The sequence below is a fragment of the Trachemys scripta genome, chromosome 5, assembly GCF_013100865.1.
Source record: "Trachemys scripta elegans isolate TJP31775 chromosome 5, CAS_Tse_1.0, whole genome shotgun sequence".
In the NCBI taxonomy this organism is placed as follows: domain Eukaryota; kingdom Metazoa; phylum Chordata; order Testudines; family Emydidae; genus Trachemys; species Trachemys scripta.
This window is the reverse complement of record NC_048302.1, coordinates 47,739,622-47,811,710: the sequence shown is the minus strand read 5'-3', so window position 1 is coordinate 47,811,710 and position 72,089 is coordinate 47,739,622.

The following is a 72,089-nucleotide window of genomic DNA, read 5'->3' as shown; positions in this document are numbered from 1 at the left end:
TTTGAAGTCTCATCTCATCTACTAGAGAGCCTATCTAATTATTGTTAGTCACCCTAGTACTCCTCAATGTGCTACTGAGGATGAGATCATTGACTATATATGCCTACCTGCTTTTGGAGGTATCTAGTTCTTTGGGCACAAAGTAGAACTCAACAAGACTATACTGTGAGAGCCTCGGTGCATAACAATTTCTTACTAAGGCAAAAAGCCCACTGAAGTAAATGAGCTGTTTGAGTTGACTGAATAAGGAGTGAAGAATTTGGCCCTACATTTAGAGTGCAGTATTTCTATTATTGATGGAAATTCAACCCCTTGAACAAACGTGCAGATCATTGCATAATCATTAAATATTCAGATTTTGCTAAGAAACCATTTTCTCAGTGACAACTATTGGGAAGTCATTATATTTTACTGGAAAAACAAATGTAATTTACATAGTGTGGTGTGTGTGTGTAAACACACACGCACACACAGGAATTACATTTATATATTTTCAATAAGAATTTAGGAGCCTTTTAGAAATGGAATGATGCCCCTAAATCACTTTTACCCTAGGAGCCTAATTTTAGGGACCCATTTTTAAAAATCTTGGTCAAGGATGCTGCTTGTTTATGTATATAACTGTATATTTACATAAGAATGGCCATACTGGCTCAGACCAAAGGTCCATCTAGCCCAGCATCCTGTCTCCTGACAGTGACCAATGCAAGGTGCCCCAGAGGGAATGAACAGAACAGGTAATCATCCCCTGTTGCCCATTCCCAGCTTCTGGCAAACAGAGGCAAGGGACACCATCTCTGTCCATCCTGACTAATAGCCATTGATGGACCTATCCTCCATGAACTTATCAAGTTATTTTCTGAACCCTGTTATAGCCTTAACCCTCACAACATCATCTGGCAAAGAGTTCCACAGACTGACTGTGTTGTGTGGAAAAAATACTGCCCTTTGTTTGTTTTAAATCTTCTGCCTATTAATTTCATTTGGTGACCCCTAGTTCTTGTGTTATGAGAAGGAGTAAATTATTTTAGATACCCATGTTTTGTTAAAATTGTAGCTGAAATCTCTAGCATAGACCAGCAGGTACAGCCCTACGGGCAAAGAGAAATGATATCTGTTTCATCTACTACCTGCTGGAAATGACATGAGAAGACTCCATGTTTCTAAAATTATATTAGTGTTGTATATAGAAATGCTACAATTGCAATTAGATGTAAAACTACATGCACAAACTGGGTTATTGGTGCCTCCTTCTCCCTCCTAGTTCTTGTGTTCCTCCCTCTCTCCAGATTGCTTCAAGAACCATGTCCCTCCATTTCCTCCTGCCAAGTTATCATACAAAAGAAGAAAATATGAAGGACCATCTCCTATGTTTTGAAAAATGTTTGAGACGAGTAATTCCTAGCCTTAGTCCTAAATATAGCAAACAAGCAAGATACTTGTGTTTGTATCTGGCTATGGGATGTCTGTAAGCAGGTTTATGAGCCGAGGAGGTGCTTGCATGTGGTACGTCTAGAAGCAGTTGTCAGCCGCAGATCTTGGTTTCGCTTCAAATGTATTACTGACTCATTCTCCAAATATCAACAGAACACAACTCAGTTGTTAAAAATATTATTTCAATAAATCATGTGTAATTCACAAAGACATCTGAAATGAGGTGAAAGTGAACTGGGAATGGAGATAACTGCTCATGTATGCAGTTCACCACAGCTGGACCTATTAACTGCAGTGGTTAGCATAGGCCTCAAAATTGCACAATTGCAGAAGTAGCATACTATTATTGTTGCTATTTTTATAAAAGATTACTAGTGTTCATCTATTTATTCATTGCAAGATGTAGTGTAAGTCAATTTCCTCTGAGTTACACCTGTTCTCTTCAACAAATATTCTCCATTTTCATCTTCTTTTCATAGAAGCAAGGGGAGTATAGGATGCAAAAGAGACCTGAGCCCTATTTCCCAGTTCAGGAAATAACTTCAGCACGTGCTTAAGTCCATTCCTATTCAGGACAGCACTGAAGCACATATTTAAAGTTAGCACATGCTTAAGATCTATGTCAAAGAGGCCTGCCTTCCTGAATTGAGGTCATGGTAAGTAAGCCTATGCAGGATGCGACATGACTTTCTGCACCTGCTAATCCAACTCTGGAGCATGATTCCCTTACTCATCCACTTACGCCCTATTTAACACCAGGCAGGTTCAGCCCCAGAGTCAAAAAATCTCATTTGACGTGTTCTTTTTTGAGAACTGTTTGGAATTTTCCAACTGACTTGAGGTTGACTGCAGTGGGAGGAGAGGACTTACAGCGGAGAGCAATCTACAGCCCTGCTGGAAGTCATTGCCTGCATCAAGGATGAATTGATACTCTGCAAACAGTAGTGAGCTATTCAACAAAAGCATGTCTGACCCCAGTCAAGATAAGCGAAAGTATTGTGTGAGCCTAAAACAATGGAAGAATGAACACACTAAATGACGTGTGTGTGTTCATGATGATTCACTTGAGATCAATCAGAGATCAACTAGATAGTAAAAAAGCTGTATGAATTATGCCTACACAGTATGCTTTGCAATTTTTTTTTTTAAAGTATAGTACAGGTAGTAGCAAGAGTAAGTCTTGTATTGCCACTGCAAATGCTGTTTATTCTGTGGTAAATAAAATACTTCAGTTTGAATGGTTGTCAATCTGGTACCTTTTCACAAACATTATGTTCACATAAAATTTAAATGATTAAAGCCATCTATTCTCACTCAATATTTAAAATATACAGTATGATACTGAAAATAAAGATCTTGGGTAGCATGGATATAGGTATTCATTTTCAAGTATTAAGAGTTCTGACCCTATCTAATAAAATATAACTTACTAAATTGGAGAATCTCAATCTTTTCTCAGCTATGACACTGAAAAAGCCCAACTAAGGTGAAAGGGGTTTTGATAAGTATTTTTTAAAAAGAGATAGACAATGTCCAATGAACTTACTGAAAAGGGAGGGAAAAGAAATTAAAATAATGAGGTGCAAGAATGTTACAGTTAACTGGATCTCTCACATGTTAACATGAATAGAAAAGATTTTCACTAAGGTGCTTTCCATAATGAATAGTTAATGTCATTAGGAAATATTTGCAATGTGTTATTGCCCATAGAAATCTACATTGACTAATTTAACCACTGATAAATCAATGACAAATCAATTCAAACAAGAATGAAGGCGGGGGAGAGAAATACCTCACGTGGCCAAGAACAAAAGCAGGCCTTAAAGAAATGAAGTACTAACTGTCTGGCAAACAAATGTCCAAAAATGTTAACCCTCAGAAGGATTAACTCAAAAGCTGGGAAAACTCAACAGTCTTCTAGCAGGATTTCCCAGAGGGTATCACCTGCATAAATGGTCTTGTTGTTGTAGTGTTGAAGAACAAGGTCCAAATTTTACCCTGTTACTTGGGTGGTATGCTGGAGTGTGAGAATTTAATTTAAACAATCAGAATTTTTGTGGCCCAGTGGGTTCTGCCTAGAAAATAAAGGTGCTTGAGAATTCATATAAAAATATTTTTAATCTTTATTTTAGGAAGCATTATATCCAAATTTCCTGAAGAATGAAGAGTGGGATCTTTCATCTAGGTAGCCTTTTGAGTCTATGGCTAAAACTTAGTCTCCAGCGTTCAATGAAATCCCATATTCTAATAGCTGTTTCATCTTAATGGTTCCCTTCTTTTAAGAAATATCCTGTTTTTTCACCTTTTAATTTGCTTTTCTATCATCTCTGCATTTCTTATATCTAGTAATGGTTAAAACTCCCAGGATGTTGATGTTTAGCTTGATTCAGATATGCATCCAAATGGTCAGATGATTATTAGGTTTTTGGTTCTAGAAATCAAGCTGAACAATACATCTTTTGAGAAAAGGTGGTCTCACAAAGTCCCTAAATATCATGAGAATAACACTTCTCACCGTATTCCAATATTTATCCTCCTGTCTAGGGCAAAGGCAGGAAGCACAGTGAGCCGGTAAAGAATTAAACAACATAAAAATTGTAGCGATGAAGCAAAAATGAAAAATTCAGGCACAGATTTTTGAATACCCTAAAACTGGCAGGCATTTGAATGGGTCCAGGCCCATTATCATTTTTTTTTTTTTTTTTTTTTGGAGTTCAATTAAAGACTAATCACATTTTTCAGAATCTCAGTAAAATTCAGTTTGAGTTTGGGTAAAAGTTTTCATTGATTTTTGTTTTATCAGCCCAAGTTTGTGCAACCCAGTTTACAACCATAAAGTCCACTGAAATAAAATTTTCACTTTTCAGGTTTATCATGGCACTTTTCAAGCCCAGATATTCTATTATTCTTACCCAACAGTAAGCTGCAGAGCAGCATTGGGGTTACAGAGATTTTATGTAAGTTATGTTTCATTTTTTTATAGATGGTTGAAGCCATTATTTAGAGACTTTCTCTTTGCCTTTTAGTACTGTAGATCTTATTAACCTTTGTATTTTGTCACTATCCTCTCAACACTTGCCAATTTATCTGCATCTCTTTTAAAACAAAATGGTGCCCAAAATTAAATGTAGCCCTTCATGTGATATTGAATAGGTGCCAAACAGAGCAGAATAATTACCTTGCTTTTTAATGTGCAATAATCCAATTAATATAACGTAATACAGCCCTAGTCAGTTTTGCAACTTTCACATTGTTGACTCATACTCTTCTTCATTTACTATTAAATCTGGTAATCTACCAGGAGGAAAAATAAAAAATATTTTACAAATAGTATGGAAGTGGTTTGATTTTCTGTATTTGAGACCTTTAATTGTTGTACATTTATGAAATTTTGAATCTGTTCTGTGAGATTTTGTTACACACATGAATTTATTTGATAGTAAATTCTATTCTCTAGATTACTAGGATGAGCAGTCTGGAAGCTTAAGTTCTGACATTTTGTTTGTGACATTCCTGAATAATTTCAACAATGCAAATAGTGGGACTGGTTCATGAATGTGTTGCAAACCCCGAAAAAGGAGGAGGGGAAAAATCTAAGATTTGTTACTTTGCTCTTTGACAAATACTGTTCAATAAGCTCTGTCCACTGTACTCAATAGGTATTATACTGTAATGGATGGCATCATCGCTATACATCTGTAGTTGTCAGGGCCGGCTCCAGCTTTTTTGCTGCCCCCAGCAGTAAAGGAAGGGGGGAAAAAAAAAAGAGAGAAAAACCTGACTGAAGAACCCACCACCGAAGTGCAGCTGCAGACCCGGACGTGCCGCCCCAACAACAGATGAACTGCCGCCCCTTTCTATTGGCCACCCAAGGCACCTGCTTCCTTCACTAGTGCCTGGAGCTGGCCCTGGAAGTTGTGCACTTGGTTATTAGTGCAGTGACTCAAGCCATACTCTCTTCTTCACTGTGCAGGGGAGGAAAGCAAATGAAACTAAAAAAGAGATGGATAGTGTTCCAAAATCAGCAACAGCAGAGAGTGACGACTATGAAGCTTTCTTCCCCTATTCTGAAAGTAATATGAAAAGGCTACAATAAATCTTTTTAGTACTCGACATCAAGGAGACGTTTTCCAAAGAACTGGCAAATTAGTTATGAGAATCTCAGTCATCATGTCTGCTAGCTAAAACCTAAGCAGTGGGTGTGACAGCATGTGCTCCTGTATTCACACCCTACTCATTATTGTAATAATCTTTGTACAAAATATCCCTTGTTAGGTATCATTTGAAAACTAATAACTCATTCATATGGTGACACGTATGTACAACCTTATATGTAAACTCATGAAAGCCTGCCTCAGTTAGGCAGAACTGGTCAAGCAGACCTAGTGCCCTGAGTGCCAACTCCACAGCTCCCATTGGACTGGAACTGTGGCCAATGGGAGCTGCAGGGACAGTGCCTGTGGGCAGGGGCAGTGGTATGGGGAGACCCCCTGCCTAGGAGCCGCTGCCAGAGGGATCTTCCAGTCTCTTTCAGGAGCTGCCTGAGGTAAGTGCTGCCCCTCATCCCCTCCTGCACCCAACACCCTGCCCCTGCTGTTAAAGGTGAGTGGTGGGGGGAGAGCAAGTGGCAGAGGGAGGGGGGATGGAGTAAATGGGGGGTGGGGCCTCAGAGAAGGGCCGGGACAGGAGTGTGGACTCGGGGAAGGGGCAGGGTAGGGCAAGGGTATTTGGATTTGTGCAATTAGACAGTTGTCAACCCTACCCCCCGCCCCCAGCCTGTTTTGTGTGCGCTCTGTCCGAAGATCCAGATATGGTAGGTGAGGTCTGAGACCGCTTACAGATAGGGACCCATAGGCAAGTTAGGTGGTGGACTGCCTATCTTCTCCCAGTTTGTGCATCAATCTGGGGCTTAGGCATTCAGACACCTAGCATGGGGTAGCAGTATATGTGCTTATAGGAAGAAACATAGCTTGGCACCTAAATTTTTGCAGTAAAAGTTTCCTAGGTGCATATTTTAAGTGCCTACAGGTGCAGGAAAAGCTAAGTGGAGGGTTTTTTTATTCCAGTGGGGCCTGATTCTATGTTTTAGGTGTCTAAAGTAGCAGTTAGGCACCTAAATCCTTTTGTGAATCTCACCTTTGCTGTTTAAAAAAATTTCTTATTTCTACTCTGAATTTGTCTAGCTTCAGCTTCCAAAATCATTGGTGGAGGTGTGCTTTTTCTGCTAGATTTAAGAGAGGGCAAAATTTCAGTTACAAATTTGGGTTCAAATTCCACTCCTCTAGTCCCCATTCAGATTGAGGTGTTTGAATTCTGAAGCCCATTTCTATTATTATTATTGTTTATTATTTATTTTATTATTATGCCTATTTTTGAGCAGAGGTTCCCCTTCTCAAGTCGACCACAGGAGGGGGTTGGGACTGGGGATAGGTATGATTCAGTCCTAATTTAGACAATATAGTTTAGATGTATTGAATACCATTTGAACAGATGTAGGTGCAAAATGCTACTTTTTTTTTTTAAATAATGTCAGTGTATTGTTCCCATGTGTTTTTAAGGAATTAATTAAAGCTATTATTAATAATAAAGGAGGAAAGTGCCAGAGCCTTTGGTCAAAACAACAACTTATGTGGATTTAAAGTTTATTTTATGTTTTGTTTTTAGTTTTACAGATGATCAGGATGGTTTGTATAATGCAGTGCATGTCAAAGGATCAGAATTTTACTTGTAACTCCATAAATGGAACTACTATGTGCAGAGATAAGGGTGAGACTTTACAAAGAGAGAGAGAGGGAGCAGAAGGTTGGAAATTTTTAGAAAAATCCATTTAAAAAAAAAAAAAAAAAACCAATGTGGATAGAGACTTGCTCCTGCAGTCCATTTACACTTAAACATGACATTAGACTGTGTGTGGACTACAAGATTAGTCCCTAAATATTCACTGCTCAGAAACTGTAGATATTGAAACAATTAGTTTTCATGCAAAGTACAGTGTGCTTTTCTGTTTTTTTTTTTTTTTAGACGTAGTTAGTTATCAAATCAGTCTGTTTTGCAGTAACTATCCTTCTTGAAGTTAAAATTATTTTAGACAGGATACCTAATGTTCAGTAACAGAAATGAATGTCATTCAGTTGGAAAAAAGCCTATCAGCTCCGTGTTTTGTGGCATACCGTAATTGCAAAGTTAATTTTGCAAATCTCATAAGCTGAGCACTTTGAAGATTTATCTGAATTCTTTAAATGTTGGGCCTAATAATGTTACATGTATTTTGAACAGCTTTATTAAACTCAAGTAAATTATTCTTAAGGCTAAAAAATGACTTTTGAATTTATTTCAAATTAATCTCACTTTTTGTCGCTATGAATTTAAAAAAGGAATAAAGCTTGGGATAAAACACAAAAGAATTGTAAAGGAAATCACATCTGTTTAAAACAAATGATATGCCACTAAACCTAATAGGAGGAGATGATTCCTTTTTTCTTAATCAAGAAAAATAAATGCTTTCTAAACATATTTTAATTACTAACGAGCCATAGAATTTGTGATATTTACATCCAGATCTTAAAAATATCTACTTTATAATAATGTATAAAAATATTTTCTTTACATTATCTGTAGCTCCTGCTAAACAACATGCAACATGCAATTTGCCACATTGTACTTTTAAAATATAGCACTAATGTGAATGACTGGAGATTTTTCTCACTTGTTTAAACCCCAATAGACTTGTTACTCTACTGCACCCAAGAGTGAGACTTTTTCCTGAGGCTTTTAATTTGACATAAATCAGTAGTGATTTTCTGAGAACAGAATGTGAACTTCAGTCTCTTCTCTAGATTAATCAACCTTCTTTTGGATTTTAAACACATGTCTGTACAGCACCCAGCACATTTTGGATGCCAGAGTATTGTACATAATAATGAACCCTGCTGCCCAAATACAGATCCAGATCTGGGTTCAGATTCTGAACACCTCCCAAATTAGGTGGTGTTAAGAGTCAAAAAGAGTTTGGGAATTTGTCTTTAGTATACAAATACTTATGTCTTTATTTTCAAGCCTGCGACAATATCAGTAACAATATAGGGCAGATTATGATGCAAAAAATAAATCTCTAAGGCTTTTGATGTGGAAAGTACAATCCAGCTAAGGTGATATCTGTGAGTTCCTTATGTGTGCTGCATTCAAAAAGTACAGCACTTTTACATCCCCCTACCTTTTTAACTTGTAGGTTAATTTTAATGTATAAAAGCTGATATTAGTGTTAAAGATTTAGTTCAGTACTTATCAATATTAATTTGCAGTTTATGGAATTTATGTCTTGTGTTTATTTTAAACAAATATTTCATTTATCTAGAGGTATCGCAACTTGTACCAAGCAAGTTGGTAGAGTTATTATTCATATGGTAACATTAGTGTTAAATGTGTCGTGCAGTTAAAGGTTTCCAAAGTTAATGCACTATGGAGATTATCAAATGTTGATGGGAAAGAGGTTTAAAAGACCTACACATATTGGAATTTAATTCCCTCCCTTCCCCAAATCTGTGACTTTTATTTATTTATTTGTTTGTTTATTTAGGTGGGAAAAAATAGCATTGTTTTGAATAAAATGAAATAATTATTAGTTGAAATAATAGCACAGGAAATAAAGCTGGAGAGGAGCAGGTCTTCTGCAGAGATTAAGGTGATCTCAGCTTCAACACTATGGAACAGCAAGCTCTTGAGAACTGAAGCCAAGATCCTGATCTCTGTGTGTTTCAAAGATGTTCTAGTCATACAGAAGTTAGGACTTCCATGGATTTTTTTTCTTGACTCCTGGTGTACGCTGCAGACCTCAGGAGTTCTGCGGAGCGTCTCGCTCCTTACTTTCTACAGCTACTGTCCGTGCAGTCCAGGAGCTGCACAGTTCCCAGAAAGTGTCCCTCAGCTCCTCCTCTCTGCTTACTACATTCACATTGTTCAGTCCTATTTTCCACAGGCTCCCTGGATTTTAATGATGCACAGGAAGGCCTGGGGAGCCAAATGAGGAGGCAGAGATTATGGGATTCTGTGGAATTCCCAATCTTTGAAGGGCATTGGGAGCTTGAGGGAGTCATCCTCCATACTGAACCACTTTAAGTTTTATGCATTGAAGCATTAAACTAACTCAGTTGTACACTGATATGCAAACCTTTACACTCTTCATTGGGGTACCCAGCAGCATTATAAGCATTGTAGTTTTGAATGTTGGATGTCTTGCAAACAGAATATCACTTGGTGGCTTGTGTGACAATTCCAGACTAGGGAATGGTGAATGATAAAATCTTTTGAGTGTGTGTGAATTTGAAATTTGTAAATTGTGTGACAGACCCAGAACAGTGGGGTACAGGAGTCTGGTAGAAAGCAAATATACTGGCCACTGGATGAACAATTTTCTGTTCTCTGGGTGACCAGAGCAGGGGCTGCCCTAGAGCAATCAGGAACCTGCTAGAACCAATTAAAACAGGCAAGCTAATCAAGACACCTGGGGCCAATTAAGAACTTTCTAGAATCAATTATGGCAGGCAGGCTAATCAGGACACCTGGTTTAAAAAGGGAAGTAGCCCAGGGAGTTGTAGCTGTCATGCAGCTGATACAGGGAACAGCTGCTATCCACAGGGCCCTGGGCTGGAACCCGGTGTATAGGGTGACTCCGGGTTTCCCCCATCTCCCCAACTCCTGATCGGACACAGGAGGAGTTGACCTGGTCTGTGAGAAATACCAGAAGGGAAGGTCTAAATTGGAAAGGGATCTGGCCTGTCCTGAACCCACAAGAGAATGTGGGGATTGTTCTCTGTTTTCCCCATGATGGCCAGTGATGAGGTTAGCTGAGTGGATGGCAGGTTTGAGCCACTAGCAAAAGTGGCCAAACTGAGGGCTGCCGTGAATCTCTGAGGCAAGAAAATCCACCTATAAGTGCAGGACCCACCATGGCAAAGGAGGAACTTTGTCATAGTTGCCTTATACAAAAAATTTGGTTGACATTTACATTACTAAAATATATTCAGTGTTATACTAAATCTACCTTCAGGCCAAGACCCCGTGCTTCAAATTTCAATGGAGGATAATTTTTGAACACTTCTAACCCAACCCTCCTTCTCTCAAGAATTTACTGTGTTGTGAAAGAAATCACGAACTTTTTCAAGCCAAAATATTCTTTCTAGACAAAATTGAGGTTGATATTGCAAGCCTAGTTTATACCTAAACTCTGTAGAGATTGCAAGTATTGTAAATGGCTGTCCTCAATGAAGAAGTGTATGTGATAAGTAGGAAAATAGTGGGTCTGAAATAGCACCCACATTAAAAAGCAAAGTGAAAAAGAAGCTGTGGTAGCAGCAGCAATAATTGGGCGTGGGGGAGAAAAAAACAGTTTTGAACAAGCAAGAAACTGTCTAAATCTTCATTCCTTGATTTGACTCCTTTCACTTCAGTATCTTATGGCAGACATAAATTTGACTAATTCTCTCTCAACTTAAATAATGACAACTCAGCCAACTACTCTACTCAAATAGCAATTTAAATACAGTAGTGATGAAAAATAATTATGAAAAGGCTTTCTGGAATCCATTTTGACAAAATGCAAAGTGTGATTATAGATCAGCATTTCATGTACCATGTTTCACTCTGGCACGGGGTTCTGGAACTTTTCCCCTTTATGGGCTACTGTAATAGAGAGAGAGAATCTTGTGATTGGGAATAGAGGTTACAGTTTCATTTGTAATCCCCCTAACATATTATCAACATAATGGTACGTCTACACTGCAAAGTAAGCCCAGGGTTTGGATTCAGACCCCTTCCGTCTATTCACAAATTACACTAACCCAGGGTTTGAACCCAGGGCCCCAGGATTCCATAGGGGTGAAGGGTCCAAGCCAGAGTCAAGCTGGGACGCAGGGTTCAAACCTTATTGCTTTGCAATGTAGACATAGACTCACTGGCCTCGTCGTTTGAGAGTCCACCAAAAGTGTCCCATGGGCTGATTTCCTTTGTCCTCTGGACATCAAGTTTGGAGGACAGTCAAGTTTTCCCACAGTTCACCACAAACAAAGGGGAAGAGTGCCCATGTTTTGGGATGATGCAAAGAAGTCTGGGATATGGTGATTGGACTCAGGGCTGCATAAGGCAATGTAGATGCTGGACCCCCAGGTTCCAATAATTCCTAACCGGGGTTACAAATGAGTGTAGACATTTGAGTTCTGGGTTAACAAATCCAGGATTTTCTAACTTGAGTGCTACTAACCCAGGGCTTCTATCATAATGTAGACATGCCCTGTAAGGCTGCTAAAATGGAAAGCCAATATTGAATAAAATATTTAAATATGACAAGGGTTTTGTTCTTGTTGAAGCAAAGGCTTTTGTGCTTAATTTCATCTTCCCCTTCTATTCAGTGTTCTGTTACTGTTTCTCAGCTCAGCACACATACCGTGCTGAAATATACCATGTGCTCTGTTTGTTTGTTTGGGGGACCAGGCTGACCGAGTGTGTACTGAGCATAGTGGCCTGCTAGGCAAGGCTGAGAGCTTCTTAACAAGGCTGTGATCCCTAAGCCTTTTAGCACCATCAACCCTTAACCAGGGGGCGGGGCTACTCAGGGAGACCAGGGCTATAAAAAATCTGCTCCTAAGCAACCAGAGGAGCTAGCAAACAGGGGAGTTTTGCGAGGTAGTTCTCCAGGGGGAGTGGCAGCAGGGGCTAGAACTCAACATTCTTTAAACTTAAAAGCCAAAAACACCCCCTTGATATAAACACAACAACAACAAAGGAACCAGCTGCAGGAGTAAAAAGAGAATGCAGTCAGAAGTCCAGCAACAGAATGGGGGCTACCCAGTTTGTTGCTCCCAATGCAGCATATATGATTACCTGCCCATGGGGCATATGTGTGGCATATGTATACATGCAGTGCAAGGAGTACCAGGCCCTCAGACAGTGTATGGGCTTTGGAGACCAGAGTGGCTGAACTCGAGGAGCTGATGGAGACAGAGAGGTACATAGATAAGACTTTCCTGGACACAGTAGAATGGTCCCACCCCCAGTCTGACAGCCTCTGTGTTGTTCAGGAGGATGAAAGTCCCAGGGAAGGAGAGCATAGAACTGGAGCAGAGGGAAACAATCCTATAGTTGGGACCCTCCTTCCAGATGATGATGTGGTATCCTCTCGCACTGAGGATACCTCTCCGGGGGAGGGAACTCCAGCTTTTAGAAAGAGACAGGTATTAGTAATGGGCGATTCAATCATTAAAAACATAGATAACTGGCTTTGCGATGACCGGGAGAACCACATGGTGACTTGCCTGCGTGGTGTGAAGGTTGCGTATCTCTCGAGACATCTAGATAGACGTATGTGTAGAGCTGGGGAGGAGCTGGTGGTCATGGTACATGTAGGTACTAATGACATAAGGAAGGATAGGAGAGAAGTCCTGGAGGCCAAATTTAGGCTGCTAGGTAAGAGATTGAAGTCCAGATCTCCATGATAGCATTCTCGGAGATGCTCCCAGTTCCACAAACAGGGCCACTAAGACAGGCAGAACTGCAGAGTCTCAATGTGTGGATGAGATGATGGTGTAGGGAGGAGGGGTTTAGATTTATTAGGAACTGGGGAAACTTTTGGGAAAGAGGGAGCCTATACAGGAAGGATGGGCTCCACCTAAACCAAAATGAAACCAGATTGCTGGCACTTAACATTGAAAAGGTTGTAGAGCAGTTTTTAAATTAAGGGCTGGGGGAAAGCCGACACGTGCGGAGGAACATGTGGTTTGGACATCTCTTAGGGATCTATTAGTAGAGAATCTCTATGTCCTCGTGAGGACAAGAGGATGTAAAATGATAAAATACAGGCAAGGTCTGATCAGAAACAGTCAATGACATTGTGTAATGGCAGACAGCTAAAAGAAGACAAATATTTAAAGTGCTTATATACCAATACTAGAAGTCTAAATAATAAAATGGGTGAACTAGAGTGCCTCATATTAAATGAGGATATTGATATAATAGGCATCACAGAAACTTAGTGGAATGAGGATAATCAATGGGCTACAGTAATACCAGGATACAAAATATATCAGGAGGACAGAACAGGTTCTGCTGGTGGGGTGTGGCATTATATGTCAAAGAAAGAGTAGAATCAAATGAAGTAAAAATCGTAAATGAATCAAACTGTACCATAGAATCTCTATGAATAGAAATTCCATGCTCTAATAATAAGAATATCGTGGTAGGGATATATTACTGACAACCTGACTAGGATGCTGATAGGGACTGTAAAATGCTCAGGGAGATTAGAGAGGCTATTAAAATAAAAAAAAACCTCAATAATAATAATGGGGGATTTCAATTATGCCCATATTGACTGGGTACATGTCACCTCATGATGGGGTGCAGAGATAAAGTTTCTTGACACCTTAAATGACTGCTTCTTGGAGCAGCTGGTCCTGGAACACACCAGAGGAGAGGCAATTCTTGATTTAGTCCTAAATGGAGCACAGAATTTAGTCCAAGAAGTGAATATAGCTGGACCGCTTGGTAATAGTGACTATAATATCCTTGTGGCAGGAAAAACACCACTGCATCCCAACACTGTAGCATTTAATTTCAGAAAGGGGAACTATACAAAAATGAGGAGGTTAGTTAAACAGAAATTAAAGACTACAGTGCCGAAAGTGAAATCTCTGCAAGCTGCATGGATACTTTTTAAAGACACCATAATAGATGCTCAACTTAAATATATATCCCAAATTAAAAAAAAAAAAAAAAAAAACATAGTAAGAGATCCAAAAAAAAAAAGAGTCAATGTGGCTAAACAACAAAGTAAAAGAAGCAGTAAGAGGCAAAAAACATCCTTTAAAAAGTGGAAGTTAAATCCTAGTGAGGAAAATAGAAAGGAGCATAAGCACTGGGAAATGAAGTGTAAAAATACAATTAGGAAGGCCAAAAAAGAATCTGAGGAGCAGTTAGCCAAAGACTCAAAATGTAATAGCATTTTTTTTAAGTACATCAGAAGCAGGAAGCCTGCTAAACAATCAGTGGGGCCACTGGACAATCGAGGTGCTAAAGGAGCACTCAAGGATGATAAGACCATTGCGGAGAAACTAAATGAATTCTTTACATCAGTCTTCACGGTTGAGGATGTGACGGATATTCCCAAACCTAAGCCATTCTTTTTAGGTGACAGATCTGAGGAACTGTCCCAGATTGAGGTATCATTAGAGAGGTTTTAGAACAAATTGATAAATTAAACATCAATAAGTCACCAGAACCAGATGGTATTCACCCAAGAGTTCTGAAGGAACTCAAATGTGAAATTGCAGGACTACTAACTATAGTCTGTAACCTATCATTTAAATCAACTTCTGTATCAGATGTCTGGAGGATAGCTAATGTGACGCCAATTTTTAAAAAGGGTTCAAGAGGTGATCCCAGCAATTACAGGCATGTAAGCCTGACTTAAGTACTGGGAAAACTGGTTGAAATTATAATAAAGAATAATATTGTCAGACATATAGATGAACATAATTTTTTGAGAAGAGTCAACATGGTTTTAGTAAAGGGAAATCGTGCCTCACCAATCTACTAGAATTCTTTGAAGGGGTCAACAAGCATGTGGACCAAGGGGATCCAGTGGATATAGTGTACTTAGATTTTCAGAAAGCCTTTGACAAGGTCTGTCAACAAAGGCTCTTACACAAAGTAAGCTGCCACTGGATAAGAGGGAAGGTGCTCTCATGGATTGGTAACTGATTAAAAGATAGGAAACAAATGGTCAGTTTTCAGAATGGAGAGAGGTAAATAGTGGTGACCCCCAGTGCTCTGTTCTGGGACCAGTCCTATTCAACATATTCATAAATGATCTGGAAAAAGGGGTAAACAGTGAGGTGACAAAATTTGTAGATGATACAAAATTACTAAGGATAGTTAAAACCCAGGCAGACTGCGAAGAGCTACAAAAGGATCTCCCAAAACTGGGTGACGGGGCAACAAAATGGCACATGAAATTTAATGTTGACAAATGCAAAGTAATGCACATTGGAAAGCATAATCCCAACTATACATATAAAATGAGATGGGTCTAAATTAGCTGTTACCACTCAAGAAAGAGATCTTGGAGTCATTGTGGATAGTTCTCTGAAAACATCCACTCAATGTGCAACAGCAGTCAAAAAAGTGAACAGAATGCTGTGAATAATTAAGAACAGATAACACTGGTCTACAATTTTTGAGAAGCCGTCTGCTTCAGAGATAAAATGTGCTATTTATTATGTATGTTGATGTGATGAATTCAAATATGACAATTAAAACAACTGATTGGCTACTGTTTCTAAGATATTTAAGTTTTTACATTTTATGTCCATGTATATTGTGTAGATAGTAGAGTTTTAATCATAAATTGTAAACCTAGGTCTTTTCATGTGTTTATGGTTGCTTTACATGATAATATTTCACCTGTCCTGTTTATGTAACACTTTAAAAATCAGCAAAAGGGTTATATAAATAAAATTTATTATGAAACAAAAGGCAAAAAACTATTCTGTACATAGTTTAGTCCTATTCAGTGTCTACTTGGCGCTTCTTGGCTTGTCTCTTGTATTCATTAAATGGAGCATCTCTTGTCACTGTCCAGCAATAGTCTGCAAGCATTGCTGGGCTCCATTTGCCCTGATAGCGTTTCTCCATTGTTGCAATGTCCTGGTGAAATCACTCGCCATGCTCGTCGCTCACTGCTCCGCAGATCGGTGGAAAAAAATCTAGATGAGAGTGCAAAAAATGTATCTTTAGTGACATGTTGCAACCAAGGCTTTTGTATGCCTTGAGGCGGTTTTCCACCAACAACCTGTAGTTGTCTGCCTTGTTGTTTCCGAGAAAATTTATTGCCACTAACTGGAAGGCTTTTCATGCCGTCTTTTCCTTGCCACGCAGCGCATGGTCAAATGCATATCTTGAAGAAGTTCACGAATCTGAGGACCAAAGGTCTAAAGACACCTTCCTTTATCTTAGCTTCACTCAACCTTGGAAATTTTCCACGGAGGTACTTGAAAGCTGCTTGTGTTTTGTCAATGGCCTTGACAAAATTCTTCATCAGACCCAGCTTTATGTGTAAGGGTGGTAACAAAATCTTCCCTGATTCAACAAGTGGTGGATGCTGAACACTTTTCCTCCCAGGCTCCAATGACTGTCGGAGTGGCCAATCTTTCTTGATGTAGTGGGAATCTCTTGCACAACTATCCCATTCACAGAGAAAACAGCAGTACTTTGTGTATCCAGTCTGCAGACCAAACAAGAGAGTAACAACCTTCAAATCGCCACAAAGCTGCCACTGATGTTGGTCATAGTTTATGCACCTCAAAAGTTGTTTCATGTCGTCATAGGTTTCCTTCATATGGACTGCATGACCAACTGGAATTGATGGCAAAACATTGCCATTATGCAGTAAAACAGCTTTAAGACTCGTCTTTGATGAATCAATGAACAGTCTCCACTCATCTGGATCATGAATGATGTTGAGGGCTGCCATCACACCATTGATGTTGTTGCAGGCTGCAAGATCACCTTCCATGAAGAAGAATGGGAAAAGATCCTTTTGACGGTCACGGAACATGGAAACCCTAACATCACCTGCCAGGAGATTCCACTGTGTAGTCTGGAGCCCAACAGCTCTGTCTTACTCTTGGGTAGTTCCAAATCCCTGACAAGGTCATTCAGTTCACCTTGTGTTATGAGGTGTGGTTCAGAGGAGGAGGATGGGAGAAAATGTGGGTCCTGTGACATTGATGGTTCAGGACCAGAAGTTTCATCCTCTTCCTCTTCCTCGTCTGACTCAAGTGAGAATGATTCTGGTGCATCGGGAACCAGCAGCCCTTCTCCGTGGGGTACTGGGCTTATAGCTGATGGAATGTTTGGATAATGCACAGTCCACTTTTTCTTCTTTGACACACCTTTCCCAACTGGAGGCACCATGCAGAAGTAACAATTGCTGGTATGATCTGTTGGCTCTCTCCAAATCACTGGCACTGCAAAAGGCATAGATTTCCTTTTCCTTTTCCTTTTCAACCGCTGGCGAAGATTTTTTGCACAAGTGTTGCAGCATATGTGTGGGGCCCATCTCTTGTCCTGATCTCCAATTTTGCAGCCAAAATAAAGGTGATAAGCTTTTTTAACCATAGTGGTTATACTGCGCTTTTGTGATGCAAAAGTCACTTCACCACAACCATAGCAGAAGTTATCTGCACTGTTCACACAAGTACGAGGCATCTCTGCTCACTTTGGCTAAACAGAAATGTGTCCCTTTGCAAAATCAAACACTGACAAATAAGAGAGCACGACACTGTATGATTTCTAGAGCTGATCTAGGGCAATTTGTTCAGCAGAGTGATGTAAGCTTCGTTATGATTGCGTCATCCATGACTTCTAGGAATAACATGATGCAATTCATATCATGTATGATTCAATACCAGCTTCAGATTGCATCAGTCATTGTTTTGCCTAAAAAGCAAGTACTGTCCAAACCGAATCATAGATTTATTCATTGATCCAGTCGAAGATGTATTTTAGTCATTTCTGGTTTAAATTGAGATCCCTTCCCTTTATAACTCACTTATCCTCCGCCATTCCCAAGTCAATAGCATATATACTGACCCAATAGCATATCTTGAAAACTAGAGCCAATCAACAATTTTAAGCATCATTTTCGTTCTCAGTGACCCAGAATTAGTAAAGTTTGACTACATTTATTTCAGAAGCATTTTGGCTGAAGAGCAGTGTAATAGGACAAAAAAATATCATGTTGTCTCTCTATAAATCCATGGTATGCCCACATCTTGAATACTGTGTGTAGAAGTGGTCGCCCAATCTCAAAAAAGATATATTGGAATTAGAAAAGGTTCAGAAAAGGGTAACAAAAATTATTAGGCATATAGAACGGCTTCCTTTTAAGGATGGATTAATAAGACTGGGACTTTTCAGCTTGGAAAAGAGACGGCTAAGGAGAGATATGATTGAGGTCTTTAAAATCATGACTAGTGTAGATAAGGAAGTGTTGTTTACTGCTTCTCATAACACAAGAACTACGGGTTACCAAATGTAATGAATAGGCAACAGGTTTAAAACAAACAAAAGGAAGTATTTCTTCACACAATGCACAGTCAACCTGTGGAACGCCTTGCCAGAGGATGTTGTGAAGACTAAGACCATAACAGGGTTCAAAAAAGAACTAAATAAATTCATGGAGGATAGGTCCATCAATTAGCCAGGATGGGCAGGAATGATGTCCCTAGCCTCTGTTTGCCAGAAGCTGGGAATGAGCAACGGGATGGATCACTTGATGATTACCTGTTCTGTTCATTCCCTCTGGGGCATCTGGCACTGGCCACTGTCGGAAGACAGGATACTGAGCTAGGTGGACCTTTGGTCTGACCCAGGAGGGCCATTCTTATGTGGATCATTAAATATCTGGGATTGTTTGAAAGGATTATTAAGGGTTAAACAAGTTCTCAGAGATTAAATCTAGTTGTCACATAATTAACATAAAATGACATAACCAATATATTTGTAATTAGATTCTTTATTAATAAATTCTAATTGTAAGAAACACATGCATTCAATTGACATTTAACATGTTAGCTATAGCAAGCTTGATATCAATTAACACACTTATCAAATGTCAATTACAATTTCTTAGATTTAATTGCTGTGAAATTGTCTTGCCGTGGGCTACCTTTTAAAATGTTAATGTATTAATATTACTCATAAATTCAATGTAATAAATATGGCATCTAATGTGCACTTATTGCTTATGCAATTTTGACTAAATTATACAAAAGTTAAAAGGATTTCCTTCATACTTATTAAACATCAGTAAGAATTCTTTTAGACAATAATGTATCATACAATAACAACCATACCAAATTAAACTTGTTGCCAGCTTTGAATAATTATCCTAAAGCATTTTTAAATGTTTATTCAATAGCCAGGTCACTATTTTAAGATCAATGTTAGGTTGTGAGGGGTGGGGAATGATTTCTGTTAGTTATTTAGAACATTTTAGTGTGGTGTTCATATCATGCCTTTTTAATACAAACTCCTCCCATAACATTCATATAATTTTCTCTCTCACCAGAAACAAATGTCATTGGGTTAGATTCTGTTCTCATAGCAAAACACCAACTGAAAGCAGGAGGGATCTATTAGGTCCTGAACCTGCAAATTGATCTGTACAAATGGACTCCTTTGCTTGTGTAGGGTCCCATTGACTTCAATGAGATTCTGTGCAGACATAAGGTTTTGGCTGCATGGAACAATTTCAAGTTCAGAGCCTTACCAATGACAGGCAGATCCCACATTTTTACAGTGTGCAAAATTTTCAGTGAGTGTAAAATAACAATCCTTAGTTCTTAGATAGCACTTTCCATCTGTAGAACTGAAAGTGCTTTATGAAACCAGGTAAGTACTATTATCTGTATTTTAATTAAGACAAACTGAGACACACTGAAGTGAAATGATTTACCTGAGGTCACGTAGCACATCATTGTCAGAACTGATGGAAAATAATGCTTAGTTAGAGTTCCACTTGCAATATAACTAAAGGATCCTGTCTTTCCTAAATGTGTTTATGGTGGTTTGGAATGGAGGAAGTGTTAATCGTCAGCCTGGTGAAAATGAAGTTGTCTTATATTTGCAGAATAAAATAAATATTTGTAAAGACCCCGGGTATGAAGGAGAGGGAGCCGGAGCCTGGGTCCTGCTGCCCTGAGTCAGGGTAGAGTTCGGGCTTCAGCTTCAACCCTGGGTCCCAGGAAGTCTAATGTTGGCTGTGGCAACCCCATTAAAATGGGGCCATGACCCACTTTGGGGTCCCGACCCACAGTTTGAGAACCATTGCTATACAGTCAATGTGAGATGCTAGAATACACAATTGTCAATGTGGAGTGAGAACAGTAAGGGTCAGATTTTTAAAGGTATTTAGGTGTCTAAAATGGACATAAGTGACAGATTTTTGAAAATCCCACATGCATGTAATTCCCATTATTTTCAGTAAAATCAATAGAAGTTAGGTGTCTAGGTGTTGAAAATCCCACTGGGTGCATATGTGAATCTTCAGGCTTCTAAACACTCTTAAAAATATGTCTATGAGACCTAAAGAAAACAAACATATGGAAATATATCAGTTTTGTCCCTTTTGCAGTACCTTAAATGAATAGCCATATTAGAAAATTGACAGGGTTTAATATCTTGTAATTAAGTATTACCTGAATCTTAGATATCAAAATCAGGTGCAGATAAAATCCAGTGATTTTGGATTTGGATAAACCTGAGAAAATTACAAAATAAATCATACAAATAAATCAAAAAGCAGTCTGCTGCATATTGATGTCCATAGTGGATCTGCAGGAATTCTGCTCTGCTCCTTCTGAGTTTCCAGAAGGATCTGTTTTATTTGGATGGAATTTTTTTAATTTTTGTTTTTGGTGGTGCTGTTCTATTGTTTAATAAGTAGCATACAGTTTTAAATAGCACAGCATACAATTAAAATCACAGCTGTGTAATCTTCTCTAGAGTCTAACATACTGGAGAGTCAGAAGGGTTTCCTGCGGGAAAGAGGGGCAAAATATCAAGACGGAACTTTTTGTCACAGGCACTGTTCTTTGCATTACTCTGAAACCTCTCATCAGTCTGTCACCTTTCCTCAGGTCAGTCATTGCATGGCCTTCCAAACTTCCCCATGGAACTGAAGTTCTTGCACCTACAGGCCCCCTAGAACACTTCCTGCTCACAACTTCTTTGGCTCCCATCCTCATCCCCAAACCACCAAGTGTCTGCTTCTATATTCTCCACTCTGTGTGAATCCAGCTTCTTCCTCACTACCAGAAAAGATGATAATCTTCCATGCAGTTGACCATTTTCTATTCAAGCTGCCTGTTTTTACATGTTGGTCTCCAAATGTTAGTGTGGTAATTTTCTTTTTCTACTCAGTATGACCTTCTACCCCAGAGTAGTGTGACACTTACTGGGCTTGCTTCCCTCTCATCTCCCTGCACTTTGTACTAAGTGTCTTATAATATTTTTTTTTCTTTCTGGAAAGTGACTTGCCTTCTTACATAAGCAGCCAGGCTCTTCCACTGCTGCAAAGGCTTGAGCACTACATAAGTAAGTATACAGCCTTCCAAGACCTCTGTTAATTGAAGTGTGGTCTGAGGCTGATAGTCCTCTTCTCCTCTAGTGAGATTGTGGAACAAGTCCAGGCCAATCCTTAATCCCACACCCTTCTCTAAATATCAGTGCTGCTCCTGTTCTAAATGAGACCTCACTTTACCCCAGACAGAGTAAGGAAAGCACTGATAATTGTAGCATGTAATGAGGGAGAGGATCTGCCTGCTAGAAGATGGAGAATATAGAAAATGGTTAAGTGTGGCAGATGGGAAAGAGGAATAACTTTGGGAGCAAATTGAGTAAGGGATCAAAGTGATTGTGTAGGCAGGGTAGGGAGTGGGAATTGAGTCTCTGTCAAACACCAATCAACAAAGGAAGTGTGTGGGTGGTATCAGGGGCAATGATTTGAAATTCAACTAAGAATCCTTCCAAGCTCCTCACCAGGGATCTATTCCTGCTTCCATTGAAATCAATGTTTTTGGGTTCTTTTCATTGACTTGAGTTGGAGCCTTATCGAAACCTAGAATACAAAGGCACAAGAGAAGAAAGCCCAGTTGAAATTTGCTGACACTGCCCACCTTTAAGCTTGCCACTTATTTCTATGAATTCAAATACTCAACATCTGCCAAACTCATGCTCTGTGTAAGATAAAACAAAGTAATGAGGTGCTAGAGAGAATTACGCTAATGTTTTACATTATTTCATGAATGTGTTGCCTTCAAGGAAAATTCCTCTTTTCCCAAGCTCATATTTGTATGCTTCTCTGACATGCAGCTCCATCTGGATCTGTAAGCTCAAATTAACTTTATTTGGTTTTCAAAGTTTAGACTTAACTCATTCAATGGACATTTAAAACTGGAACAGTTGTATACACTATCCTCAGTGGAGATCTCTACAGGCTCAGACAGTTCACACAATTATATGTACCTCTGTTCTAAAATGGGAGGTGGAGCCAAACAAGCATTTTACTAAAAATTACACTGTCAAGTATGAAACAGATGGTACAGAATTAAAACAAACAAATTCTGGTGAAAACAATCTTCGTCAGCAACTGTGATCTATTTTTCAGAATCAAATGTAATTTTCTACCACAGCAGGGAAAATCTTTTAAGTTATATCTGATATAATCTTATGTTTGGGATGACCTGCACTAATCAAAATATTTGCAGTGTGTGTGTGTTAGTTATACAAGCAGGATGGTCTACAGTAACAACAAGAGTGTTTATCTTAACACTAGGAAATCAGGAGTCACTGTAGGACTTAGTATCAGAGGGGTAGCCGTGTTAATCTGAATCTGTAAAAAGCAACAGAGGGTCCTGTGGCACCTTTGAGACTAACAGAAGTACTGGGAGCATAAGCTTTCGTGGGTAAGAACCTCACTTCTTCAGATGCAAGTAATGAAAATCTCCAGAGGCAGGTATATATCAATGTGGAGATAACGAGGTTAGTTCAATCAGGGAGGGTGAGGTGCTCTGCTAGCAGTTGAGGTGTGAACACCAAGGGAGGAGAAACTGTTTCTGTAGTTGGATAGCCATTCACAGTCTTTGTTTAATCCTGATCTGATGGTGTCAAATGAGATTTCCATTACTTGCATCTGAAGAAGTGAGGTTCTTACCCACGAAAGCTTATGCTCCCAGTACTTCTGTTAGTCTCAAAGGTGCCACAGGACCCTCCATTGTCCAGTATGTTGCTCATGCCCCTCCTTTTAAGAAAGAAGCTAACCTAATAACCCAGGCCTGATTGGAGTTGCCATTGAACTGAAGAGTCACACATTTTAAAGTTGTCAGATGTGTTTGGATCATCGCCTGTGTCCCATTTTAGCCTGTGAATTAACAGCAGTCTGGGCCGTGTACCCAGGTTTATGAGTCTCTGAAGCAGCTGATCCTGAAACTGCTGCTGATTATATCATATCCATAGGTAGCTCCTTCTCTGAGGATTTTTCTCATCTCCTTTGTATTCAGGGTGGAGTTTAATGAGCTATGGTCCCTCCATTGAGTCTTTAGTAATTAGGCTGCACTTCTTTGTCGTGTTACAGGTTCTCATACCTGCTAAGAGGATTTGCAACAGGAGAATCCTGCCATCCTGTTACAACTTTAAAAATCATCCTGTTCTGTTTCACCCCTCATTTCAGATCTCTCTCTCTCATGTATATGTGTGTGTGTGTGGGGGGGGGGGTTAGGTTTTTTGCCATTGGAAACTTACGATTTCAACTAAAACACAAAGCATCTCCTGTTCAATAAGAGCAGGTCCAAAGAATGAACTTTGTGTGAACCAGATATGTTGGGACCCAAAATGATGTGTAGCAGCCCTGACTTGGGGCTAATATCATAATTAGATACTACATTGATCCCACTTTGCCGAATCATTTGATAAATGTTTTTAATTTTCTTACCTGTAACTTTCACATGTGTTATATGACTGCATATGAGAGTTACAAGAAGAGCAGTGTAATGAATTAATGAAAGAATGATCTCTAAATTAATCTAATATCTCTTTCCAATTTCAAAAGTCTCTGGGTACCAATAGAGTTTCAGTACTTCTATTAGTTTACTATAGCAGTTTGATTGCTAGTACTGTATCAAATGTATTTCAAGGGAAAAAGTACATCCCATTGGTGTCAAGTCAAAGGATAATATTAAACCATCAACTCTACAATGCTCTTGTGTCTCTGATTATTAAGAAGCATGTTTCATCTCAACTCTTTAGTACTTTTCTGAAGTGGAAATGTTATGTCATCATCTACAATGAATACATTTAATCCAAAAAAGTCATAATCTCTGGAAATGGTAATATCACAGAAGTGTTTATTTAAAGAAGAAACAAGAATGGCAAGGAAGGGTTACTGCAGCAAATGTGCAGGTTGAAAAAGGATTATCTGAATATCAGGTAAGAATGTGTGGTACATTTACACAAAATAGAAGTGAATATTTGGCATTAGAATGGGTATATTTTTCATGTTTTCTAAATACTTTAATTAAACTAAATAGATATGTTATAGAGTGAGTATTCCAGAATGCACAGTGTGCAGAAACTTGTTATGGGTCGGTCAGGATGTATGCCTCTAGGAATTAATATATGAAAATAAGTGTGTATGTATGTGTGTAAACTCAAAGTATATATCACATGGCTGTTATCAACATATAAAATGATATATTGTGAAGTCATACAATAAATCACAGAGCCACATGACAAACTGCATTTATCATGCACCTTTAGGTATGTCTACACTGCAGCTGGGAGCAAGACTCCCAGTCTGGGTAAACAGACTCAAGCTAGAGTGCTGAAAAGAGCAGTGTGGATATTGCTCTACCGATGTGGCTAGCCACCCGAGCTAGCCTGAACCTCTGCCAGTGCAGCAACGTCCATGCTGCTATTTTTAGCATGTTAGCTTGAGCCCCACTAGCATGAGTCTGTGTACCTGTGCTAACATTTTGACTGACTCACCTGCATTCTGCCTATTAATCCATCTCCCCTGGGACTTAATCTCAAATTCGAAACTTCTGAACAGCTTCAGACAGCTGCCATAAAAAAAAAAAAAAAAGTGTTTCACCCTGGGAAGAATTTCTCCCTGTCCCCCAAGAAATCATAGTAAGCTGAAGCCCAAAGTGAGCAATGTTCTGTCCTACATCCATCATATGCTTAAGGTCCATAAACCCTTGAATGTCATTTTCCAACCCCTTTGCATCAGCGCAGCAGTACACAGGAAATGTAAACCAGCCAAATCTCCCCAGGTGCTGTAGAGCTGGAACAGCCAGCTCCTATCCCATTCCTCTTGCATCCTCAGCATAAAGGTCATTGTTGTATATTGTGGTACTGTCTCTTTAAAATTAGTCATATGTCATCTCCAGAGACCTCCCATTGTGAGGGGTTTCTTACATGATGCAGGAACTCAGAGTCTGCATGCTCAGAGTCAGTAGGAGCCATCTTCTTATGTATCATATAAAGAAAGTTATGGCTTACACTTTGTATCTCATTCTGGGTTCCTGAAGTACAGAGGTGGCAGAATACGGTTCTCAGCTGTCTGATCATGCTAGACATGTCAAGAGTACTACTGCACTCTGGCTATTTTCAGATGGATAAATTATCTTGAAGTCCATCACCAGCTGTCATTGAATAAAGCAACCACAGAGTTGTTCTAAACTGTGCCGTACCATCACTAGAATCAAGGAGCTACATCCGTCTTCTTTATGTTCCCTCCTTTCCCTGGCTGTACCTAGGAGATACTAGGTATTGAGGAGAATCTGGGTCACAAGACTTTATACCACTGAAAAGTGGAGATTGCGAGCTTTCTGACAGGACATATCACATCTGGTTTAGACATAAATGGTCCTGCAATCTTCAGTTATAAAAATGGCATAGTTTTAAATGTAGAAAAGCTATTTTAGGTTATTTTGGAAATCATTTAAATGTATTAGTTTTTGTTTTGTTTTCTGTCTCTGAATCCTCTAACTACAGTTAGGCTCATTGAAACCTTTTACAAGAGTTACAACACATAGTCATAATAACATTAAAAAAAAATCTTTACACTTTTCAAAAACATTTCCCCCTGTAATATATGTAGCCTACATGGAATATGCTACTATGTATGGCAAAAGAATTATGCATAGGAATATCAGTATCACACTGCTTTTTATTTCCTGACCTTACTAACCTGAAATGATGCCTAACAAAAGATTATCATAACCTGTCACACGATAGGGCGCAGTAGTGGCTACTGCTAAAGTATGATAGAAAGTGTTTATTACAGGCACTTGTTTGAGGTGATCTGCACAACTCACTGATGGATTTGCCACTCAGTAACATAGTCATTATAAAACCATTATACGCCACAATTACTTCTTTCCAACAGATTATATATACATTGCGCATGTGTGTTTACAGATATGCAATAAGTATCTTGCATCTTTGGAATTCATGTGATTAGGTGTACATTTAAGGGGAATCCATCTGAGTGCTAATGACGACCTTTTATGTGTACTTCTGCTACAAAATATATTGGAGAAATAATATTTTATTGATCAGGAAACATTAAATTCCAATGGTAAACTTCACTTACTCACTAGAAGCCTTTCTTTGGCTCCTTTCTCTCTGAAATTTTATAGAAATCAGTTTTAAAGGGCATTTTGAAACTACCCCTTTACCTCCACCAGTATACAGTAATGCTACAGACAAGGTAAAATAAACTATCAAGTTCTAGTACTCAAAAAAGGCTAAGGGAGTCTCTGCTTCCCATATTTTAAATACATGCAGTTTGGCTGGGCAGATGCTATAAGAGAGATGTGATTATTAGGTTCCTGACCTTAGTAGTAAACCAGATAACTGACTTTATCCATTCCTCCTATGCATTTTTATAGATCAAATAAAAAAGTCATAATTTTTGCTTTATTATGTATTTGATCATAGTGATAAAAGTGTATTACAGGATTCAGTAATAGACTTCAAAGTGCTGAGACTAGAGAGATAAATAATATACAACAATAATATACAACATATTTTGTTGTTTATTAATACTGTCATTTAAACACTTCCAGTAGCATCAGTGAAAAAGTGGTGGAGAGATTGGACTGCAAATTATTAAAGTGGAAGAAAGGAGAATAAATGAAGGTAAGGTGTTTCTCTTCAGTGTAAATCCAATGATGGATATTTATAATCTGAAATGTACATTGCTGATATTGGTTTAGAATATTTGTATCTCCAAAATCTATTTTAAAATAGACAGCATAAAGATTTGAAGAAAACAAAGGCCCTGGAAAGTATCGTACTGTGTACACTGCTTCACATTTCAATAACCCTAACTGGTTAAAAGATGTTTAACTACTGAAGTGCTGAGCAAGGTATAAATTCATTAGCACTAATCCACAATGTTGATATATGTTAACTAGTGAAAATGTGGGAGTATAGAGCTCCTGATTTCCATTATTTTTAAGGAATTGCTTGCTAATAGTGTAACTTTTTTGTGAGAGCCTAATATCTAATAGAACTATGATATTGATTTCTGTTGATCAGTTTTCAAACAGCATTATTCTCTTGGTTAATTACCATAATTTGCATTAGCAACTTTACATGTCTCTGTCTGTCAGGGGGCTAACATTATGCTGTAAAATACTTAAACTCTTTTGATACTTTAAGAGTTAGGTGCTTTATATCAGTATGTTCCTTTCCAGCATAAAAGAGAATTTTATTTGTATCAGAAAGCTACATCCTACTCATTTATCACTACTATAGCTGTAATTTTATAGTTATATTAAAGCAGAGTAATGCTCAGAAGCATGGTAATTATTTAAATATTATCACTCTATATTATTAATAAAGTATGTAGAAAGTTGATCATGTACGTAGGGTGTGGGGGAAATTAACTGTGACGAACAATGCATTATTATTGATTATAACAACAATGGCACTCAATGTGTTAGGACTCCCCAGAGAGTAGATGATCATTAACAGAAATCAGTATTTTCTGGATTGCTAAAAATAATATTTTTCTTTGAATATATAACACCTTAAATCCACAGGTGCAGCATGGAAGAGTTAGAAAAATTTTGAGAAGTCACAAAGTAAGTCAGTGGCAAAGCTGTGGACTTAACTGAAGAGGTCTGGCAAACTGCTTCCTAACCCTGAGTTCATACTAAAGGCCAAGTCTTGCTCTGTAGCTGGTCAAATTTATTCAAATGAAAAAAAAGTTCATAATTTTGGATAAGAGTTTTTTTGTTTCATTTTCTGATTTATTGTTTTTCCCTTTCCCCTCCCATTATCAGGGGAAAAATAGATTAAGAAAAAGGGAAGGAAGAGGAAAACTATGGAGGGGGGGGGAAGAGGAGAAGGAAAACTAAAAAAAAATGAAAATAAAATAAATTATGAAAATTCTTGAATATTTTTCCTTTCTGAAACATGCAGAATGAAAATAGTTTGAAATTTTCATAAAATGTTCATGAACATTTGTTTTCATTTTCTAACACTGTCTATCTTGTTCCCATTAAAGTCAAAAGGAGCTTTTCTAGGCCTGTAGAAAACGATGATAAAGAGAGCTTGAATGTAACAGTCTCCTTCCCCTCCCCGCCCCCAGTTGTATCTATTTTACTTGTTTTAGCAAAGGTATGAAAATAAACTTCTATGATTTCTATTAAGAGTCTCAATAAGTTGGATAATAGTAGAGAGTGAAATCCTGGCCCCATTAAAGTCAATGATAAAATTCCTATGGACTTTAATAGGGCCAGGATTTCAGCCACCCTATTTAAACTCTCACTTCTGTGCAGAATAAGTTTTTATTGAAATAGCTATGATTTTTTAATGTTATATTTAAGTATAATTTTTTCATCTTCTAGGAAAGGCTTTTCCCTTTCTCTTCCCCTTTCTTGTCTAATTCTGAGACTGTAGAGCAATACCCAATATTATTTCTCCTTTCTGCAGTTCTTCTCTGCTAGTATATATTGAAGGTGTTTTGGTGGTGTAGGACCAGCCAAATATATATATATTTGGCAAAATGCATTACCATTCTGTTTCTTCAGACATTCAGTCCTTCTTTTCTGTTGCAGGAGAACCTGCACAAAGTCCATATCTAAAAATAAGAGAGAGAAATTAAAAGTCTTCTCTGAAAAATTTGAGGTCTCCACAAGTTATAGTGTTAACATATCTTTCCAGACAATAGTCAGCTGAAGAGATCATTAGAATGAGGATTTATAGCACAGAATAAGGCGTGTCATAAAGGGAGAGGGAATGGAAATGGTGATGACCAAATTAGTGGGATTTTCAGGACAGGGAATTAACAAATCAGGGTATAGAAAAGGATTAAAAAGGTTTGCTTCTTATTTCTTTTTGAGAAAAGAGGATTTAAGAGATTGGGTAGGACTGAGCAATATGGGATTCCAGATGGGGATGAGAGCAATAACTCCATGATTCAAAAGTTTGAGTTTGCAATTTAGTGTAATATATTTCAGTTTAGAAGTGGATTTTTTTTTCTCCCTGAGAAAATTTGAAATAGAAGTCTGAGATTATTGTTTTGTGTATGTGTGTACATTACAGAGTAATGGGGAATAGTTTTAAACCAGTACAATTTATAACCCTAGCCAGTATAGCTGTTAACCAGAATGGCTGACTGCTGTTACTGTCACTCTGTTACACACACGCATGCATACACACACAAACCCTTCATATTTATGACATAATCTTACTTTTTGGATAATATAGTATCCTTAAGACTATGATTAATGCTATAGATTCCATGACTTCCATGATCTCTGTGATGTTCTCTGCTCCAGCCCCAGAGCTGGGACTCTGGAGTTGGCAGCCAGTAGGACCCTGAAAGAGTTCCAGGGACAGGCAACAGCAGCAACAGGTGACAGGGAGCCCTCTGCAAGGTTCCAGGGACAGGTGACAGACTCCTGAGGGGGCCCTCCTAAGGGTTCCGGTGAGGGGCGACAGCCTCGCACTGGGGTGGCAGGTATGCCTCGCTTGAGCAGCTGGGGATGTCCCATTTTCTCTTTGGGAAATATAGTCCCCCTGCAGCTCCCAGCCACCATAGGTGGAGGAGGGGGATCCCCCTGCAGCTTCCAGCTGTGGTGGGCAGAGGGGGAACCCCAGAGCTCCCAGCTACCAGGGTGGCCAGGAAAACTATATAGCTGCAGCAGCAGAAGTCACAGACAGGTCATGTCTTCCGTGAATGTTTATTTATCGCCCGTGACCTATCCAAGATTTTACTAAAAATAACCATGACAAAATCTTAGCCTTAAGTATAATCAAATCCAATTTTTATTTCCAAAGGAACAAATGTTTGCACATTTGTTATGCATGCGGGTGAGTTATTGTTATTGTCTATCTGTTTGGGTTTTTGCTCACTCCCTTAAGTACTTTGTATTTATTCAGAATGAGTAAGATCATGGCCACAATCTCCATAGACAGCCTTCATCACTGTGTGGGCCTTCCCCAAGACCGTGTAGAAGTTGGGATTCCAAAGGGAAGGGACTGGGAAAGCTGGGGATGGGATGGGGAATAAGATCAGGAATGGGACCTACCAGCTATATGCTTTTTTATATAAATACAATTTACTGGTCTCAATACAGTAGCTGGGTGAAATATAATGGCCAGTCACATATAGGAGGTCAGACTAGTCTAGTAGTCCCTTCTGATCTTAAACTCTATGAACCTACATTGTTCTCCCACTGAGGAACTTGCCTATTCTGGGGAGCTCCTACTGCAATGAGGAACATCCTTTAAATGGAGATTTAAGAACCACAGCCAGGGAAACCAGAATTCTGGAGCTGATACAGAATCACAGGGTTTCATGTTGACTTCCTGGTAATTACATAGTTTGTGAGCAGGCCACACAGCTCACTTTGGGGGATGGAGATGAACCCTACCCATAAGAGAAAGATGTGAGGGGAAACTTTATGAGGAAAACTGCTGTGTTTTGCCTCTGCTTAGCTAGGAGCAATCATACTAAAGTTAGGGTTATAGCTGAATGAAGACCTGGCGCGAACAGCATTGCTATAGAGTGGTGGCCCCTAAAGTATTATCATAAATTATCACTAACCTTTGTAATGAAGTAATATTAGAATCTCAGTATCATTAACAATTATCTTTGAGAACTCATGGAGGATGGTTGACATCCCAGAGGACTGAAGAAAGGCAAATATAGTACTTATCTTTATAAAGAGAAATACAAAGTACCCAGGGAATTATAGATCAGTCAGCCTAACTTTGATATTTGGCAAGATATTAGAACAAATTATTAAAGAGTCAATTTGTAACCATCTCTAGCATAATAGGGTGAAGTAACAACTGCCACAAATTTGTCAAGAACAAATCATGCCAAACCAACCTAATTTTCTCTTTTGACAAGGTTACTGTCCTGATGGATGACGGGAAGCAGTAGCAATAATACATCTTGATTTTAGTAATGTTTTTGACACAGTTCCACGTGACATTCTCATAAGAAAACTAGAGAAATGTGCTGTAGTTGAAATCATTATAAGATGTGTCACAACTGGTTGAAAGATCATACTCAAAAAGTTGTTATCAATGGTTCGCTGTCAAACTGGGATGGCATATCTAGTGGAGTGACAGGGGTTAGTCCTGGGTCTTGTACTAGTCAATATTTTTAGTTAATGACTTGGATAATGGATGGAAGAGTATGTTTATAAAATTTGTGGATGACACAAAGCTGGGAGCAGTTGCAAGCACTTTGAAGGACAGGATTAAAATTCAAAACAGTCTTGACAAATTAGAGAATTGGTCAGAAATCAACAGGATGAAATTCAACAAAGACAAATGCAAAGTACTGGGGAAAATCAAATGCACAAATACATAATGGGGAATAACTGGCTAGATGGGAATACTACTAAAAAGGATCTGGGGGTCATAGTAGATCCAAAAACTGAATGAGCCCATAACAGTTGTGAAAAAGGCTAACATCATTTCCTGCTTTACTCAGTACTGGTAAGGCCACAGCTGGAGTACTGGGTCCAATTCTGGGTGCCATACTTTAGGAAATCTGTCAATAAACTGCAGAGAGTCCAGAGGAGACCAAAAACAAAATAATAATAATAATAATATGTTTAGAAACCCTGATGTATAACAAAAGGTTAAAAATACTGAGCATATATAGACTTGAGAAAAGAAGACTGATGGGGGACCTGATAAGTCTTTGTATATGTTAAGGACTATTATAACGAGGATGGTGATCAGTTGTTCTCCGTGTCCACTGAAGGTAGGCCTAGGAGTAAAGGGCTTAATGTGCAGCAAGGGATATTCAGGTTAGATATTAGGGGAAAAAAACTTTCTAACTATAGGATAGATACGTTCTCGAATAGGGTTCTAAAGGATGTTGTAGAATCCCATCATTGCGGGTTTTTAAGAAGAGGTTGGAGAAACACCTGTCAGGGGATGGTCTAGGTTTACTTGTTCCTGAATCAATGCAATGGGCTAGACTTGATGACCACTCAATATCCCTTTCAGCCCTACATGTCTATGATTCTTTCACTATCACTACAGTATTCATTATATGTCCTAGTTATTGCCTATAGTAATTTCTAGACGTATTTAGTGGTACTTAAGCATACAGAATACCATGGCAATGTTATTAATTAAATGCAGAATCAAAAAGCTTTTACAGGTGATCATTATAGCTCCACCCATTATGGAAATTGTTGTGACTCCTTGTAGCAGTACACAGGAAATGTAAACCAGCCAAATCTCCCCAGATGCTGTAGAGCTGGAACAGCCAGCTCCTATCCCATTCCTCTTGCATCCTCAGCATAAAGGTCATTGTTGTATATTGTGGTACTCCTTGTAGCGGGGTTGTCACCCGCTCTGGCCCTGAAGGGGTTAAAGCACCCCTGGAGAGGGTTGTGGCTGGAAAAAGCTGGGCTGACTGGAGAAGCAGCCACAGCTGGGGCCATGCCCCATTCAGGCCATGGCTGGCCCCATAAGAGGGCTGAGGGCCAGAGGCTAAAGGAAGACTTTCTCTCTAGCCTTTTGAGGGAGAAGAACTTGGCTGCCTGGGAAGTGGACAAGGGTGGAGCAGTGCTGGGGAAGGGCAGAGGGAGCTGGGGAGCTCCAGCCTAGCTAAGCCCCAGGCTGCAGGCTGAGGTAAGGGTCCACAAAAGGGTACTAGGCCGGAGAGGGGCAGCCTAGATTTAGGCAGAGGCAGCTGATCCAACGCCCCTTGCCAATGATGAGTGGTTTACAGACTGCAGTCTGTCCCAGGGAGTGGGGGCTAGATGGTGACTGGCAGTAGCCACTGAGGCAAGGCAGGGATAGGGGGTTGGGGGTTCCCCTGGGAGGGGAGACCAGAGTGAGGGGGTACTGGGCAAAGGGCACCGGGGTCTGGGAAGGACACAGGGCCAGCAGTAGGTGAGACACCAGCCGGCAGAGAGTTCTCCGGAGCTGGAAAAGAGCTAATTTCCTGGACGACCAGCAGGAGGTGCCGCGGTGGTGAGTCTTGCTCTGCCACACTCCTCTTATATACATTACGTTCAATTACCAGCCTGGTGTGGAACACAAATGCTTGCATATTTCTTGTGTGCAAGTAGGTTTGGTTTTATAACAGAGTACTAGAATGTCACAATTTATATGAAGCAACAGTTTTATTATCTTTTTTACTGCCTGGAATACATAAGCAAAGTTTTAAAATTAATGGCAGCCAATATAAAAGAGAATAGGAAATAAAAAAGACGTACAGCTTCAGAGGCAGCCCTGTGTGTTTTACCTTTCTATAGCAACATAGAGCCAGTCTCCTTCATTCTCAGTGGCTTTATTTTATAGTGATTCTTCTTCCAATTGAGCAGGGCTGGATATAGTCTGGAGCCAGCTGCTCTGTGCATCAGCCATAGCAGATTACCTGAGGGTGATGTTAGATACTTTATAGCAGGGGTCGGGAACCTTTCAGATGTGGTGTGCTGAGTCTTCATTTATTCACTCTAATTTAATGTTTTGCTTGCCAGTAATACATTTTAACATTTTTAGAAGGGCTCTTTCTATAAGTCTAGAATATATAACTAAACTATTGTTGTATATAAAGTAAATAAGATTTTTAAAATGTTTAAGAAGCTTCATTTAAAATTAAATTAAAATGCAGAGCCCCCTGGACCGGTGGCCAGGACCCAGGCAGCGTGAGTGCCACTGAAAATAAGCTCGCGTGCCACCTTCGGCACACGTGCCATAGATTGCCTACCCCTGCTTTATAGCATTCAACCTCATGCCAGTCTGGGAAACCTGAGAATCAGCCTTGTATCCCCTGCATTGAAGTGCAATGATCTTACAGTTCCACTTTCTCCAAAGACCTGAGCCAGTCTTTTATGTCAACAGTTTCTTCTCACTAGGTCTGTCCTAATTTTAAGACCTCTCCACCTCATATGATTAGGACATTACCCTGAACTACCTTATGGTACTCATAAAGGCCTATCTTTTTAAATGACAAGAGTGGACACTGTGAATCTGTTCTATTTTAAATGGGCTCTCAAAGTCAATTGTAGCAGACCAGATTATTGTGTCACTCCCTTCCTTTAAAATCCCATATTCTAAAATTATCAAAATATTCCATTTGTGTCTCTGGTATTTCCCCCCGCCCCCCATATACTCTGTGCATCATGGGTGTTTGTCTTCCAGCTTTCCAAAACGTCTTTCAGTTTTAACCTTCTCCTCTACAAGCTCAATGATTCCATTTCAATTCTTGCTTTCATTACCCCTTCTTTACAGTATCCCTCTTGATACAGTGTTAACATTGTTAATCAGTTGTTTAGTTAATGTGATTTTCTCTGGTACAAAAGTTAACATGATATGTAAATCCTAAGATAAATTACCTTTCTTTTTCTGGAAGAAAGTGTTTAACTTTGGTACTGACCCTTTGATAGATACAGCTTGATGGATGGGATAAATGGTCCATATGAAATTCAGCATTTTTGTAAACATTATCAGATAAAATTAATCAGAGAATAATCTTTTGGGTTAATTCTTGTGACTCTTATTTTCCAACACCAACATTATGTTTCAGATAAGGTTAGTCATGCCAAGGTCATTTTCTGTGTGTATTCAAGTTGGCTAATAATTAAAGTAATTTAGTGTTGAGCAGCCAAAACAAGGTTACTTGAGGGAAACAAAAACAAAATAATGATAATAAAACAAGGAAAAGTTTAAATCAATCCACTGAAATTAGTGTGGTTTCTTGAAAACTGACCATGTACTTGAGTATCAGTTCCCTTCAAGCCCCTCTCATGTCTAGATACATAACGCCCACACAGCAGGCACAAGATGATGAATGTTTTTCCATTACCTTGCACAGGTAGAAAAAAGCCACTCACTGACCTTCTTTACTGTAAGATTATAAAGGAGTATTTCCAAGCGTGAGGACATCATATCAACTATTCTGAAAATCTAAAATATAAACATGACAAAGATGTTTTCCAGAAATAATGTCAGGGAAAGTGGTATTCAAAGCATCATGCGAAGGAGGAATCTGAATGTCTCGACAAGCACCAAACTATCAATATTCTTAAAGCTCTCTATAAGAGTCCTTTTGGAATTTCTTTGATTTCATTTTTCACTACTAGTATAAATTTTTGCCTAAAAGGCAATCTGGTATATAAGTAATATGTACACTTTTGTTTTTATTACAGATAGTCCAACATTTATATTTTCAAAAATCCCATGACTACTGTAGTGTCCTTACTATAAATGCTAAACAAATGTTCAAGAAGAACAGAATTCTGGAATATGTGGAATTATGTAGAAATCTACAGAAATAACTTTTGTCTCTGAGGAAAACAGCAATGGGACATAGAACGTTTTCCAGTCACTTGATCCAATGTACAGCATAACTAAATCACTTAGTCATCTATTTACAATCAAAACAAGAAAATATAACAATGCATCAGAAAGTACATTGTCAGATGGACTATATCAAGATAAGAAAATCAAAGCTGCTTCTAGAGACACCAGAAAAGTAGCAAGAGATTTCTACAGGTGAGCTCTTTTTTTTTTTATGTATATATTTATGTGATATGTTCATGCAATATTTACATATCTTACCCAAAAGAATTTTCATCCTCATACTGTTCCTTGTTTCTGTGTAAACTTTTCTGTGCTTTTTGATTGAAAATCTGAGCTTCATTTCTCAATAAATGTCATTACAGTGTTTCGTGTTGGAATTCTTATAATTAAACTTGCAGTTTCCATCCACCCTATTCCTATTAATAGAGATGTTGAAATATTTTCAAGTACTGTATTATTAAGTATTGCTTGGTAATTTTCTTGTTTAACTTCTATATTCTAATTGTTAATTTTTAATTTAGATACTGAAGATCACAGATAAAAACCCTACAGTGTCCGCTCCTCTTTTCATATTGCTGCTTATGAAATTAAGGGGTTAATAATACTGTGTAAAAACAGCCAGGAGTCTGATAGCACCTTAAAGACTAACAGATTTATTTGGGCATAAGCTTTCGTGGGTAAAAACCTCACTTCTTCAGATGCATAGAATGAAAGTTACAGATGCAGGCATTATATACTGACACATGGAGAGCAGGGAGTTACTTCGCAAGTGGAGAACCAGTGTTGTCAGGGCCAATTCAATCAGGGTGGATGTAGTCCACTCCCAATAATAGATGAGGAGGTGTCAATTCCAGGAGAGTGTCAGACAAGTAGAGGTGCCTCACATTACAGGGATCATCTTTGTTCTTCATTTTGTATAACACCTGCCACAATAGGATCATGGTCTATAACTAGGGCACCTGGGTATTAGGATAGTACAAATAATTAATACTAATAATTAGTAAGAGGTGGAGTTCACTAAGATCAATATTGTTGCATTTCAACAGACAATCCTGTGATTGAATATCATACCCCATCTGAAAATCATGATATATGATAAAATGGCCCATCACAACATATCAGCAAATATTGAATGGAATCTCGCAGTATCCAGAACTATAACAAAGCAATAATATTATATGTCAGAACAGGTTTGCACTGTAATAAGGCAGTAATTTGTATAGTAAATCTTGTATAGTTACTTTTCCTTCCTGTGGAGATGGTGAAGAACCCAACTAAATAAACATTAATCATGTTGTTTATTTTTACCTCTAGAGGTAGTTTTCATATCATGCTGATGGGGTGACAATAAGAATGTAAAAAAGGATCGAAAGTAAGATGGAATGTATTTAATGGGGGGTGGGGAAGTAGCACTGTATAAAGATCCACTTATGTAAAGGTTTCTCTTTGTGAAATGAAACATATGACCTGCCTTGACAATAATTGTTCCTTCTGGCATTTATTCCAAACATATTTTCAGTGCAGCTGGGAATATTGTTACAAACCAACAAGTCAGTCTAGAAATGGATTCTTGTTTGAATGTATTGACTTTTAGTACATTGTGTTAGTACGGAAAAACCAAAAAGACATCCTTACTACAGGAAACCCTAAAACATAAAATACCAATGTAGTGGTAAAATGCAGCACTTAAAACAACAAGAAAGTCAAGTGTATTAAGCATTATTTCCTGAAACCCATAAAAAATCCACTTACCTGGCCATATTTCTGCTTCATCCGAGTTATTCGGGTTTTTTTCCTGCTTTGTATTGATTGTCTCTCCCCAGTTTTATATCATCAGTAAATTTCATCATATTGCTACACATTTCCCAAGTCAAGGTCATTGATATTTAAGGGGAATAAAATCAATCCTAATACTAATTCCTGTGCTACATCTTTCATACTACACTGTTTGCAATCAGTGCCATCTGTCTTTGATAGCCAGGCCAGTTTATCTACTAAATACTCGAAGTTACCCCAAGTACCTTACCTTACTGTAAAATTTTACACATCAGTTGAAACAAGAAGAAACTTTTGATCCTTGTGTAACCCTTCTGCCAGATTGAGCCAGCAGCAACCAGGACTAGGTTCAATATCTAGGGGTTCCTTTCCATGGCTACAGCACAGAACCGGCTCGAGTCCCCACCCAGTAAAGGGAAATTACACACCAACCCAGGTGCATCTCTGAGGCAATACTTCCCCACTTGCAAGCACAGAGTCAGAGTGTAGAAAAGAAACTTTTAATAAAAGGAAGGAAGTAACTCGGAGTAAATGAAATAACACCACAAACAGGGTTGATAAATATAAACCATGAGTAAAAGACCCACCCCCGAGTATGTTGGGCAGTGCCCTTTTCCGCTCAGGTTCTTAAGTCAAGCAACCCAAAAGTCCCTTTCACATGCTTGACTTTTCTCTACACCCCACTCACAGTTGCTGTCCTTGGTCGTGCAGACCCAGAGTTCAGATGTGCATCTGCAGAGTTCACCTCCAACCCGGGATGGGGGGTAAAGAAACATCTTACTCACTCTGCTGGCTGCTCACTGGCCACCTGCTCACCACTCTCACCATGCATCTTCACCAGCCACCGAGGTGGCTGCTCATTGCGCCTCTCCAACGCAACACTGCTGGCCGCTCATCATGCCTCTCCACCACCACCCTGCTGGCAGCTCATCACGCTTCTCTGCCACCACCATGTTGGTCAGTCATTTGCCAGCTGACTCTCAGTCACCTTCTGCCTCTATGCTGTGACCTCTGCACATCAGTCTTTCAGAGATTTTCAGCTCTTTTGCAGGCTGGGATGAAACACTGCCCATCTCAGGTGATGTCAGCTATCAGAGATTTTAGCTCTTAGCAGGCAGGGCAGAAACACTTTCCAACCACAAGTGGTTTCAACTCTGATTGAGCAATTAAAATAACAAAAGAGGCTCCTAATGAAGCCTAATTAGCTCTATTCTTTGAACAGTGGGGAAGAAAAGGTTAAGCCAGTCTAGAGAAGACCCCTGGGGCGATTTTGCAGCCTCCTGACCAGGACACTTGGACTCCTGTCCCTACCCCTCTTAGGCTAGGTCTATACTACCTGCCTGAATCGGCGGGTAGAAATCGACCTCTCGGGGATCGATTTATCGCGTCCCATCGGGACGCGACAATCAATCCCTGAATCGGCGCTCTTACTCCACCAGCGGAGGTGGTAGTAAGCGCCGCTTACAGAAAGCTGCAGAAGTCAATTTTGCCGCCGTCCTCACAACGGGGTAAGTCGGCTGCGATACGCCGAATTCAGCTACGCTATTCACGTAGCTGAATTTGCGTATCTTAAATCGACTCCCCCCTGTAGTGTAGATGTACCCTTACTGTCAGAGGGCTCTGACATTTCAGCCCCTGCTTAATGAGGTTCTTTCAGCTGAGGGTGCCCCTTCTTGTATTTCCTGTATTCCTACAATAATTATAACATTGGTAACCATATTTCGCTACCCCTGCGTTCAGTACTAAGGTCATTCTTACCCAACACCAGCCAAAGTTGATCCTTTGACACAGCTGTAAATGATGCATACGTAAACAGAGCAGGAACAAATTGTATTTACATAAACATACCCACAGCCTCTTCTCCTCCCAGCAAGCTGTCAGGGATTCATTCCTTCAGACCCTGCTTACATCTGCTTTTGACCAGTTATGTGAAAGTTTGACATTTGGGTGCTTTCATTTTTGGCAGTGTTATGCAATGTAATGGAAACATTTTTTCTGCTGTTGAAAACTGCTTTTTAGTGACATCTGAACCACTTTTCTGTCCCTGTTAACTTCTACCATCTCTCCAGACATTCTATGTTTTATTAAACTAAGAAGAAAACAAGCAATGAAATAGCTACAAGTTATAGTGACTTCATGCTCCAGGGAATGTTATTGTATCCCCGCTTTCTGAGGTACCACATCTTCAACTAGTCCAGTAATGATATTCTTAGTTGATCTCCTACCAGGTATAAGATTTCAGGCACAACCCTCTCTTATCAATGAGAGTAACAAAAACATCTGAATGATCAACTGAAGGGACTGCTAATGACTGAGACAGTCAGATTTAATTGGATTGTGCACCCCAAAAGAATACCACTGGATAGTTCCTCACAGCATTTATGGCTGAGGACAAGAAATGTCTCATCCTCAGTCAGACCACTCCTTTATATTACATACATTCCTTGTATAGATAACAATCAGACATCCGGTGTTTCCTAGTTGTCTTTTTCTGTAATCTATATCCCATCTCTTTCAATTACCACAGGCCCTTATTAAATTGCAGGAGATTTCAGGTTCACGAGACAGTAAGATGGTAGGAGACAAGGGCTTGAGATCCTCCTCTAATAGTTGTTGTTTGTCCTTGGTGAACTGGTCAAAACCTATTTGGAAATGGAAGTCAGATATGACTCAGCCCTGGTCTTAAAACTGAATAGTCTAGATTGAGGATGCATAAACTTTTAGATGTCCCACCCTTCCCACACTGGAAACTCTCTGAAGTTGGAATTAGACCAAGCTGCAGGGGAGCCAAAGGGAGGCTCTTATAACCAGTGCAGAAGCACAAAGCTTTTGCGTGGATGGATCAATGTGTGTAGTGAGCGCCCCAAGACTGGCAATGTTTGATGTACCAAACCTCCATCCTTCCCAATACAAAAATCTGGGAGGAGACAATTCCATACTGTCCTAATAGACTAATTTAGAATTTTTAGATATCTTTATTTGCAAAATAAACAAAATACAAAGGGAAAAAGCAACCAGGGCTTCATGCAAGATGAAATAGCCAATATATGAGAAAGCCCAAGCTATTCTATCCAACATTCATACGTTCAGCAACACCTTTATCCAGTTAAAATAAACAGTTCAGAGATGCACACAAAGGAATACAATTTTACCAACAAAGAATTCCACTTTTTAAACCTTTCTTTATTACAAAAGAACACTTCTCTTTAGGGGGTCTTCAGAACATTTTTGAAGGTCACTAAACATACCTTAGCAGCAGTTCCCTTTTCATTCTATGACAATTCAGTCAATTGGACACAGATTAAACTAATTGGTTAAGATGAAATATAAAAAACAATACTTTAGAATTCTCCTCTGATAGAAACTACTTTTGGTTCTTTCTGATTTCCTGACAGATTTAAGTCCCTTATCTAACGTCACATTCTAAAGTGCAATCCAGACCAGTGAGTGGCTCTGTTACTGCTTGCTCTGTAAACCTGAGTACCTCAAAATTCTCTGCTATTGTAGCTTTCTTGTCTGGCTACTTCTGAAAGCATGCACTGAATGTCTCTGAATGTCTCTTTGTTAAGCATCTTGTTTACTTGTTACATCATTACCACACTCTGGTCTCCACCAGCTTAGGTTATACCTGGCAAGATGATCCTGACATTCCTAGTTCTGAATTTTCCCAAAACCGTATGCTCCACAATGTTCAGCACTTTCCTGGCCCATTCATAAAGATATTAAGGTTCTTTTGTTTCTTTAAAGATACAGAGCGATCAGCTTGCCACATTAACTGGAGTTAACATTCACTTTAAATCAAGCAGCACTAAGTTCGTTTAGATAAAAAATAAAACAGGTTTATTAACAAAAGGAGATAAGGCTTTAAGTGAGTTCAAGCATAAAGGAATTATAAATGGATACAAGCAAATAGAATGGAAAAAAATGCTTTCTAGAGACTAAGACTTAATAAAACAAGGTACAGCATTTGTTCAAGGTAGTTTCCTTACCAATCTACCTTCCAACAAGATAGCTGACCACCCCTCTGGTCAGGATCTCCCATAAAGTCCAGAATGCTTGGTTCTTTTGTGTTTTTAGGTGAAAGATAACTTGGGGTTCTTTTCCCCTTACTATACAGTCCAGTGAACCTTTGAAATGGATTCTTCTGAAGGTTAGCTTCCATAGTCAAGTTCATTCAAGTTGTATGGAAGGTGACATAGAGTCTCCTGGGAAGAAATTTACATGCTGGTTTCTTCCCACACTGGTGCTTGCTGAAATTCAAATTGATCTGGTTCTTGCAATTTCCTCCCCCCGCTGTGATGCTCAGTGATTATCTCCTCCCCTTGTTGGCTTGATGGTCCAGTTTACCTTCTATATAAATTCCATTCACAGTTGTCTATTAATTTACCTTGTAAATACCTTCAAGGTGGAAGAACCACATTGCTTTGTCTAGTATGGGATAACTTTAGCCTTGCCTTGCAGAAACACTTCAATAGCATGATTTCCAATATATTTATAATTTTGAATTTGTCCTCTTTACATACACCATACAATACTATTAATGACCAGTATGTTATTAGCTTTCTGTTGACATCTTATGTCAGACCTTCTAGATGTAGGTAATGACATTAGTGAGTTGGGGAACACCGAACTGGTCAGGCCTGCTGAAGCTAACTTCCAGATGTAAGTTAGCCACTTGCATTCAGATTCTGTCATGGTCACACCTAATATTAGCTTCAGCCATCCTTTCTTTTGACAAGTCAACAAATCCACAGTGCTTCAGCTGTAGAGAACACTGGGGACAGATACCGTGCTGTGTTTTCTGAGAGATGAAGCACAGAAAGAAAAGTCCAGGTTGGAGTGACTTGGAGGTGGCACTCTGGATTGCCACTAGTGAGAACTGGTTGGAGGCAGTCTAGCAGCAGTCTAGCAACAGCTCCACCAGACATGCAGCTATCATCTCAGGGCTCTCCTTTAGATTATGTAACTCTGCTTTAGTTTTAATAAAGCCTTATTTCTTAGAGTCCAGACTGTTTCTTCTTCTTATGAATTCATAAAACACCCCAGGTGCTACACTGTTCCTGCACTTGTGAAATTCTCTTTCACCCTAATGGCCTTACATTGTCAGAGCAGAGATGAGAATTGGTCACTTGGCATACAAGTTATGTGTTGGCAAAGGTGTTTTTAATGGAGAATATAATTCCTTTATTAGCCAGGGACTATGAGAAGAGCTACTCAAAAATTCTGCTTTTATTTCTATGGAAAAAAATGAAACAATTTCATTCAATTTTTTACAAATTTTATTTTTTACGAAAAATTCTAAATCAGCCAACTATTTCTGTAGCATTTCAAATTGAAATTTTCATTGCATTTTGGCCGTTGAACACCAAAAGAAATGAAAATTTCAAGTAGAAAAAAGAAAAAAAAAATCATTTTGTTTAGCATTTTTTTATAAAACACTCTAGCAAAAAGGTACATTTACAAGTTGAGAAAACAAAGATAAAAACTAACACGCCTTGCCTGGCTGTTTACTTACAAGTTTGAAATATGAGAGACTTGTTCAGAAAGATTTGGAGAGCCTGGATTGATGTCTGGTCTCTCTCAGTGCCAAGAGCGAACAACCCCCAAAACAAAGAGCACAAACAAAAGCCTTCCCCCCCACCAAGATTTGAAAGTATCTTGTCCCCTTATTGGTCCTTTGGGTCAGATGTCAGCCAGGTTACCTGAGCTTCTTAACCCTTTACAGGTAAAAGGATTTTGGAGTCTCTGGCCAGGAGGGATTTTATAGTATTGTACGCAGGAGGTCTGTTACCCTTCCCTTTATAGTTATGACAGTAGTCTACCACAAAGTTTGATTTTTTTAAAGTGTCTTAATTCTATCTATAATTTATACTTAATATTTTTTTTAAAAAGATATGGCATTTCTATTTATAATAGTTTTTGTAACTTTTTTTATTTTTTTGAACTTCAGTTTTCAGACAATTCTGCTTAAGTATCTCTTTCCAGACATTCAGGAAAGGACAGTGATTTCTAATTATGGCTCGGACATGTTGAACAACAAAGCACCACAGCGTCTTACTTAGATTAAATCTTCAGGAATGTGGGGGAGCCAATTCCCTCCACTGCCCATGCCTGTTTTGGAGGAGAGGGAGGCGTGGGAGAGATAGAGGAGGAGAAAGGAAAGAAATTTCTCTGTCAAATTAAGGACAGTTCGATCTTGAAGAAATTCCAGTCATCCAACTCCTATCTCTTCTAGAGTCCAGATATCATTGAAGAAAGGACTGAAAATTTCTCAATCATATTCACAGCTTATATATCTGTTCATCTTTTTTTTTCTGACAGAAACAAATCTACCATAAAACATACATCATGCTTTTTAAATTGCACTAACAATGATTTTGTAAAAAGTAATAGTTTCTTCTAAATGCCTATAAATGGTGTTGCCTTTGGAGATACTGTTGTGAGAACCAGGATTAAATAAAAGGATGATGTAATACAAATTTTTACCAAAAGGTTTATTGGAAAATGCCTGTGAAGACTTAGATAGAGATTTCTGAAGTTATTCCCCACTGACAACTAGCAGGGAGCTTTCTTTGATAACTCTTTCATAGTTAGATACATTTCAATGAAAATCAAATGCCAAGAAATTCAGTGTGCTTTGACTGTGCCAGTCCCTTTGTTTAGATGAATGTTTCTGTGCAACAAAGTAGAGGATGTTACCATGATCAACCTCTTCTCTGTTGGACTACCTTGGTGAAATAGTGGAATGATATGGTTTGAAGAACAAGGCAGGTGTTGAAGAACAATGCAGGATTTTAAATTTGATGGAAGTTTAATAGTTTCAAATTATTCCAGTTTGGAATTATGAGACAAAATGGACAAGTAGCAGAAGGAAAATATATAAACCAGCACATTTCATAGATGTAACAAAATGAATAGGATGTTCAAGAAGCATCCATGAAGCTATACTGATTTCTGTACTCTACAAAAGGATAGCACATTAAAACCCCACACATCACATATTTAACAAAAAACTGAAAACATGACATATTATTAATAACAAAAGTATTATTTGACAGAAATTAGAAGTTGTCTAAAGTATTACAGTAGTAATTTATGACTGGTTCGTCTAGTTTCAAAAGGCTGCCCATAAATATTAGTCTAGACTGATCCAAGGGAAATGCCTTGTGACTCATTCTTTATTGACTAATAATTGTAATGGACATGACATCAGTGGAAGACAAAGAGCTCCATGTGTTCTCCTTTAACATTTATTTCATAAGCATAAATATGAAAGGAAAATTGAGGACATCTGTAGCTAAATCTATTTTTTCTTGGCTATCTGAAACAGAGAGCTTGTCCAAAACAAACAAACACAAACAAACAAACAAAAAACTATATACTCAGCAAACACCATTAAGAAAATCAACATTTACTCACAGTTCTTATACTGATGAGTAGTCCTATTGAAGACAATGGGATCATTCATGTAGGTAAATAGGTTAGTGAATGCAACTTTTACCTCCAACTCCAACTACACATAATTGGGGTAGCAAACCTGGTCTCCAAATCTAGCAAAGTACTGAAGCACCCAATTACTTGGATGAAGCCACCATTCAAGTATCAAACATGGTATCTTTAGTATAAATGTGAGCATATTAATTATATCTTGTTCCAAAGCCTTTTCATGACAGGAAACAATTTTGCATCATATTTTTCACTAATATCTGATTGTGTCTGAAAATCATTGACTCTTTCCCCACCCTTCTTATGCCCGGATCCACATAAAGCTTAGAATTAAAATGTGATGACTTACTCTCTTTGAATGAAAGTGTACATGTATTACTTATCTACATGATAGTCTCTTTTCTTCCCCCATGAACGAAGACCTGGTTTTAATGTTTTAACTCATATTAATCTTTCTTTAAAAAAAATTAAATAGATGATACAGCTGTTTCAAACTATAAAAACAGATCATGGGGTGGTTAAATATAGAAAGATATATTCATGCATGTCTTAATAGATAAATGTGTATCTGGAGACTAAATTATCTTTTATATTTTTTTAACATTTTTATACAGTATGAAAGGGCTGTCCTCTGTGATTAAACCGTTGGCATCAAACAGATTTAAATACAGATTCCCCCTCTTCCCCGTTAATAAGGCATGCCTTGTCTTTCCCAAAAGACTGCAAAATGCCTTACAACTTATTTTGATTAGCTGCTTATTAAAATGTATGTAAGTTTTGCATATTATTTATAATGGGGTTTTAAAAGAAAAACTGTTTTTTTAAATATCTTACAGTGCCCTAAAAGAACAAAAATAATGGCATCAAACATCACAGAAAATGAAGGTGGATAGAGACCTAATGTCAAGAGCTTAAAAGTATCTTGAATGTGTGTAGTGCTCTACTGTAACATAGCACTTAACTATTTCATCTGCTGTTTGGTCAGCCTGGCTGAAATTAATAATCACAGAAATTGTTTCTACACAGAAAGTCAAAACAACATTTTTTTTTCCTCCAGTGTTTTGCATTCTGGTTTCTGTGAGTCTCCGTCAACTATATAGACTGTATCATAGCATGCACATATACAAAACAATACCCAAAGACATTTTAAAGGGGGGTTGTGGTATGAAAAACAACGGAGTTATCCACTTTTATTCTCCTTCATGCAGAGAGCTTACATAAGGCTCTTCTGACCGCATGTGCTCTGAGATGGGAACCACAAGTGGAGTAGCTGTGCAATGGGGACTCTGACTCATAGCAGGCCAGTGTAGGTTAGTGTGCAGTTTCATTAGTGGTGGCCAAGGGAAGAGCCACACACTGGACAGTTACATTGATCCAGTGTTCTAAGAGATTGGGTGTCACTGCATTCGGCAGTAAACTGGGGCTACAACAGAGCCTCACTCTCTTGTCCCAGATTAGATTAGGTGGCCAGTGTACTTAATCTGTATGAAGCCCAGTTACTTAGGTATTAAACTAATTTGACCTTCTGCAAAATTTTCAAACCACATTTGCTTAGTTTTTACAATTAAGTGAAATCTTCCCCTCCCCCACAAATGCTTAAACTCCAAACACAACCTGGATCTGAAAATCAAGTTGAGGTTTTTTTGCCTCTTATATCATCAACAGAAATAAAGATTCTGCAGAAAGGGAAAAATCATGTCTCTGGCTCAGACATTTATAATGTATTTTATAGGACATCCCGACTTGTATATGTCTCGTATGAAATTGCTATGATCAAGTTCCAGGCCTGGACCTGACATAAAGTCTATTGAACTCAATGGAAAAATTTCTGTTGACTTCATTGGTCTTTGGATCAAGCCCTGGTGACCAAAGCAGTGTTATTTTTCCTTAGCCACTTTTTGTCTTCCTCGAACAAAACAATGGTTGGGATCTGAGAGACTGGCTTTCTCCCTGTGATGTACTGACTAACACAGGTGAGATCAATGGACGTGCTTGAGGTGGAGCTCCATCAATGGGAGCCAGAAAGAGCTGTCAGGAGACTTCAGTTTTGGAGCTCACTCTGGTAGTGGTCTGCCAGCACCGAGAGTGAACATAAACTTCCTGGTACAATGCAAAGACCATCTTTTCTTCCCTCTTCATTAAGGCTATTGAGGAGGGACAAATATAGGTATGGGCAGCCTTTTGAAACTGTTTGCATTAGCATGTTTAATGTATGGCATAGATGGCTGGTAAGAGTACTTGATGTAGTTTAAAAAACTGAAGAAATAAGTAAAACAATGAAGAATATTGGTGTAGATGGATCTTCAGTTCATTTCCAATATGCTTTTTTTCCTACCAGTTCTTTTAATTGAGCCAATAGTTTGAAGACTATAATATATTGAGGGTTAATGATATAATACAGTGGGTTATACAGGCTTGATCCTTCAAAAAGAGAAGTGAACTAGTTGGGTACAGCAAAACAGTTAAGCACATGCTTAACTTTAAGCATGTGAATAGTTCCACTGACTTTAGTGGGACTAATTATGTGCTTAACTCCTCCTCCTCTGGATCAGCACCTTGCAGGAATAAGCCATTCTATTCTATTCTATTCTGTTTATTTATTCACTTCCTTACACCATCACTGTGTTATCTGAACACTTTGAAGCTCTAAGAAATGTAGAATGATCTAAAAGGTAATATGCATGAATATGTTATTAAACTCTTCTTGATACTCACTGAAATAGTGTTTCAGGTAATATTAGATTAGATAAAACTTCACTTACGATTTTCTGGGCCAAATTCTGCTCTTACATATTCTTGGGTATAAATAAGAATAGAATTTGGCCCCATAAGGGTAGATTTTTTATGAAAGGGACAATATTAAGAGTTGAGCATACGTTCTGATATCACTGGAATTACATAAAGCTGTGATTTTAATGGCTCCCTGAGGAAAGGCAGCATTTTAAAAAAATCCAAATAAGAGCTTTTAAGGTCATCTTAAAATACAATCAATGAAGAATTACCATATGTCTTAAAATATTGTAAAGAGAGCCTTCCGTTTATGGCTCTTCCTTGGGTGCTACAATTTCTGCAATATGTTTTACTGGTAATGGCAAACCAGATTTGTTTTAGGGTTTTTTATAGCACTATTTTGTTGACTATTTTAAAACATTGAACATTAATATTTTATTACTAAATTGGCTATTTTGCATACTATTTGATAGGTGGTAGACAGTTAATTTATTACCTATTAGCTGGATTGTTTTAGCTCATGGAGGCGCCATTCAGGAACTGGGGCCACATTCTGCTCACTGTAACTACTATGTGTATATTAAGCCATGATTCGGAAAAGTTACCCTATTCAAGAAATGCTCTTCAATATGTGAAAAACTTCCAAATGTGAAGACTTCTCATGAAGAATGCCCAGCTAACACGCTCCTTTTAAGAAAAATGTTCCAGCTTAAATGCCTGTGCTGATCTCATCTGTGGCATGAAGAAAGAGGCAATTGTTCTGGTAAACCAAGCCTCAAACCAATTAGGGATGTATATGAGTTCCCATAGTTTTAGTGTAGCATACTCAACTGTGAAACTGCTTAAACGGTAGGCCATTGCATTGAGCACCTTTGCCAGAATTCACCAACTTCCCCATCTTAAAGCAGTCTAACATGGAAAATTGCATGGATTGATGTGTACCCCTATTGTATTGACAAACGTAACAATTGTTATGTAAGCCCTAGCTTATTTTGTCTAATTTAACCTTAGCATGATCTTCTACAAATGCTTGTTTTCATGTCTGACTCTACCCTTTATATCAGCAATGTTCCTTCTCTTACTTCAGTTTCTCAGCATGGGTTGCGGTGACCAAGGCTGCAAAAGCAAGGAGAGTTTTCATACATTTGTTTTCTGTATTGACTGCTGTCCTTGAGTTCTAAATGATGATTTAGTTGGTGAAAGACTCCAGATGATCTCTCTCTCTCTCTTTTTTTTCCCCTCAAGGAAAGGGAATTAAGAATTAAGCTTTTTGAAAAGCCATGTCTATTTCCATATCCAATTGATAGAAATTCTACAGAATTTTTTTCTAATATTTTCAGAGAAAAAAAATCTATTTTCTTAAATAGCTCTTGAAGCCATTTAATGATCATATGTAGTACTGCCTGTGCATTGACACCACAAGGACATCTCCAGAATTACAGTAATTATAATGTCCAAATGGGGATTCACCACTCATACTAATGTTGCAGCTTTCAGGCTTGGGCTTTTTATTAATACTTTTATTTCAAATGTAGCATATGTTATAGAAAATAGATGTATATTATTACAAATATCAACTATCTCTGAGAGTAATACTAACAACAAATATCACCCAAGAAGAAAAACTAGTCCCTTAGATTAATATGTTACCCAAAGCTGGAAGGCTGTGAGGCAGCAGTTGACCTGGACACACCTGCCCCAAATTATCTAGCCACATTATTCTTCACACTTTTGAATGTCTTTTCTCTAGGATGTACTGGTGCCTTCAGATTCCAGGAAACTTGGAACAAATGAGTAAGGAGTGGATTCTCATGCTGATCCTTGAATATCGTGGCTAGAGAGCTGGGTTTTTGAGCACCTCTTCAGCCCTCCCTTCCCTGGCTAGGCTGCAAGACCTTTGAGGTAATTCTCTAGAACTCTTGTCCTGATGAAAGGTGGGTCTTTAGTCTGTCCCTCTCAGGCCTTTGGGTGGGGATGCCTACTCCATTGTACTGTTGAATTCATGGAGTCATCAATGCCGTGCTTGCAAATACCAACTGCCTTTTTCCTTTTAACTATTAAAGTGCAAATGTAGCAATAGAGTACTCAAGGCTGGTCTGGCTCTAAAGGAGTGGTCCCCTAGAAGGGTGTGGAGGAATGTTTTGGGGGGAGTGCAGTGGGGCCTTGGCCAGCCCCCACGGGGGGAGGGAGCACCACCCAGCCCCGCTCTGGCCCCAGCCGCAGTTGTGCTCTGGCCCCCGGCCATGGCTCTGGCCCCCAGCTCTGGCCCCTGCCCCCAGCAGTGTCTCTGCTGCCAGCCCTGCCTCCAGCCCCAGCTCTGGTCCCTGCTCCACCTCAGCTCAACCCCAGCTCCTCCCCCATCCCCAGTTTTACCACCAGCTTCGCCTTCAGAGCAAGCTCCTCTGCTGAGCAAACTGTGCAGTTATGGCGGTGTGTGTGGGGGTGTGTGTGGACAGATTCCATTACTGGTAAGAGAGGCCATAACAGGAAAAGTTTGGGCACTGGTCTTAGGGATTTTTGGATCCTCCACTGGGTTGGAATTGATGAGTCTCCTCTCCCAACAACAATTCCTAATAATTATGAATCGCGCCATGTGTGCACACGGGCAAATTGGGAAAAGGAAGAATTATAAATAAGAGTTTGATACATTTGGATTTTTATTCGAGGGGTCTATTGCATCAATGAAATATTTTCTTATTCCAACCTTATATTCAGATTTAAGGAAGCCCTGCAATTTTTCTGAACTTGTCATTTGAGGACTATAGTTCCTTTCCAATGTGATATTTCTTCTTTATCCCCAGTAACCTCACCACCACCAGATCCATTTGCAATAGACAATGCTGTATCTAATCATACTTTTTGATATAACACATTGAAGCAAGGGAAAGTAGAGTCAATGTTTCATCTTTCTGTCTAAAAAGTAAGAGTTAGGGTAGGTCTACACTACCACTTATGTCAATATAACTTATGTCACACAGGGGTATGAAAAAGCTACCCCCCTGAGCGATACAAGTTACTGTGACCTAAGTGTTGTCCACACTGGTGCTATGTCGGTGGGAGATGCTCTCCCACGAACATATTTTCCACCTCTCATGGAGGTGGAGTAATTATGTCGACGGGAGATCTCTCCCATCTTCACCAGACACACTACAGCGGTGCAGTTGCATCAGAGCAGCTGAACCAATGTGGCACTTCTAGTGTAGACTAGCCTTTAGTGTGGAGTGGAGATATTTTAAGTGCTATATTTGGAAATAACTAACAATTGGCTATCTGGATTTTGTAGCTTTGCAAAAAATGTAGATACTTTAGAGTTCACTTCTCTACTGGTCACACTAAGTCTGCATTAGGTTCCTAATATCCAAATTGATAGTAAGTGTATTTCAGATTTTAAATAGTAGAATTCTATTTCTTGCTTTCATGAATTAACTAAAAAAGCAATGAAATGCAGTGCACAGTAGGTGACAGAGAGTGACTGAAAATATTTTCCAGGGAGAAAGGATACTTGAGAAGATCAAATACTTGCTGCAAATTTGCAAAGCAGGCATCCAAGCCAAAGAATCAAAAACTTTGCTAGACCATTTGTAAGAGACAAGTTAGACAACAAAATGTTTTTGACAAACTTGAATAATTAAGTTTTTTGGGGAAATGAAAGAGAAGAAGCTGGCATTCTTGCTTGTTAAATTTTATTGAGAAAATGGCATTTGTATTTGTTGTTTTTCTGTCTTCATATGAATGGATGCTCCTACAGCAGTGATAAGAACCATACATTTCTTCTTCATGTCGTGTTCTGTTGCTATCTTGTTATTTCTGGTTGACTAGTATTTACAGGCCAGATAACATTAGCTTTACTTAAGAAGGGAATGTATTTTTGCAAGTGGGTAGAGTAAAGGATTCCAAGAGTGTCCTGAAACACAAGTACAGAGGGTGGAAATACCTAAAATAGGTGAAAGTAATTTTTTCACTTAGTACCCACCTTTAACCTTATGCTCTTTAAGTTTCTGGGATTTTTTTACCTTCCTTATTGTATGACAGAGGTATTGAACTACTGATGAGAAAATATGAAGTCATAATAATTCATTCAATTAATTCAGGTGATCTGACCCAGCATTATGTATGTAATTAGCAGGTCTGCTAATCTGCCTGCTGAGAGTCACTGCCAGTTCTTAGATCCCTATGAATGTGCATATATCTTCACAAGCAGCAAGCTGCTAACAACATTTTTATTTTCCTGACATCTGAAGAACAGAAATCAGTACTAGTGTTTTTGAATTCTATAATTTCTATTATTTATTTTTCTTAAGATAGGAGGAGGATGGATGCCATGATTTTGGCCTTATATATGAGCATGAGAGTATTCTCTTTGTCATATGATTTCCAAAATCAAGGTAATTGGAATCACAGTGCCTAACTAGTCAGATAGATCATTGTCTTTGAGATACGGTACCTAAATTGTTGTAGTTTTTATTTTGTGTACTATACTCCATCATAGTTATGAAAAAAATGATGACAGCACATCTTCCTGAAAAGTTTCAGCAGGGCTATCAAGAGCCTTTGATGGATGATCTCTACATAAACAATAATTCTGGAATATGCAGTCTTGAACATAGCTCTGAGAGGTACAATAAAGGTCATTTGGAACTCAAGATATACCACAAAGCGATATTTATGAATCATGAACTGCAACCAGTAATCTTCTCTGTAAATGAATTTGTTCAGTACTGTTACTATCACTGCTGAATCCAGCCTTGTATCCTCTGAGGACACACATGAGATACTACGTATTCAAAATTCAGAAATATTGTGGCTGAATTATAAACTCATATGAATACATTATCTGCAGGTACATATATTGTTTGTATATCACATATTGAATTAAATAAATGGAGAATTTAATGTAGCTTACACAGAAGAACATCTATTCAATCAGCTACATTATGAATCAGATACATAAGCTATCTAATTAGATACCTAATATATTGAATCAAAATCACTACATCTACAGCATCAGATATATCATGCACTGAATGAACTATACAATTCAGAAAAGCATATCAATATTAAACTAAATCATGTTGAACGGCTACATAATTCACTAAATTAAATAAAATGGGTCAATATAGTAGTCACTGAACCTGGCATATCAGCTCATAAACAAATACAATGCTTAGATGTTTTGAAAAACCTGTCATGCATTCTTAGTGAGGTTTCCATAAAGCGTTATGTTGGAATGAACAAAGTCCCTGCATAGAAGACTTTGAATGTACATTCAAAAATAGCCTTAGATTTAGACCGATTTAGACAGCACTCTTATAATAAGATCTTCTATTCTTCTTACAAAATTAATGCTCTAGACGAGCATAAAACTATTTGGATAAATTGGAGACTCACTGGCATTTATGGTCCTCGGTAAATTATTTAATAAAAAAAATTTACAATGCTTATCAAGCATTATTTTTTCCCCTCTTGTAGCCAAACTGAGAATAACTCAGTATACAATAATGGACTGAAGTTAAGTTCAAAACATTTGGGAGAAACATTTGAGGGCAACCATGATTCCATAAGTCACAGCTTAACCAATGACATATAATGATTTTTATACAAGACATATTAATGTGGTACCAGCTAAAGTTCATTCATAGTGTATCCTCTCTGAAGTCAACGGAGGTATAAAATGCATTAGTTTGGTCCAATAAGTTTAGCTAAGTTTATGTAATATAGGATCTGATCTTACACCATTACATTCAATAGGAGTTTTTCACTAACTTAAATTATAGAACGGAGTCGGCAACCTCTGGCACACGGCTCGCCAGGGTTAGCACCCTGGCGGGCCGGGCCAGTTTGTTTACCTGCCGTGTCGGCAGGTTCAGCTGATTGCGGCTCCACTGGCCGCGGTTCGCAGTCCCAGGCCAATGGGGGCAGCGAGAAGCGGTGCGGGCCGAGGGATGTGCTGGTCGTGGCTTTCCGCCGCCCCCATTGGTCCGGAGCAGTGAACCGTGGCCAGTGGGAGCCGCAATTGGCTGAATCTGCTGATGCGGCAGGTAAACAAACTGGCCCGGCCTGCCAGGGTGCCAACCCCTGTTATAGAATAACCTTACAATAAGCTGGTAAAGTGATAGTTAATATTATATAGCTTTTCAAAACGAACTTTTATAAAGCTAAGACAAAAAACTTAAACTTACAAATGATTCCAATACATTCAGTATTTTCCTGGTTATATGTTCTAAAATTAGATTTCACCAACCCAGGAACAAATATGAACACTGGGTCACTGTACTAGCCTTACCATGGAGTCATATACAGTCCCTTTGGGCTCTTCAGTCTATCTTGCCACCCAAGTAAGCTGGACTTAGGGATAAATGGTCACTTCCACCAAAAATCACAAAATATTCAGTTTGAGTCCAGGGCCAACAGACCAGTCACTTATCCCAAATCAAGTGGTATCCTAGGTCTTGCACCAAAGACAACACTTCTAGCCAATCCTGTAATAAACTATCTAAGGTTTATTAACTAGGAAAAAGAAATGAGAGTTATTTACAGGTTAAAGCAAGCAACCATATACACACATGAATTGCCATCTATGGTTCCTAAGGTGATAGAGATGTAGTAAAATGTCCATTCAAAATGTTTTTCAGAGTGGACTCAGGTTGACCCCGGGGGTTCACTGTTTCAGTTTAGTGTCTCTGGCCCTGTGAGAGTTCAAACGGCAAAAAGATAACCATTTTTTCTTGTGAGCATCTTTATATGACCTCCCCACAGAATTCAAACTTATGGGATGTTTCAACAAAGCTTTGTGTCCTAGATGGCCCATTAAGTCTTGATAGTCCTTCTTGATGTGAGGGGTGAGGGGGTGGGGAGAAAGGGGCAGGGAAACACTCTCCCCATCTGAGTTCACAAGTTTAGAGCAGGCATTTTTACAATTATAAAACAAACTTGAGTTTCAGTTCTTAGTTAATAACTGTGGTCTTGGTCAGAGCTGACACTTGGTTTACTCGTGTCACACACACACTAATAGATTTGTCTTCATTTGTCGTCATAAAAAAAAAAATGACTTGCCCAGTGGCAAGGAAACAGTACATTGCCATGCCATGTGGACAAACCTGTTGTTATAACAAATTCAAGGAAGGCTCCTACTTCATGTAAAAATGCTCTCTCTTTAAGCAGATCTAGCAAATGTATTTTTATCCTATTTGAAGACTACAATGATGCAATCATGAAATAAAGCCATGCTCCTCAATGATTAATCAATTAATGTTTGCAAAAGCACTATGAAGATGTAAAGCGTAAGAGAGACTAAGTTCTGAGTATTATTATTATTGACAAACAAAAATGTTGTAAATATAAATTACTGAATTTAGTTTACTATAGATTGTGGGGTCATATTAATCCCCACTATGGGGGCTTATGTGATGTGGAAGGCATCAATTTAGTCTAGTGCCTGGGTGAATTTTAACCAATATTCATAGCTTGCTATTCATTATTTTTTATAATACTTTGTCTTCTGGCATTCATATTTTGCTAAGCATTGTCTGTAGCTGCAGGAAGACATAGGTCAGTCTCAACCCATGTTTAATTTTACCATTTTAACAAGGCTTCGATTGGGCTGATACAATGTTCCAACACCTCCTTAATGCTGCAACTTGTCCAGAATCTGAGTTTTTTTCCTTTTTTATTTGTATAAAAGTGTCTAGCTGTTATGATTTCTGAGAGAGCCCCAGAAATGTGAAACAAATAGAAGTGATGCAGTGATGTCTGCCTGCATTTGTAGAACCAGAAACAGTAGCTCTGACATATGTAATTCAGTGGTGTATTAACTCAGATGTCCAATAACATTACTTAAATGTCAACAACGTTAACTATTTGACTGTTCATCAAAGCATGTAAGAAAGGAGAGGGAGGATCATTTTGAAGTTCTTCACAATCAACTGTAAGGTAAAGACCTGTTTTGTTATCATCAATGGGTGGGTGTGAAAGAGTTCAACCATCTCCTACCACCACTCTCATAATCAAAAGAAGGCAAGCCCGATGAGACTAGCAGAGCCACATGTATCTGAGACCTTCCAAGCAGGAACTAAACTCAAGAAACCATGCAGGGCTTACCAGCCTCACTGATGAAAAGCCAAGAAACCAAGCAGAACTCAGGGGCATAGCTATATTCAGACCCCGCTGAGGGAGAGACATCAGGTACAGGGAACACAAGTGATCATACTTTGAACATTTGCACAATCTACTGTGTCTCATGTGGATAGAATTTACTTTGTGGGAGGTGCTTAGAAAAGTACCTTCTCTCCCCTCCCCTCCCCTGCCCCATGCTATTTTAAAGTAATTGATATAAATGCACACACAGAACTAATATTGACAAACAAAATATCACTGGTGTACCTTTCAGACAGACTAACACATCATCTGTGCTTCTGCATGCTCTGGGATAAATCCTGGCTTCCACTTCATCAGAACAAAAAGGATGCAAAGCTGTCTTGAACAGTCAATTGGCGATTCTTCTTGTATATAGCAATCCCTGATTGGCATACACCACCCAAACCTAATTCCCATACTGGTGTGTATGTGGTGGGCAAGGTGTTGAAGTATTCTGGAAATATCGTTGGAGCGTAATGGACTCAGGTAATTCCCATAGCCCCCAGGGAGCTATTACTGCTGGTGAAAGTTAGCCCAAACTTGAGGCTAGTCTAAACTTGCACCAAGGCCTCATCCAGTTAGGATAAGGGGCAGAAGAGTGTAATCAATTATTTGCATATCTGCTGAACCAAAACCAAGCAACATGGTCCAGTGGATAGCGCAGAGCAAGAAGTCAGGACATGTTTTAGTCCCTGCCTGATACCGCCTCACTCTGTGACCTTAGACTAGTCACATATCTATGTTTCACTTTCTCCATACAAAAAACTGTGAATAACTTTTGTCCATCTCTATAAACTACTTTAAGATCTATGTTTGAAAAGTGCTATGCATTTTTATTCTGCTCCCTCGCCTTTCTGAGTGTTTTGTATTCCTGCAATCTGTAATAATACATGAATTTCTGGACTGCACGGAGACATTGATTGTGATGTGTGTGTCATGACACAATGTTGCAATATATACATCTTCCAACTGGATTTTGTAGTTTTGGGGTTTGGTTATGGAGACTAGAACAAGTCCTGCTCATCATTTCATTCAAATCATTCACCTCTCTGGGATTGTAATAGTCCAAAATCTTTACTGTTGTATCGAAACACCTTGATTTTAGATCATTAAGGTTGTACATATGTAACTGAGAGACGAATTTGACTGAGTATCCATCACATTTGAAGACTGGTCCTGTAGCTGATGAAATTGTTCTTGATGTTATTAGATTGATACCTGAAGTACAAGGGGCCTAAATATCCTGCGGAGATATGCCTTTATCCAATCTACCAGTTAAGTCAATCTAAAAATGCTTTAAAATTCCTGCAGGTCTTTTTTGCAAGTACCTCAGCACAGAAATTAGTTCATTGTATAGAGCGTTGTACAGGATTCTGTAGAGGAAATACAACTTGCAGCTTGCTCTTATTATAATATTACTTTTACCTTCATTAAAGCACACTGTTGACTCTCTCACTTATATCTTCAGGGTCACTAAAAAAAATGTTTACAACTGGACAGATTCTAAGACTATGAAGACAATAAGTAAACACAGTATTTCTATATTCCTCATGTATATATCAGGTAATGTCTGTCTCCTTTTCTGTTGGATAAATTAACTAAATTAGTGAAAGGCTACATTTCTTTTTCAGTGGTGCACTGACAGCGAGGCATAACCAAGTATTGGAGCATGGTATTTTTCCAAAGGAGTAATAGAGGTACAACTTGCAACACAGCTACCCCTCTGAACCTTGCATTTATTTTGTTTTTATGTCTTCCTAAAGTAATTTTTCATTCTGTTGTCCAGGAAATTTGAAAACAGTCTTTACATACAAATATCTGAAGTTTAATTTGGTTTAAAGCTTGTGGTTGCTAGACTGTGATCTAAAACAGACTCAGAATTGTTCCGTGTTTAACCTCTCCTAATGCTCAGTGTGTCATTTGAACTTCTTTATCAAAACCCCCCAGAAGTGGTTTACTTATTTGTCTGTTGGTTCTCTTTGATTTTAGATCCAGCTGAAGGTTCACTGAAGGAACAGCATTAACTGGAATCCAATACTGCTCCTTAAATGTTTAGACAAACGAAAGCTGTTCACACAAGTACCTATTCACATAAATGTCAGTGCAGTTAGTTACTCTGAAAGTATTAGCAGAGAGTGCTTGAAACTATAATCAGCTTAATTTACAGTTCAGCCAACTAGTTTTAGTTTAATATCCTAGTAAATTAAGCACATTTATTTCTTTATACTTATCCTAGAATGAAGTTTGTGTTGTGCTATTTGATGCTGATGGTAGAGATAAAGTAGGTTTTAGTTATTAAACACTATTAGCCATAAGAGTATATAATGTTTAGCTTCTTCAGGTTCTGATCCTTTCTTATTTTATACAGCTGTAGGTATGTCATCTCAAAATCTGAGTATTCATATGCATGACTGCAATTAATGCTAAAAAGAATTGTAGATTTATATGGGACAACACAATTAGCACTAATGGAAATTTTCAGGGAAATTGCTGTGCATACAGATAATACACTTCTTAGTTCTTTTTATCAAAAAGTCTTCTTTGAAAGCATCCAAGTTAAATCATAAGTTGAGCTCTTTCACTCCATGACATATACAAAACAAACTGCTGATTTTACATGCAAAATGTAGTCTTTGAATACTAACATTTAGAATATTAAACATTATGGGTTGAAGTTTGTTCTCTGATATTGGCATTGATTCATGGGCAAATCTAAATTTAGTCACAGGATGTAGGGCTCAGTTTTGTCTCCTGAGCAAGAGCTATATAGAGGGTATAACAAGCTCCCACCTGTTATACATCAGCCAAAAGGCTAGGTGCAATGGAAGCTCTTGCATTCAATGAAATCCCATGGCATTCAGCTCCACAGGTTATTCAGGCATTCCATTAAACTGATTTCTCATCACTCATCCTGTACTTCTGAATGGCGCAATTGAACTGCATTGTTAAACTTATTTAAATACATGTATAGTTTTAGTAGAGCATAATTCTTAACATAATGTAATTAGCTTGTTTATGTATTGTTATAAGCTGGTTTGTAGCGGGGTGCTGGTGCAAAAGCACCTAATTACCCCTGCTCAGCCAGCTCCAATCAAGAGAAATAGATTGGGGCTGGTAAAACAGACCTGATGCCTGGCCTGGGGATTGGCTCCACCTGCGAGCCGGACAAGCCAGCAGTTATAAGGGCTGGGAGCCAGAAGAAAAGCCAGCCAGGGAAAGGTCAATCTCCTAGGTGTGGGCTGGCCGCAGGAAAAGAGGGAATGAATGCTGTAAGCCTTGCATATAGCTCAACACTGGTGGTGGGAGAAGTGTGTGTGTGTGTGTGTGTGTGTGTGTGTGTGTGTGTGTGTGTGTGAATAAAGCCATGAGTGCTGCATAACTGGAAACCTCTCTGCACTTTACTGGGAAAGCCAGCAGGCTCTGGAAGAGGGGCATGCCAGAGAAACTGTCACATGGTTTTTATGTGTATAGGCTGAAAACTTATTTTCTATAATCCTCCCTTGATATAGGATTTTAATAGAGTTTATGATTTAAATATCTTTTCTAGATTTTAACTTTATTGCCCTGATCTGAATTTCTTGTTTTACAGAGACTGAAAATTAACATCAGTGAAGATGCTTTTGTCTCACTTCTTCCATATGTGATCCAAGGACCACTTAATGCCAACTGACAAAAGGGATACAAGAATATCCTGATTCACTAAAGAATGTTATCTGAGATCTTAAATGAAAGCCAAGGTCATTTTGGTCTTTAATATCATTGTGAAATGTAGGTGTGTAAGCAGAGTCAGGATGAGCTCTACCCTGACATCTGGTGGTGAATTATGGTGAGTGTGGAAAAGAACTCCAGGGGCTGATCTTGTTTGCATAGGCACACCCACTCGCCTGGCATGAAACAACAGCAACTCAAAGTGATTACTTTGGCTGGTGTGGGATCCCCAGTTTATTCTTTCTGCCCCAATAACAGAGAAGTTTTGTTACCCTGATTCTGTGAATCAAGGCCAATGGAACTGTTGTATGACAGAAGGACTGAGTGAGTCCTTCACCATTACCTAAGTAGCATTTGCTTGACTAGGGGACAGTGAATGGAGAGAGGATGGTGACTGGTATTTGTACCTGATGGTATGGGCCCCCTCTGAGGGTTTGAAACACCAATTGCACTATCTCCTCTCTCCACTGTTGAATGTCAGAGCTAACTTTGATTCCATTAGGAGTCTAGTTATAGGCTGCTGAGCTGAATTCACGTGGGGCCAATGGTGCACTAGCACTGGGGCTCCCCTACTATGAGCTGAAATTGCTAAGAGCTGAAATCACAAAAGAGCTAAAGTTATTAAGAGCTGAGATCACTGTGTGCTATGTTAACTAGTGGGGGAGCCTGAAGCTATATTGCTAAGCAGCTGGCGGAGCAATTTGTGGGGCCGACTGGAGCAGCAGCGAGCGGCGCGGAGCCTTGCGGGGCTGGTTGGAGTAGCCCGAGGAACGGCGAGAGGAGCTGTTTGTGGGGATAGCTGGAGTGGCTCACAGGTCAGTGAGCAGAGCGGAGCAGCTTGTAGAGCGGAGCAGTTTGCGGGACTGCAGGAAGTGGACTGGCACGTGGTGAAGGCTGTGGCGGAACCCCATGGAGAGACGGCCAGCCGGCCTCGGATCATGTAAGGTGCCCCTTAACACCCTGCGTGCCCCCCCTTTACTCTGGGGCTGCACTGACCAGGGACAGAGACTTTGGGGTCTGTTGGACTTCTGGAACTTTGGGTGGTTGCTGGACCCAAGAGACTTTGGGGACTCTGGGTGAATTTTGGGTTGCTGGATTCAAGAACCAAAGGGAAAGGACACAGCCCAATTTGCTGGGGTGGGTTTTTGCTCATGGTTTGTGTTATGAATCCTGTTTGTGGTGGTTTTCCAATTTAATGCTGATGTTGTTTACCTCATGATATTAAACATTTTCTGTCACACTCAGACTCTGCTTGCGAGAGGGGAAGTATTGCCTCTTAGAGGCACCCAGGGGGTGGTATGTAATTGTCCCAGGTCACTGGGTGGGGGCTCAAGCCGGTTTTGCATTGCGTTATTGAAATGGAACCCCTAGATACAGAACCCGGCCCTTGTTGCTGCCAACTTAAATGGGCAGAAGGGTTACGTGTGTGTGTGTGTGTGTGTGTGTGTGTGTGTATATATACTATGTATGAAGTTATGTTTAGATATGGAAAATATGGTTTTAAAATCTGTATCAAGGCAGAGGTGTCAAACATGCTTTCCTCCAGACAGGAGGTAAGAAATGTGCATCTCACTGTCCTGATGTAAATTAAACATTGTAAGCTAATACAATAGATGCCAATTTACATACAAAGTCAGATGTTTAAAAAAAAAAAAAAAAAAAAAATGAAGTCAATAGTGAAATTCTCCAATCAAGCTTGCCACATCTACACCAGAGGTTAGGTCGGCTTAGGTACAGCTGTAAGGGATGTAAATGTTTCACACCCTTGAGCAACATAGTTATTTTGATTACAATTTTAAGTACAAGCAGGCCTGAGTGGTTTCAAAGATTGTATTCTCCCTTGAGTTCATCCTTTGAGTGATAAGGTGGCACTCACAATCAGGTTAAACTTTTCACCATTACCAGAGGCTAAATTAAGTGAATTTAATTTAACCTCTAGGACTTTGTCCAGACTAGAATTTATGATCTGATGTTAGCAGGTGTTAAGTAACAAGCACTAAACTAACATATTTAAAAACAAAGAACACTGTCTTTACTATTTGCTAAGCTCATCTAATTAAAGCCTAGTGAATGTAAATTTTAACTCCAGCAGTTTTAACCCACATTGAAAGCAAGTGCCCATTGTCTACACTAGATTTTGAAAACAAGTTACTTAACATCACTCTTTTGAATCCTGCCCTAGACAAGGCCTTAGGTTACACATTTTTCATAAAAGCCAAATACCTCCTGTCTCAGTAAGCTCTTCCCTTTTCTATACACTGAGACAACTATGGATATGTCCACACTATGGAGACTACACCAGCATAGCTATGTCAGCATAGATCTGTTGTGTAGTCGCACACCACACTACCAACATTCTCCCCAAATGAAGTTAGCTATGTTGATGGAAGCCATCTTCTATCAAAACAGTTGCATCTTTTATCGGTATAGCTATGCCAATTAGATTTTTTTTCCCCTCCCACATCCCTGGCAGACGTAACTATGCTGATGTATCTTTTCATTGTAGACCAGGACTATATCTCTGAATATTTTGATCCATTTCTTATAAATTTGACAAAGATCCCTTTACCAGACAAATGGCATACTCATAAGCAAACTAGGGAAATGTGGTCTGAATTAAATTACTATAAGGTTGATGAACAAAAGTTGCTATCAAACTGGGAGGACATATCCAGTGTGGTCCAAGGAGGTTCTGTCATGCATAGAGTACCAACAATATTTGCATTAGTGACTTGGATAATGGAGTATGCGGATGACAAAAAAGCTGGCAGGGTTTGCAAGCACTTTGGAGGACAGGATTAGGATTCAAAAGGACCTTGATATATTTGAGTATTGGTCTGAAATCAACAAGACCAAATTCAGTAAAGAGAAGTGCATTAAGTACTACACTTAGGAAAGAAAAATCAAATGCATACATACAAAATGTAGAATAACTGGTCAGGCAGTAGTTCTTCAGGAAAGGATCTGATGGGTAAATGTGATGCAATTGCAAAAAAAAAAAAAAAAAAAAAAAAAAAAACTAGTCATTTTGGTGTATATTAACAGCAGTGTTGTATATAAGATAAGGTAATTGTTCTGCTCTACTCGGTACTGATGAGACTTCAGCTGAAGTCTCATGTCCAGTTTGGTGTTCCATGCTTTAAGAAAGATCTGGACAAATTGGTGAGAGTACAAAGGAAAGCCACAAAAATGTTAAAATGTTTGTTTTAGAAAATCTGACCTGTGAGGAAAGGTTAAACAATCTTGGGTATATTCAATCTTGAGATAAGAAGACTGAGATACCTGATAATAGTCTTCAAATATATATATATATATATATATATATATATGAGGATGGTGATCAATTGTTCTCCTTGTGCACTGAAGGTATGCCAAGAAGTAATGAGCTTAATCTGCAGCAAGGGAGATTAAAGTCAGATATTAGGGGAAACTTTCTAACTATAGGAATAGATACCTACTGGTATAGGTTACCAAAGGAGGTTGTGGGATCCCTGTCATTAGAAGTTTGTAACAAGTTAGACAGGCATCCCCATCAGGGTTGCTCTAAGTTTAGTTGGTCCTGCCTAAGCACTGGGGGATGAACAAGATCATTTCTTGAGGTCCTTTTCAGCTCTACTTTTCTATGATTCTGTAAATCTGAATGAGACTATATGGTTCAAGGTCCTGTTAAATGATGTACAAGGACACCTCCTCCATGCATATGGGCCATGTCAACAGATCCAAACTGAATCATAGAATGAAATACTTCCACTCATGCATATTACTACTTTCTCGATCATTTTCTTAATATAGAAAGATAGTATCAAAAACATGCTTCCAAGTATGCATATTGTCATGTTGCAAAAAATTCTTCATGCATATCATTTATACCACCATACTTTCTCATTTATTTACTATATTCAGAACTCATGTCTTGATATATATATCATTGCTAAAATTTAATAGTTTTTTTTAAATACCAAATTCTGAGTACATAGTCTTAGTCTCTTAAATACGAAAAATGTCATGCACTTTCATATTTTGTCAACAAATCACAGTATCTTAGCATTGTGCAGTTTATGCCCTCAGAAATATGGGAAAGAACCACAGTTCTTATTCTTGCCTTTTCTTCTAATCAGATTTGTTCCTAGAGCTAGCTAAGGCAACTGGAGTAGGCAAATGAGAGCTTCAAAGTCTATATACCACTGGATATTTTCAACTTTTTGGCTTATTCCTGGGGTTCATGTCCAAAATGTAAGATAAAACCCTGCAAAACATTAGGCTCCGGATGGCACATCTCCACTAAACTATTACTTAAAAAGCAGTGTTGCTGATTGCAAATCAAAGAAAAGCACCAAAACATGTTTTTCCTCCTTTTCCACTGCAAAAACTGTGATAGGATCCAGACCTGCTGCAGAATTGGTGATAATGGGGACTAGAAGAAATTGGACAAATGTCATACCACTTTTTCTACTCCCTACCTTACTGCCAAAACATTTACTGGTAGAAAAGTGTATTTTCAATCTACCACAAAATCAGCCAAAATCTTCCTCAGCCAATGTTTTAGCTTCATTTCTGGTCCTTAAACAGCTCTTAATCACTTCATATGGAAAGATTCATCATGTCAATTGACATTTTGTGTGCCAATTTGGATAGATTTTACTGTACAACTTTTAAAAAAAAATTGCAACAAACTCATTATATTTCATAGCTAAACCAGAGATTATGTTCCACGGTAATCAAGATATTTGTATGGTTAAATGTTTGTTACAACTGAAGAATTTTTAGATGGAAATGTAAAATTTATGCTAGAACAATGTAAAGTGAGGTTTTATACTGAAAATATTCTTTACTATGTGCTGTCCCATTTCAAACTAACATACATCGCTTTAGACTAACCTTATTTTGACAGCAGAACTTCTTTCAAAGAATAGATTGAACACAGAAAACATTTTCAGTATGTAAAAGGCATCTAGAATTTTGGAGATCCAAAGTGTTTCCTGCCCAATGGACTTAGGTCTTATTGATGACAGTCATAAATAACTTTAAAATATTCTAGTGTGATACGAAGGCGCTGCAGATTAGGTCATTGTGGAATTATATTTCCCTTGCTTAATGATTTTAGAAAATTGCCTGGCAATCCAACAAAGAGAAGGAGCAAATGTGGTGAATGCAGGCTAATTAAACCAATAATTGCTTCTTGTTGTGTACCCAGATAATGTGCCCCTGATAATTTTAAATGAAATCTTGAAGCAGACTTCCTGGATGAAATTCTGTGCTAGTTAAATCTTCACTAACTGTCTCTGTGCTTAGAAACTGGCCTACTTCTCAAGGTCCCTGTCATTGCCCAGACAAATATTGTAGTGGCATGGAAAATTTAACAGATACGATATCCTGCATGTTAGGTTATGGGATCTGAATTTCCTTGTGCTTTCCCTCCTTGCAATAATGTGACTAGATTGACTGACTTTTTTCCCTGAAAAAATCTGAAATTAGAGTCCATATCATTAGCAAATTATGTCTTTGATTCTCCTCTTGCGCGTGCACACACACTTACTTTTTGTGGGATTAGGAAATAGTGTCAACACATGGGACCAGATTTATATTTTAGATACACTAATGTAAATCTGGAATAACTCCATTCAATTCAGTGGAGATTTGCAGAATATGTAAATTCAGAGTATACAGTAATTGATTTTCATCTAGTAGTAAGAACAGAAGCTGGTGGCGCTGGAAAAAAAAATATAGTGGGGGTGCTGAAAGCTATTAAACAAAACTGTAAACCCTGTAATCCACTTCAAGCCAGGGTTTGCTACTACATCCCCAGCACCCAGAGTTCCAGCACCCCTGGTAGAAGCTCTCTAGAATTCAAGAAATATTTCATGAGGTCACCCTTTCCCAGAATATTCCAGAAGATCTTCAGAGTGGTACAAGGGGGAAATCATTGGACTTAATTTTTTATATATATATTAAAGAAAGATCAGTCCTTTTACCACCAAATCTATTCAACTTCTGTCTGTCCTTTCAAACAAAGAAGTAGTACGGGGGGGGGGGATGGTACAGTATAATTAGAGCACAATAGATAGGAAATTTATCATACTCTTGTAACTTTCACACTTGTGATATGACAATCTAACTTTCAAAGTTTGCCTTTGGTGTTATGATTCTTAGTACCCAGTAAACCTGCAGGGTTTTTTTTTTTTTTTTTTCTTTGACATTTGTAAAACTATAATGTTTCAGAATAATCTGTAGGCAAAATCAAAAAGTTAAAAGCTAGTGTTGAGGAAAATTATCCAAAAGGAATCATTCCATGAGCCAGTTTTCTCAGATCTTCCATAGAGGGTTAAATTTGGCAAAAAAAATATATTTTGTTCCATTTGGATTTTGATGGAATAACCTCTACCCATCCCCAACTCCTAACAATGAATTTAAATTAAAAAATAATCAGTATTTCCTTTATCTTCACTCAATACTGTACTTCCTTTTTGGATGGGCTAGCACCATTTTCAAATTGCTCTAAGAGCCTGGACCCAACAACCTCTGCTCTAATAAGCTGGCAACCTTGAATAAGCAGAGGCTGCTTGGGCTGTATTTCAACACCAAAGCTGGATGGATTTGGCTCTGGACTCCATCCACCACACCCCGATGTGTGGCAGCAGAAGCAGGATGTTCGGCAGTGGAGGAAGCAACAGATAGTGCAGGACCAATTCCTGGAGAAGCTTCACATTGTGCAGTGCTGTTTTTAAGCTTAGGAAACCATTGTGAACTGTGGGAAAGGGTGGTTCTGCAGTCCTAGGATGATTAGCAGTGGCAAGAGAATTTCAGGATGGGGAAGGCAACCTTTTTGGAGATAAGTGCAGACCTAACCCTGGATTTGCAGAAGACACATGCCAACATGTGGTGCCCCATACCCATGGACTAGTGGGTCACCATTACCCCCTGGAAGCTGGTTACATCCAAATATTACCAGTGGGTAGCCAATCAACTCAGTGTCAGATCTACGGTAGGGTCATTGTCATGCAGGTATGTGAAATCATGGAAAAGTGTTATAAAGCTTGGTAATACTCAGGAGATTACAGATGACTTTGCATGAATGGGCTTCCAAAACTACATTGGGCCAATTGACACGATCAATGTGCTCCTTGTCCCACATCAGTCATTTAAAAAAAAAAAAAAAAAGGGGGGGGGGGGAGTTTTTATCCATGGTTCTCCAAGGGCTGATTGACCACTGTGGCAGGTTTACAGACTGTTGTATTAATTTAGATGGAATATATGAGCCAAAGGTGTAAAGATAGCCCAATCACTATCCAATATTAAACAGGATTAAACAAGGCTAGGGGTTTGGTACACAGAAATCTCAGCCTGCTTAATATGATGGCAATCTACCATTAAAAATCCTTTTTAACCTCTTATTAGAGACATAGCAGAAAAAACAGTTGAAGCATTTGAAATGTAAAGCATTGAATAAGGCTTTCATTTTAACAACATCCCTTGTTCATGTTTCCTTTAGCTTGTGAGAGTTTTCAGAAAAAAAGCTCTCTCATTTGACAGTTTTTTAGATGATATCAAAAATGATAATTGTCTTTTTTTGGGGGGAAAAATAAGGCAGTTAAGATGGGTTGGAGCTTTCGTCATTGCTATTGTTGGTAAAGTCTGCTCCTGTCTCCTAGAAGAACAGAACAAGAGAAACATACACAAAAGGGAAGAGAAAAGAACAGCAAAGATAAAGCTGAAAGCACACGCGCTGATTAGCCACGCTGAGTCCTGGCTGACTTTTACCGGCAACAGACTGTTTAGGGTATTAGATTTAGTCACATCTTTCTCTTCACAGGCTTACAGCAGTGTTGTAAAATATACAGTCTTGGCTGGCTAAATCAGACTCTTATTAGGGAGAAGGAAAAAAGGATAGGAAAGAGAAGAAATATTGTGGGGAAATAAAAGGACAGATGTGGGAGTATGGAGGAAGGAGAGAAAGAGAGACAAAGTCTCATATGCCAGGTGGTACAGGGATTTAGCCTCCCTAAGCTTCAGCGTCCGAGCTCAAACCCAAGGCACCATGTCTACACAGCTATTTTTAGGATGGTAGCATGAGCCCATTGACCTGTGCTGGGATGCTCAATACCATGGCCTGTGTAGACTTTGGAGCCACGATACGAGGATCTTTCCGAAGTCATCTCTATTTAAAATAATCGAGGAAGGACTGTTTGTCTATTAATGCTGCAGACATTGATCTGGATATCTGGGAGACCTGGCTTCCTCTCTCCTTCCCTGGCTAATAAAGCCATTCATAGGTCACTTGGATAGGAAGAAAGAACTGTTTCACTACTGCCTCAGTAGATAGTGGAATTGGAGTGTGCATTTGACAGTTTGACAGGAAGGTGGCACTTTTTGTGGAAGAGATTAAAAGCAACAGAAAAATACATTCCAAAGTTTATAGCAGTGTTTTGCACAGTAGTTGTGAGAATAAGGGGAAAAGCCTTAATGATGGGTGGGAAGCTGAGGAGTAGAGATTAGCTGCTTGGTTTGAGCAGCCATTGAGGCAACCAATACAAAATGGAAACAGACCAATGTTGTTAGGGATGCCTACTATTCTTATCTCAGGTCTGGCAATGCAGCTGTGTATCCAGTTGTTAGCCCATGAAGAGAGGTGGGGTTGGGGAGAATTGTGAACAATTCAGTATTGTTGGAGGTGAAACGTTGTGGTAATCCTTATTTTACCTTGTGTCTTTGCCTAAATACTTATGTAAAGCCCCTTTGAATTATATAAAACTTAACAATGCATGTGACACAGAGAGTTGTTGACTCCCTATGAGTGAATTTTTCAATGTTTTTCTTTTGATAAAATCAATTATGCAATAAGCAGAAATAAACCAGAAAATGAAATAATTAAGGCTACCTTATAGTCATGGTTATTTTTAGTAAAAGTCATGGACAAGTCACGAGCAGTAAACAAAAATTCATGGCCTGTCCATGACTTTTACTAAAAATACCTGTGACTAAAACTTGATGGGGGCTTCCTGGGGCCCTGCAGGTGTGGGGGAGGGCAGCCCGGGTGCTAGGGCAGGAAAGCAGTGGTGCGCAGCCTGGGACCCCTGCTGGTGCTGTGGGGAGGGGACGGGGGGGACGGCAGTGGCGCATGGTCCCGGACCCCCACTGGGGCGACAATGGTGGGGCCAGTAGGCTGCCCTACCTGGCTCCGTGCCTCCTTCCTCCACTCCCCCCCAGCAGCAGCTGTAGTTTGGGTATGGGAGGGGATAGGGGATTGGGGAATGGGACGGGGCTCTGGGTGGCACTTACCTGGAGGGATTCCCGGAAGCGGTGACATCTCCCTCACTTAGCTCCTAGGCGGAGGCATGGCCAGGCAGCTCTCCGTGGTGCTCCCACCACAAGCACTGGCTCCGCAGCTCCCATTGGTGCAGGCAGCATGCGGACCTCCCCGCCCCCTCTGCCTAGGGGCTGCAGGGACATGCCAGTGACAGCCAGGGAGCCCCCCTCAGGTAAATGCCACCCTGCATGCCAACCCCCTGCCCAAGCTATAAGCCCCTTCCCACACACTCAAACTGCAGCTGCTACTGGCCCAGAGGCAGCCTGGCTCGGGCCACCCCTGAGACAGCACCTGTCGCTGCAGAAGTCACCGAGGTCACAGAAAGTTAGAGTCCATGATTTCTGTGACCTCCAGACAGACATGCAGCCTTACTCATGAGTAAGTACTCACCAACATGGATATGTGTTCCACAAATTAGCTTCAGTGTATCTACTCCCCTTCTCCCTCCACATAGCCAAAGACAGTGTGTGTTATAGCTAAAACAATGCCCTACCACAGGGTTGCAACTGGGAATTACAAGGACTGGGACTATACTACCAGCTCCTCACTATCCTGCCACTCCTATACTTCTGCAGACCTGTACAGGCCTAATTCCAGAGAGTTAGGGCCAAAATGATTTGCACAGATAGAAACATTATTCCTCTTCTCTCCACATCCCAGTAAAGAAATCTGTCCCATCTGGCTCCTTTCCTTTCATATTACCAGAGATGACTATCTACTTAGCCATCCAGCCTTCTAAATTCTTCTGTTATCTATCTGATGTAATCTAGCATTGCATTCATACCACATCTTATCACAGTATTGGAATAAATTAAAAGCCAAGCTCCTTACATGGTCACGCCCAGTATATGAAAATTTTGTATGGATGTCAGGTGGATAATAGAAAAATGTTGACTTAGAGATAAATCTTGATTAAAAAATTAGATTATACTGTAAAGAATGTTATAATAACTGTATATACTCTTAGATTTTAAGGCCAGAAGAGTCCATTATGATTACCTCTTCAGACCGCCTGAGTTACACAGACCAAAGAACCTCACACAGTAATTTCTGCATGAAGCCCATAACTTCTGTTTGTGCTATAAGATATCTTTTATCGATATATCCTGTCTGGATTTAATGACTTCAAGTAATGGTCTGGGTAAATGGATCCAATGGTTAATTGCCCTCACTGTTTGCATCTTATTTATAGTCTGAATTTGTCGAGCTTCATATTCCAAACATTGGATCTTGGTACGTCTTTTCTGCTAGACTAAGCAGCCGTCTGCTATCAGCAATTTCTTCCCCATATAGGTATTTGTAGATTGTAGTCAAGTCACCTCTTAATGTTGTCTTGGACAAATTAAATAGACTGTGCTTCTTTAGCATCTTTTGCAGACCACTAATCATTCTTGTAGCTCTTTTCTTCATCTTTTCCAATTTTTCAACTTCCTTTTTTAAATGTGGACTCTTGAACTGACACAATATTCCAGAAAGGGTCTCACTATGCTGCATGCAAAGGTCATACATCTGCCTACTCCTACTTGGTATTTCTCTGCTCATACATCAAGGGTAATACTTTTCCCCCTAAACTAACACATTGCACTGAGCTTATGTTAAATTGTTTATTTACCATGACCCCAAAGTATTTTTCGTATTAATTGCTTTCTTAGATACAGTCCCCATCTTATAAGTGTGACCTGCACTCTTTATTCCTAGATGCATAACCTTTATTTGGTTGTATAAAAACACATGTTGTTCAAATAAGCCCACTTTACCACATACATAAATATCAAGATAATGCTGTATAACAAACATGTCCCCTCATTATTTACCACTTCATTTGCAAACTTTAACAGTAACAATTTTATATTTTCTTCCAGACTATTCATACAGATATTGAATAGCAGGGGCAGGACTTCATTAGAAACACCACCTTTGGACAACAATTTTGCATATACTTTTTGCAATCTATCAGTTAACTGGTTTTTAACTGTTTAATATGAGTTGAATTTACTTTATATAGTGCTATTTTAGCAGAATATAATGCAGGACTAAGTTGAATGTCTTGCAGGTGTCTAAGTGTATTATATCAACATAGATACCTTTTTCAATCAGACTTGTAATCTTATTAAAAATATATGAAGACCTATTTTCCATACAAACATGTTAATTGGGATTAATTATGCTACCATCCCTTAGTTCTTTACTGATTGCATCACTTATAATTTCTCTGCCATTGCGGAGGCCTCAGACACTGGTGTGCCTCCGTCCCTCCTCTTCTTTGCCAGTTGCTCATAAAGAGTCTAGTCTTCTGTGGTCTGTAATACCTTCGTCTACTTTTGGGTGGGTTTATATGCTGGATGCTGGGTGGTGTTGGTGGCCTGTGATATACAGGGGATGAGATTAGATGATCTGGTAGTATTTTCTGACCTTAAATTCTATGACTCTATCAGCTTTTTCATGAATTTGCCTATGATCAATGTAAGGGTAACTGGCAGATAGTTTTCTGTACCATCCCATTTATTCTTTGAAAATATTAGAACATTAGCTTTCTTTTTCTTTTGAGTTCTCTGAAACTTCTCCAGTATTCCAAAAGTTGTAAAATACATACATACATAGTCAGTCAACATTTATTGTTCAGAGAGTCCTTGGGCCAATATTTATAATACACTCATGTAAATTTTCTAGCTCTGCATTTTTTTTAAAAAAAGCTTAACTTTAATAGTTGCTGTTTAACATCCTCCCTCGTTACTGATGGAATAAAAGTATTTCAATATCACTATAACGTATGTAGACATCATCCTGCTTATTTCCAAACACAGAACAGAAATACTTTTTATACTTTTGTCTTTTCTGCAACATGATTGATAGTGTACTATCCTTGTCTAGTATGGGACCCATTCCCTTGCTAGGATTTCATTTGTTCCGGACACATTTTAAAATTCCTTCTATTTTACCTTAACCCTACTGGCCATAGATATTTTTTTTTTTTTTTTTCAGGGATACTTTTAGCATCCCTTATAAATTGTCTGCATTTCCCAACTATCAACTTGTAATTATTGTTATCAGCTTCCCCATGTCTCCATTTATTCCATTTTTAGTGCTAACGTCACCTCTCCTTTTATCCAGGGAGAATTTTGAACCAAAGAAGCCTTTTTTCAGG